The 72,089-nt window shown below is 43.7% G+C and overlaps 2 pseudogenes; both read right to left on the bottom strand.

The window, feature by feature from the left end:
• Nucleotides 1-7,566: 7,566 nt before the first annotated feature.
• Nucleotides 7,567-10,657, bottom strand: LOC148138420 (uncharacterized; annotated as a pseudogene).
• Nucleotides 10,658-42,907: 32,250 nt separating this feature from the next.
• Nucleotides 42,908-63,930, bottom strand: LOC148138419 (NACHT, LRR and PYD domains-containing protein 3-like; annotated as a pseudogene).
• Between the last annotated feature and the right edge of the window lie 8,159 nt (nt 63,931-72,089).

Below are 72,089 nucleotides of genomic sequence, written 5' to 3'. Positions count from 1 at the left end.
TTATTATTTTATTGCCCTCTGTTGAACTTGGTAAAAACATAGAGAATAGAACATAGAGCAGTAGTGGTTTATTGGCCCTCGCTTTTGTGCTGACCTTTTATGTTAAAGTAAGATCATACATGATATGCCCTACATTCTTTCATCATGCATGTGCCTATCATAGAGTTCCTTAAAAGTTCATAATATATATTCAACACACCCACAACTGTTAGTGTAAAGAACCTCCCTCTGACATCTTCCTCCAATCACCTTAAAATTATGTCCACTCATGATAGCCATTTTTTCCCTGGGAACAAATTTTTGGACATCCACTTTATCTATGCCTGTCATCATCCTGTGCATCTCTATCAAGTCACTTCTCATCCTTCTTCGCTCCATTGAAAAAAAGCACAAGCTCCCTCAAACTTTCTTCATAAGACATGCCCTCCAGTCCAGGTAGCATCCAGGTAAGTCTCCACTGAAGTCTCTCTATAGCTTCCACATCCTCCCCATGTGGTCTCACCATGGTTTTATAGAGCTGCAGCATTAACTCACGGGCTCTTAAACTCTGTCACCCTGCTTCTGAAAGCTAACACCTTACACATCTTATTAACAAACCGACCAACTCGGGTTGCAACTTTAAGGGATAATTGGATGTGAACCCTAAGATTCCCTGTTCCACAACACTGCAAAGAATCATGCCTTTAACCCTGTATTCTGCGTTCAAATTTGACCTGCAAGAATGAATCACTTCACACTTCTCCAGATTGAACTCCATATGCCATGTCTTAGCCTGGTTCTGCATCCTGTCAATATAGCATTACAACCCTCCAACCTATCCACAACTCCACCAACTTTTGTGTTATCAACAAATTTACTCACCCACCCTTCCTCTTCCTCACCCAAGTCATTTATAAAATCACAAAGAGCAGAGGTTCCAGAACAGATCCCTGTGGAACACTACTGTTCACTGAGCTCCAGATTGAATACCCCCATCTCCTACCACCGTCTGTCTTCTGTGGGACAACCAATTCTGTATCCAGACAGACATGTTACCCTGTATCCCATGCCACTTTATTTACTGAATGACGCTACCACGGGAATCTTAAGAAACACATTGCTAAAATCCATATGCACCACATCTACTGCTCTACCTTCACCAATGTATTTTGTCACATCTTCAAAGAATTCAAGAAGGCATGTGAGACATTACCTGCCCCTTACAAAGCCATGCTGACTGTCTATAATCAGGCTATGCATTTTCCAAGTAGTCATAAAAGCTGTCTCTCAGAATTCACTGCAATAATTTGACAACCGGCGACGAAGCACTGACTAGTTTCTAATTCCAAGGGTTATCCTTATTCACTTTATTGAACATGGGAATAACATTTGCCAGCCTACCAATCATCTGATACTACTCCATTAGATAGTAAGGTTGCAAATATCATTGCCAGAAATCTGTTCCCTCGCTTCCTATAGTAACCTCAGCTATATCCCGTCTGGCCTAGGAGGCGTATGTATCCTCATACTTTTCAAAATTTCCTGCACTTCCTCCTTTTCTAACATCAGAGTTTTTGAGCGTATCAGACTGTTTCATACTGTCCTCACAAAAGGCAAGGTCCCTCTGATGAGTAAATACGGAAGCTCAGAATTCATTAATGATCTCTTTTACCTCCTACGAATTCAGGCACAACCTCCCTGCGGTATCGTGATCTGCCCGACACTCATTCTGGCCATTCTCTTGTTCTTCGGGTAGGTGTAGACCGCCTGAGGTATATTTCTTAACCTTACCCAACAAGGCTTTTTCATGCACCCTTCTGGCTCTCCGAAGTCCATTCTTCAGTTCCTTCCTGGCTACCTTGTCACTCTCTAGAACCCTGTCTCATCCTTCCTTCCTCAAACTTACATCTCTTGTCATCCAAGGTTCCTTCACCCTACGATTCCTTCCGAGCATCAGTTGGACAAACCTATCCAGAACTCGCAGCAACTGCTTCCGAAACAATCTCCACATTTCTGTCGTGCATTTCCCTGAGTATTCCTGTTCCCAATTTATGCTCCACAGTTCCTGCCTAATAGCATTGTGACTCCCCCTCCACCAATTAAATACTTTCCCATACTATCTTCTCCTATCCCTCTTCATGAATGAAGTAAAGGTCAGGGAGCTGTTATCATTATCATCAAAATGATCTCCCACTGAGAGATCGGAAACCTGGCATGTTTCGTTGCCAAGCACCAAATCAAATATGGCCTCCGCTTGAGTCGGCCTATCTACATACTGAGTCAGGAATACTTCCAGGACATAACCTGCCAAAATCTGCTCTCTCCAAACTATTTCCACTAAGGGGGTTCCAATCAATATTAGTGAAACTGAATCACCATGACAACGACCCTGTTACTTCTGCACGTTTCCAAAATCTTTCCCCCAATCTACTCCTCCATGTCGCTGTTGCTATTGGTGTGTCTTTAGAAAAATTCAATAAAATAAATGCTCCTTTCGTGTTTCTGACTTCCACCCATTATGACTCACCAGACAAAACCTTCACGGCGACCTCCCTTTCCTCAGCTGTTACACTCTCCCTGATTAGCGATGCCACTTCCCCACCTCTTTTATCACTCTCCCATTCCTTTTGAAACATCTGAATCTGAGAATATCCAACAACCATCCTTGACCCTCTTAGATCCAAGTCTCTGTAATCGCCAAAATATCATAGCTCAGAATACTGATCTATGCTGTAAGTTCATCACCATTATTCCACACACGTTTTGCATTAAAATAGATACATTCAACACATCATACTGACTGTAACTTTGTCCCATCAACTGTCTATCCTTCCTCACAGACTCTATGCACGCTGTATCGGCCTTTTCACCAGCTACCCTAGCCTATAGCACAGGTTCCCAACCTCCTGCCAAACTAGTTTAAACCATTCCAAAGAGATGTAACAAAACTTGCACAAAGGACATTGGTACCCCTCCAGTTCAGGAGCAACCATCCTCCTTGTAAATTTTCCAGCTTCCCCAGAGGTATCCCCATGACCCACATATCTGAAGCCCTCCCTTCTATAGCAGCCGTGCAGCCACATGTTCTGCTGGAATCACCCTGTGTTCCTCGCCTCACTTGCACGTGGCACCGCTAACAGTTCTGTGATTTCTACTGTGCTCATCCTGCCTCCTAGCTGCCAATCTAACTCCCTAAATTCACTTTGTATCTCTCATCCCATTTCCTATCTATGTCATCGGTACCTAGGTTTGCCACGACTCCTGGCTGCTCACCCTGCCCTTCAGGCATCCTGCAGCCTCAATCCGAGACATCCCTGACCCTGGCACCCGTAAAGCAAATGGCATCCGGAAATAGAAGCTCCTGTCTCTTCCCCTAAGCATTGGATCTCCTATCATTGTCACACTTCTATTGTCCCCTTTTCACCACTAAGCAACAGAGCCAAGCTCAGTGCCAGAGACCTGGCCGCTGTGGATTTTTCCTGGTAGTTTGTCCCACCAACAGTATCCAAAATGGAATATTGATTATCGAGGGGAAAACCCACAGGCGAGTTTTGCACTGACTGCCTCTTCCCTTTCCCTCCCTGATAGTCAACCAGCTACCTTTATCCTTTAACTTAGGTATGACTACCTCCCTATAAATCCTCGCTATTACCCACTCAATCTTCGGAATGATCTGATGTTCATCCAGCTTCAGCTCCAGTTCCCTACGGGGTCTGGGAGGAGCGGGAATTGGGTGCACTTATCGCGGGTGAAGTCAGCAGGGAAACAAGTCATGACCCCTACCTCCCACATCCTGAAAAAAAAGCATGCAACTGCCATGGTCTCCATCCCCGTGCTTTAAATTTCCAAAAGAGATTTTTTAAAGAGATAAACTTTCCAACCCTTCGCATAGTGTTCTTTTTTTGCTTCGAGGGGGAAGGACGGGTGGGAGACATGGTCCGTGTAGTGTTTCGGGTTTAGCCACTGCCCGAATACATTTGTTCACTTACCCAACATTCCCTGTGTCCTCATCCGCTGCTGTTCAACTTTTGCTTCACTGATTCACAAGGTAAGCATATAATATTCTAACTTCCTTTCCCAGCAGCCTCAAGCATTGCCCTCTGTCAACGTCCCCTCCTGAAATGGAGGGTGCAGTTTCAAGAGGCAAATACGTATTATTGTAACTTGAAAATTCTAATCTCGGTTTTTTAATTCTAACTGCAGCATGGCCTGTTTAAACTGTGCACTGTTGTTTGAAAGTAACTTGGTACTTGTCTCTATTTCTCTGTCAAAACGGGTGGGGCCACGAAATCACAACTGGCCATGCAACATCCGAGTAGCAGGAGAGTACACTTTTCAGTCACACGCTCTTCATCAGGAATGAGATTTTCGAAACGCCGACTCTACTGTTCCTCAGATGCTGCCTGACCGGCTGTGCTTTCCCAGCACCACACTTTTTGACTCTGATCTCCAGTATCTGCAGTCGCCACTTTCTCCCTCTGTATTTCTGAGTCTCGTTAGACTCCATTTGCAGTGAAATAAAGCAATCTCAGCTTCCTTGTGTCATTAAATAGTTGAGTTCAATCTGCTGCATTCTTGCTCATAACAAATTTTCCTCCCCATTGCGGTAACGAGGCGTAGACTGGGTGACCGCTTCAGTGAACACCTATGCTCTGCCCGCCAAAATAACCCTGAGTTTCCAGTGACCTACCACTTTAACACCCCATCCTGTTCCTTGGTCAACATCTTGACCTCAGGCTTGTTACAGTGCTCCAGGGAAGCTCAGCGCAAACTGGAAGAACAAGACCTCATTTTCGACTTGTGGACCCTGCAGCCTTGCGGTCTGAATATTGAGTTCAATAATTTTCGGGCCTGAACTCCCCCATGTCCCAGCCCCATCCCACACATTAGACCTTGTTATCACAGAGTGAGCTATTACACACTTCCAATTGGTAGCCACTTAGTTTCCAATAACAGCTATTTACTTTCTCAGCCAGATCAGTATCCACGCCTTTGTCTGTCCAACTGTTCTCCTAACTTATTGGGCTCTATCCCCAACTACCATTCGCTCCTTACCACCACCACCTTATCTTCAACATATAAACCAACATTTTCCTAGCTACCATCAGTTCTGAGGAATGGTCACCGGTCTCGAAATATTAACTCTGATTTCTCGTCAAAGATGCTGCCAAACTTGTTGAGCGTTTACAGCAACTTCCGTTTTGTGTCAATATTTAAACTAGCTCAGTAGTTCAGCCTAAAGTTTTAATAAAAATGTTTCAAACTTAAATTTCACACAAAGAACATTTATATCATGAGAAGATAAAACATTGTAAACAATATCAATTTGCTGCATATTCATTGATCACGTTGTACCCTCTCGGAACCATATTTCCATTTTATCAGGAAACAGTACACGTGAATTTATTGTAAATTATCGATCTGTCTAAACACAATGGGCGTTATACACAGTCTGTCTTGTGAGTGAGAAAAATAAGATTTTTGCAAGTGAGAGAGAAGGAAGAGAAGAATGAGGGAGTGGAATTCTATCCGGTGGAAAGTGATAGAGAGAATTTGGAATGGTCTGTGGGTGTGGATGTAGCCGGAAAAAATATGGGAAAATGAGTGAGAAGTATTTGGGAGGAATAGACAATGAGCAAAAAAGGAAAGATTCAGAGAGACGGAGAGTCCGTGTGAGGATAGGGTGGGATGTCAGAGGCAGAGAGACTGCGGGACTGGAAGAGGATGTATGTGTGTATGAGAAAGGATGGAAAGGTGATAATGTGATAGTAAAGAAGGATGCAAGGGAGACCCGGTGACATGAACCAAAGATACGGAATGATAGAGGGCAACTTGACAGAGAGGGATGTAGATTAGTCTTGGAGTCACAGAGCTGTATTTAATAGAAACAGACCCGTCGGTACAACTCTTCTATGCTGACCAGGTATTCTAAATTAGTCCATTCCCATTGGCCAGCATTTCGTCTATGTCCTCTAATCCCTTCCTATCCATAGATCCATCCAGATGCTTTTTAAATGTTATAAGTGCACCAGCCTCCACCATTTCCCCTGGCAGGCCATTCTATATACCATCCTCTGTGTGAAAAAAATGCCCTGTAGGTCCCTTCTAAATATTTCCCCTCTCAATGTAAACCTATAGCATCTAGTTTTGGACTCGCCCACCCCAGGGAAATGACCTTGGCTTTTCACATTATCTATTCCCCTGAATATTTTGTCAACATCACCGCTCAGCCTCCGAAGCTCCTGGGAGAAAAGCCCCAGCCTATTCAAACTCTCCCTATCGATCAAACCCCCCAACCTTGGCAATATTCTTGTAAATCCTTTCCGAATCCTTTCAAGTTTAGCATCTTGCCAATAACAGGGAGACCAGAATTGATCACAGTTTTTTTCAACGTGACCTCATATTTCCTATACTCAATGGATTTACCAATAAAGGTATATGTATCAAACACCTTCTTCACTATCCTGTCTACCTGCAACTCCACTTTTATGGAAATATGAACCTGCACTCCAAAGTCTCTTTGTTCGGCAACACTTTCCAGGACCCTACGATTATGTGTATAAGTCCTGTCCTGATTTACCTTGCCAAGATTCAACACCTCACATTTATATAAATTAAGGTGCATCTGCCAATCCTCTGCCCCCTGGCCCATCTGATCAAGGCACAATTGTCATCTGAGTTAATCTTCTTCGCTGTCCACTACAGCTCCAAATTTGGTGTCATTGGCAAACATCTTACTTGAACCTCGGATGTTCACATCCAAACCATTTATATAAATGACAAAAGCAGTGGACCCAGCACCGATCCTTGCTGCACACCACTGGTTACAGGACAGGATTATGATCGATTGATGAAACGTGAGGGAGTTAAACGAAGGTAAAAATGAATAAGTGCGACCAAACTCAGGGCAAGGAATGCAATGGCGGGCGGGCGGTGGGGAGGGGTGGGGGGAGGGGGAGTCGTGAGCATTTCAGAAGGGAGATTGAGTGGTTAAAAGTGCTGAATAGAGACAAAGTTGAGGATTAAGAGGATTGCACGAGGGGAAGGGAAGGGGTGCATGAGAGAAATGAGAATAGGGAAAGCATCAGGAAGCAAGGGAAGATCTTCAGTTGGTTACACCTCCACGATTGCAATTGTTCTGTGACACACAAATGTCAGCTTTGAATGGTCTACTCTCTGAATCCTTGTCCAAATCACCACATCCTCTCCCATTACCCAACCCCCTCCCTCCAGTATCTGCCGTGATCAAACCCAAGGTAGAAAAAAAAATAACTGAATGCTGCATAATACTTTTATTGAGCTTTTGGTGAGGCTACAGCTGTGAAATAGCTGCAGCATCAACTTCAGGATTGCAAAAGCGTTTGCAGGATTGGATCAGCAGGTATCAACACAGACACAGCACTTCCCCTAACAAGAACCGAATGATTCACTGAAAACAACAAATGCTGGAGATCACAGCGGGTCCCTCACCATCCATGGAGAGACATCAAGCTATGGTTACAAGTGTAGACTATTCCTCAGGAGAGCTGATAAAGGTTCGCTTTTGGACTTGGTTTGATCATTGCGTTCTATTATTCCATGGAATGTTCAGAGCGGAAGTGCGATTTTATAAGTTTGGAACACCTTCACTCTATCCTGTGATGTACATATGTTAACGATTAGGTTGAGTGAGAATTTCAGGCCATTCTTCAGCTCCTATCTGAATTTGGTCTGGGTCACGGCATAAATAGATCTCCTGTTACAGGAACTGAGAAGCTGCAGCATCATTGATGCGCATTCTTTAATAAACCGAGGGCCAGTGTAAGAGAAATAACTGCGGATACCAGCAATTCGTGTATAGATTTTATAAACAACCCGGGTCATCCATAGCAGGACAAAACTGCCAGATATACAGAAGAGGAAATTGATGGTTTTCCTTCGGTTCTCCATTTCTAAATCCTCGTGATGCTCTCTATTGCTCCGACCTCCAAGTTCCCTGCAGACACATTAGGATATGCCTGACCGTAAGGGCATTGAGCAGCAAAATTAAAAAGAAGGGAAGTACCGGGCTAAAAATAAAGTGAAACAACTACTATGCTGCCCATGCAATAGAAGTAAAGAAACTTGGTTTGTTTGCACAAGACGAGGGAACGTTGTCAATCACGGACTATGGTCCGATTGTAAAGTACTGGGGAAGAGCTTCCAAAGATCCCAGAGCAATCAGTGCTCCAACAACTATGGCTGCGGTTTTCTCTGTGCGATATTTTGTTTTCATCTTCTTGCAACAAGTCATCACAAATCGATTAACAGTGAAAGCAACTGTCAGCCAGACCAAAACCACCGTGACTGCAAATCCCAGGAATAACATTAGATTACAAACTGTAGTCATGTGCAGGAAGGAATGTGTAAAATAAATCACAATGATGGCAGTCAATATGGGATCCATGATAACACTAAGAAGATCAGCCACTGCCAATTCCACCAGGTAGTTAGTGATACACTTGGAGAGCCAACAGTTTCCTCAAGGCATAATCGCAATTATTACCACGTTAGCTGGAAAATAGAGAAAAGAAAATACAGAAATTTCCTTCAACCAGAATAACAGTTTACAATAAGTGAAGTTTCCATCTTGTACTATTGAAAAGTGTAAATAAATTGATTACTCTGTGGAAACCGTTTGCCATTACAGAAATATTCAGATAATAATTCTCGAAGATGAAATGAGACAGAAGTGAATTAAGTCAGTGGCAGATCATTGAAACAAATAAAACATTGACAGGCCAATAGCGATGAGGGAAAGGGATGTTTCCGCTGGCATTGAGTGAGAGTGTTGGGGAAGGGAGAGTTTTTTGAGGAGCTTGTAATTGTTTTAAATCTAACCTGGTTTTGTCGATGTCCTGGCATGCTCACGTCCAGAAGAATGTGTGGCCAGCTTGCTCTTCTTGTTCAGGAGTGCTGCCAGAGGCTGATGCAAATAATGGTTAAAAAAAACAGGAGATACAGAGTGACCTTAATGCTCATATTAGATTGCATCAAGTAACTACAGGCTGAGAAAATGAGTGAGATTGGAATGGAAACAAAGGAAAAGACATGGACGAGCTGGAACTGGTTATTGCAACTGCAGAAAACCTGAAGATGGGGCAGATGCAAAGGACACGATACGAAGAAGTGAGAAGATGGAATTCATAGGGACGGACTGCAGTAGAATTCTATCAGAAAGTTAATCCATACATTCCAGTAACAACATTCAATGAATACATGACATTACAGAACATTAGCGTGTGCTTCTGGGAACATGCCTCACCATAAATTTAGATCAGCGTCAGAGAGATTTCAACGTGCAATAATTCAACAATAAGTCACTTGCATTGAAAAATTAATCGTGATGTATTTATTTATTCAGTCAAAAGTAAAAGGTAGTTGTCTGAAACAAACTACAGAAAATAGAAACCTCACATTCACTCCGGCAACATCGTCCCAATAGTTTACGATCACAGATCCTCTCTATAATTATCCTGCACACTTCAGTCATCTATCCTTAACAACACTGCGGGATATATTTTGTTGTTACTTAAAGTACTCGATTTTTCTCTGTTTTCCATTCTCTTCGATACTCCTCCCTCTGCATCTTTGAATTGCGTATTTAAACGTGAGAGCAGTTACACTTTTTATGAGTGATCGTTTTACACAGACGAAATTCAACCATCTTGTAAATCCAATCTTCTTACGTTCCCCGTCTTCAATGAACTCACTCTAAGATTCAGCTTCTTTAATGCTGTGGTGTTTGGGAATAAGCAAATGATTCGATAGATCACCCAAGATTCTATCCATCCAAATGTATCACCCACTTCATCGAAAGTACATGAAAAAGGCAGAAGCAGAAGTCTTTTCCAGACAAAATCCCAATAACTGAAACACAGTCTTCTGGATTTATAATGTTTGATGTTAGATGGAATGATTCATTAATCAATGAATGATCAGCTTGACTCCTGCAATTGTTAATCTACAGATAGATAGAGTTCATAATTTTGAAAGATGTTGTGTGTAGCATTACATAAACCCGTTTCATTTTATAATGCAGCTCAACATTGGATTTGCTAAAGCGAATCTGAGAAGATGTATAAGAGTCAACAATAAGATGAAACATCTGAATCAAAGTCAGGTACACTGAAAACAGAAGCATATTTCACATGAGGAGCCGTCAAGATCAATTTAACCTCAGCTGAAAATGAACCATGTTACTCGTCAAAACATACATTCCGGTTTTTCCTCTTAACAAAAAGAGCATGCTCTGTCTCATTTATAATAATTGAAAAACGATCGTAGAAATATTGTCGGACAAGTTTGTTCCATTATATGAAACCACACACAGATCATTGGGCTCTCAGCAAAGACACATGATTGTTCAGATTCAGTACAGAGAGTAATCCAACAACAATATCACCGTTTGGTCAACAGATATCATTATGGACGGAATTAATCTCGAGGATACAGAACGAAAAGGGACGAGATTGTTGCTTGAATCAACTTTTGCTTCAGGACAGGTGTCTAACAGGGAGAGTAATATCAAGCACAGCAGCAGCACAGTTAACACTTAGGTACACTGTTACAGGTTAAACACCAGCTTACCAGGAACTCCAATGACTGCAAGGACAGAATACAAAACGGCTTCTATCCTGTACATTGAAAAATGCCCCATTTCTCTGGGAAGCAACAATCGTCCAACAAACTGAAACCTCTAGGAGGTGTTCTTCGACAATACAATATAAATGACCCCAACTTATACAGTGGATTGGTCTCCAATGACACAGTTATACGCATGATCATTGCTAGGGTTGTTTTTCAGACTGGAGGCCTGTGGCCAGTGGAGTGCCACAAGGATCCGTGCTGGGTCCGCAAAGTTTTGTCATTTACATAAATGATTTGGATGCGAACATAAGAGATGCAGTTAGTAAGTTTGCAGATGACACCAAAATTGGGGGTGTAGTGGATAAAGAAGAGGGTTAGAGCTAAAAATGTGTTGCTGGAAAAGCGCAGCAGGTCAGACTGCATCCAAGGAGCAGGAGAATAGACGTTTTGGGCATAAGCCCTTCTTCCTTCCTTTGTTGTTGCTTTCCAGAGATTTCAGTGCAATTTAAAGAGTGAGTAGTTATTGCCTGATTCTCCTTTCAATGGGCTGGCGATGTTGAGTTATCCTCTCGAATCGCGGCAATCCATGTGCTGTAGGCACAAAAATGATGTTGATCGGTAGGGTTCTGAAGATGGGTCTCAGGACTCGAAATGTTAATGCTGGCTTCTATTCCCTATTCATGCCAGACTTGCTGAGTTTTTCCAGAGGTCACTGGAATTGGAATGTTAATGCAGACTTCACTTCACTGATGATGCCAGACTTGCTGACTTTCTCCAGTAGTATTTGGTTTGGTCTTCTAAGAAGGTCAGGCAGCATCCAGGGAACAGGAGAATCGACGTTTCGGGCATAAGCCCTTCTTCAGGAATCCTGCTGACCTGCTGCGCTTTTCCAGCAACACATTTTCAGCTCTGATTTCCAGCATCTGCAGACCTCACTTTCTCTTCTAGGAAGGGCATTGTAAGATTTTGATTTAGCAGCAGCGAAGGAATGGTGGTATACTTTCAGAATACTGAATGGTATGTTGGAGGAGAGCTTACTTATGGTGTTGTTCACATGTGCGTGCTTCTTTGTGGACACAATGGATCATGGGTTAACTATACAACAGAAGGAGGTTTGATTCAGATTCTGACTTATTTAAGATGCTGGACTGGATACCTATCAACGAGGTTTTGTAGTCCCTTATATATCGAGTTTGATTTGCTGTTGAAGTTACACTTGGACAATGAGGGATATGGACAGTACTGCATCAGAATCCTGGCAGGCTAAACTCAAGATGACAGACACATCTCTTTCTCTCTATCTCTTCCCCCTTCTTGTTCTGTGCCTCTCTCTCTTTCGCTGTCTCTCTCTCTCTCTCTCTCGCTCGCACACATACACAAGCTCATTGATATCCTTTGATTTTGATTCGATTATTATTGTCTCATGTACCTAAGTACAGTGAAAAGTTTTGTTTTGCGTGCAATACAGGCAGACCATACCACACCAAGTGCGTCGGAGTAATACAACAGAGCGAGGAATACAATGATACACCCGCAGAGAAGGTGCACAGTGGGCGAGGTCATTATTACATTTAAAGTTTGAAAGGCCCATTCAGCACTCTAATAACAGCAGGGGAGAATCTGTTCTTGAATATTTCATTCCGCTATAACGTGCATTTCAAAACCATAGATTCACTTTGAAACGATTGATGAACTAGGGACACTGTTTCGAAAGCCCGACATTTTATTGGCTATGACGTGATGCCGGTCACATTAAGTGAAATGGTACTGCTATTACGTGGTTTTCTTATAACATGGGATTGCGCGCGAACAGAACAAACTGACTCCACGTTTTGGCGATTATACCCTCTATAATCTGTAGGGATTCTAAGGATACTATGCTCCTCTTCACTCACAGTTGCGTGTCAAATTCAGTACTAAATCCAAATATATTTGACAATGACACCACTGTAGTGGGTCAGATCTCAAACAATGACGAGAGAGAGTAAAGGAAAGAGATAGAGAGTGCAGTGGAATGGTGTAAAGACAACAATCTCTTCCTCAATGTAGTAAAATGAAGAAGCTGGTCATTGAATTCAGAAAGCAGAGTAGAAGTGGGCGGCACGGTGACACAGTGCCAGAGACCTGGAGTCAATTCCCACCTCAGGCGATTGACTGTGTGAAGTTTGCACATTTTCCTCGTGTCTGTGTGGGTTTCCTCCGGTTGTTCCGGTTTCCTCCCAGTCCAAAAACGTGCAACTTAGGTGAATTGGACATCCTAAATTGCCTGAAGTTTTAGGTGAAGAGTAAATGTTGAGGAATGGGTCTGGGTGGGTTGCACATCGGCGGGTCGGTGTGGACTTGTTGGGCCGACGGGCCTTATTTCCACACTGTATGTAATCTAAATCACGCCCCTTTCTGCATCAGTGATGCTGAAGTGGAGTGGGCTTAAAATGCCATGCCCATTGGAGTAAATATCATCAACAATCCATCCGGGTCTAGCCACATCAATGTTACAGTCAAGGAAGCACTCCACATAAATTGTTAACGAAATTCGGCATATCCACAATACCTCTGACCATTTTTTACAGATGCACTATATAATGCATTCTGTTTGGATGCATCAAAGATTTGTGAGTCAACTGTGCACAAGACCGAAATTCCAGGGAGTTGTGAACACAGCCCAGACCATCACCCAAACCAACCTTCCATCCATTGACTCTGCCTATATTTCCCATTGCTTCACGAAAGCAGTGAACAAAATCAAAGCGTCCTCCCTGATTATCCTCCACTCTCCACCCTCCACCCTCTTCCATCGGAAAACGACACAAAAATTTGAAAACCCGTACCAATAAATTCAAGCACAGCTTCTTCCTCGCTGTTATCAGAATTATGATCAGACCTCTCACTCAGTAATTTTGGTCTTTCTCTGCATCTCTCTGTAGCTGTAACACTATATTCTGCATTATGTTCTCCTACCATGATGTATGGACATAAGGTATGATTTGTCTGGTTAGCATGCAAAACAATACTTTCCACTGCATCTCGGCACATGTGGCAATAGATTCGTCGAGACATTGAGACATACAGCACGGAAACAGACCCTTCAGTCCAACTCGTACATGCCGAGCAAATATCCCAAACCAATCTTGTCCGATCTGACAGCACCCAGCCCATATCCCTCCAAACCCTTCCTGTTCAAATACCGGTCCAGATACCCTTTGAATGTTGCAATTGCAACAATCTCCACCACTTCCTCTGGCAGCTCATTCCACACACGCACCACCCTCTGCATGAAAAAGATGCCCCTTAGGTCTCTTTTATATCTTTCCCCCCTCAACATAAACCTATGCCCTCCAGGTATGAACTCCCCACCCAAGAGAAAATACCTTGTCTATTTACTCTATCCATGCACCTCGTGATTTTATAAATCCATATAAGGTCACCCCTCCAGCTCCGGCGCTCTCGGGAAAGCACACCTAGCCTGTTCAACCTCTCCCTATAGCTCAAATCCGCCAACTCTGGCAACATCCTTGTAAAACGTTTACAACCGTTTCAAGTATCATAACATCCTTTTGATAGGAAGGAGAACAGAATTACACGCAATATTTCAAAAGTGGACTAACCAATGTCCTGTGCAGCCACAACATAATTTCTCAATTTCAACACTCTGTCCAATAAAGGAAAGCATACCAAACGTCTTCATCACTATCGTATCTTCCGGTGACTCTATTTTCCAGGATTAAATCAAATCAAAATCATACTCTCGACTGTTTCCTGTTATGAGACCAAATGTAATTTGGAAATTCTCCAATGGTTTTTTTGGATTGAGAAACTGCATCAGTTTGTAACGTTGAATTGTTGTCAGATCTTGTCTAAGCTTAAGTTTACAACACATTGCCTCAGCTAAGCTCTTCAAACATTTAACCAAAGGTTCACACTTAGAAAAGACAACCTTTAGCACAGTGATGCATTGCTGATGCACCCACTGTTTTACTTAGAGATAGATGCTCATTGAATAGCCACAGACGAGTGAAGCAAGCCTCTAAAACAATAAATTTATAAAGATGGGAGTAATACCATTTAAATTGTGTTTTGAAAACAGTTCCGCGGTGAAACAGCTTTCAGTGTCGATCAGATAACTTGTACAGTTAGAATTTTGCAGCTTTCGGAGTTTTACAAGGCATTTGCAGCAGTAAACACGTAACTTCACAACTTCGGATGCGCATTGCGCTGTTTGCATTTTGTTTTTTATTAATGAACGATGCAGCAACCTCTGTTGCCAGGGGAATACCGCAGAGGATATTAATTATGGGTTGTGGCAAACCACTGACTTAAAGTTTAATCCAGGGAAACATTACAGAGCGAAGTGAAGCATAAATTCGTACAGAAAATGCATTATCCAACTGAAACTGTCCTGAAAATATACAACACTATCCTGGCTGTGATTGGCGTTCCTGGTAAGTGTTTTGCTGAGGAAAAGTGAAAATGTGTCTCTGAGCTACTTTCTGTGTTTTCTTTTGCCTGTGAGTGCTAATGTAACATGCTGGCAAAATAATCAGAATTGAGAGCAATGACATAATTTTGCACAGTCCAATATCCTGTTTTTAACAATACTCTTTTAAGATGGTGCTCAAGCTCACAATGTTATAAAAAAGCACGCAGCACCAGGTTATAGTGGAACATGGTTTATTTGGAACCACCAACTTTAGAAACGCTGCTTCTTCATCATGCAATGCTTCGAACGCTACTTCCTCCAAAAAGCCTGTTGGACTATAACCTGGTGTTGTGTGACAATTAACTTCATCCACCCCAGTCTAACACTGGCACCTCCAAATCAAACTCACAATAACATTATGTTCGTATTTCAGATGTTCCCTTTTGTAATTACGTCGCTGCTCAAAGTTACCCTCATATACCAATGAAATAGAGCTCAGTGTCGCAGTCCGACAAAAAGAAGAATATTAGATAGACTGAAGCTTAAAGTGTCAATTAAACCGGTTGGTTCACTTTCAGAAATGGATCAGCTGCCTCCATTGACCATGCCTAGCTGGGATTATTGTCGCTTTCACATTGTGCTGACTGTAGGTCACTAAGTAGAATGAATCTGATAGTTCTATTGTGAAACTTTCCATTCAATGGAGTGGTCATCACGTTTTATACATCCAAACAAATTCGAAATGAATTGAGAAAACGAAACTGATTGGAAATAATTGGTTGATGCTTGATCACTGCTGAACAAGTGAAACATATTATAACTAAGTTGTCAATAGCGTAAAAAACATACTTACTAATTTCTGAGACAGTAACAGCCACAGTATTCATATTCAATGAATCATGATGCCTTCCTCTGAGCACACGAAATGCATCTTAAATATATTTTTCTTGATTGTTCACCTCTAAAAGTTCATTCATAAGATTCTTAGAATTATAATGTCTGTGTATTATTCCTGACATGACATTAATATGAAACGTTAGTTGTGAAATTATTCACTATTATTAAACCATTTAATTCCTCTTTTCAAATCTCATTTTCTTTTCAAGTTTTGAACCATTATCCATCAGTTTATTCTGTTTACACCCTTTCACACCCCGAATGAATTACTTCCCCCTGAGCTTGGAACTGTCACCGAGAAGTTAACTAACACATTTCTCCATGTTGATCTTCCGTTAACTGGTGGAAGGCCCAGTCAAACCCAGCTGAATAAAATAATCAGTGCTTGGGATCTTCTCTGAGAGGATCCATCAGTCCCTATCCCTCTCAGCTTTCATCAATCATTTCCTGTTAGATACAGAGCGGCATTTGAAATTGTTTCATTTTGACTCATTGACACGTTCCTGCTGGAATTCTCTGTTAAACAACGGCTCGGCTCTAGAAATGAATAGCACCACATTTCCTGGTGCTAATCTGTGCGTGGAGACGCTGTGGTAAGGGATGTTTGCATGGCTGCTGGGTGTAAACAGTGAGGCATTGTTTTAAAAAATTCTCAAGGTCAGGTTCGTAGGAGAGTAGTCTGACACAGAACAAACGACCAAGAGGCGAGTCTGCTAGAATATGGGCATTTTATTCCCCGCAGCGTCGCCACAACGGGTCTGGCTTATACTCACTCTACATGTTACCAAAACTGGGAGCCGTCAGTTCTCGTAGAGCGGTTGCCAACAACCCACGCTCGGCGGTTAAACGTAACCCCGGAGCAGACTCTCCGAACTGGAGACTTTTCCAGCTGATATACTCTTTTCCAGATATAAACATTCATGTGAACAGCAGAGCAAGGCTAAAAAACACATTCCATTCTGGTTACATACAGATAAGAAGATTCACACGGGACTAAGCAACACCTCCATTCCGGTTAGATTCACACATGTATTGGGACATAATTTTTAACCGTTTCACCACATTCCACTGCTTGGAATTTTACACCACATTCCACTGCTTGGCCCAATACATGTGTTACATTATGATTCACACATGTATTGGGACATAATTTTACACCACATTCCACTGCTTGGCCCAATACATGTGTTACATTATGCTTAATTCAGTTCAATTCGTTTCAGTTAATTTCAGTTCAGTCAATTCAGTGTAATTCAATTCAGCTCAGTTCAGGTCTGTTCAGTTCAATTCAATTGTGTTCAATTCAGTTCCGTCCATTTCAATTCAATTTAGCTCAGTTCCATTTTGTTCCGTTCAATTAGATTCACTTCAGTTCCACTCAGTTCAGTTCAGTTCAATCCCATTCAATTCTGTTAACTCCGCTTCAGCTTTTTGGACATGCCCACATCCTCCGCTGTACCCCAGGCAAGGGGTTCTTCGGCAGGACTGGGATCCTTTCTCAAACAAACTGCCACGTACATGCCCACATCCATGCCATCCCGGGACGGTCGGGACCTCCACAGTTTGTTCTTCTGGTTTCTTAGTCTTTTTCCAAAACATTGTTCTGTATCAAAATCTCTCCTCAATTGCGATTGATCCTGCCGACTACGCCAAATGTTTTAAAAAATTCTCAAGGTCAGGTTCGTAGGAGAGTAGTCTGACACAGAACAAACGACCAAGAGGCGAGTCTGCTAGAATATGGGCATTTTATTCCCCGCAGCGTCGCCACAACGGGTCTGGCTTATACTCACTCTACATGTTACCAAAACTGGGAGCCGTCAGTTCTCGTAGAGCGGTTGCCAACAACCCACGCTCGGCGGTTAAACGTAACCCCGGAGCAGACTCTCCGAACTGGAGACTTTTCCAGCTGATATACTCTTTTCCAGATATAAACATTCATGTGAACAGCAGAGCAAGGCTAAAAAACACATTCCATTCTGGTTACATACAGATAAGAAGATTCACACGGGACTAAGCAACACCTCCATTCCGGTTAGATTCACACATGTATTGGGACATAATTTTTAACCGTTTCACCACATTCCACTGCTTGGAATTTTACACCACAGGCATCCCCACTAAAACCGTGTTGGTGTAGAACCTCTCATAGCTCTGGTGTTGCTGCGCTTGTGCATTTGTCTTTGTTCCAGTCTTATTCAGTTACTTTGTTAGACCCGGTACTACAATGGCTATCTTTGCATTATTCCCCCGATTAGCTCCATATGGATTCACTGCAAGGAATTTGTTTGAAGTTTCCATCACTTCCCTTTATTCAAAGGACCCTGTTTGATACTTGCCTCATATCTTTAATTTCTCCCATTCCATTTCATGCGATAATTTCCCACCAACATCATATTTAAACTCACCAACTCGTTGCCAACACAATCCCCATTCGTTTGACCTGTTTACACCACTGTTCATGCCAGTGTTTCATAAATATCGTCAGCCCTTTCCTTTCACCCATCCCCTATTTGCAGCCTTTCACCAGGTCAGATTTTTACGCAACATATGGAAAGCACATGGCCCCCTTGAGATATGATTTCTGACACTATGGCGAGTTCTAAACGTTGCCACTGGCTAGTTTTTCACCTTGATGGTTTGCACCATGATGGTCTGATCACAAAGGGTTTTTGGCATTTAGAGGGATGATCTGTGATGAATTGGCAGCTCAGTTCAACAATTCTGGTTGCTTTTGTATGCATTGTGGAATTTAATAGAAACAGCTTAGCAAAATAATTTCAGAAAACTCGACTCTTATTGCAACATTTCCTTTTGAACACACCTGCTGGGAGGTTTGAGTCTGTATGCCTGCCCAATTTCACTAAATGTGCAAATGGGAGAATTGTACTTGAACAGAGGTTGGTATCAAATGTTCTGAAAACGCTCGACTTCTGATTTGACAAAACGCACCCACTTTGTAACTAAAGTATAGAATTTATTGTTTAAGTGTGATGTTGTGCAATATGATGTTGAATTTAATTGTGATTCATTTTTGAACTTCCATCTTTCAGTTAATTTGGTGGCGATTATTATATTATCCCATGGAAAGTGCGGACTCTCTAACTGCACCACTCGCTACCTGGTGTCCATGGCAATAGCAGATCTGTTGTTTATTTTCACTGATGTAATTGTGTGGAAGGTTGCTTCTTATTATGCCCCATTGTGTTTCCTGTACCTCACCCCTGTGTGTCGCGTCACTAATGTGTTGCGCCATGCCGCTACAGATTGTTCCGTCTGGCTCACTGTCACTTTCACCTTTGATCGATATGTGACCATATGCTGCCAGAAATTGAAAGCAAAATATTGCACTGAGAAAACAGCGTGTGTAATTCTAGCAACTACATGCTCACTGCTGTGTTTAAAAAGTATTCCATTCTACTTTCCACTTGAACCTGCAAAGAAAATTGACGACACTGAATGGTTTTGTTTTGTAACACCAAGCTATTACACTGAGGCCGGATGGGCAGGATTTGATTGGTTTGACACGATTCTCACCCCTCTGCTACCATTTTTTCTGGTTCTGTTGTTCAATGTCTTGACAATCAGACACATTTTACTGTCTAGGCAAGTCCGTAAGGGATTGAAGGATCAAAGCAAGAAGGAGAACTACAGTGATCCAGAAATGGAGAGCAGAAGGAAATCTGTGATATTGTTATTTACCATATCTGCAAGTTTCATTCTTCTGTGGTTGGTATATGTATTGCATTTCTTGTATTATCGCATTACGGGCAGGAGTGGTAGAGATTATAACAATTCCGAATACATATTTAGTGAAGTTGGAGATACTCTTCAACATTTAAGCTGCTGCACAAATACATTTATTTATGGGGCAACTCAGTCCAAGTTCAGAAACCAGCTCAAGATCATTGTGAAATATCCATTTACATCCATTATCCAATTAGTCAATGCACCAAATTGATAAAATCAGCATAGTGATAGATTAGTTCTTCTCTTCTTCCATCAGTTCAAAGAAGGAAATACAGCTTTGCTGCAAAAGTATTAAAGTACTGGCTCATCAGATATACCAGAGCATGTTATTTTCTGAGTTTTAATTTGATCTGACATCACTCATATATACCTCTCCATTCAGTATATACTCTTCTCTCCTTCATTTCCTTGAAAATGGTATTTCCTTCAAAATCTGTGCAACTGTTTCTGCAGGTGCAAGTTTGTGTCCTTTGAAACTAAGTTATACCCTTTCCTTTAAAATGACATTCTTCCGAAATTAACAAAGATATCTTACATCACGCTTGAACAAGGACAGAATAAAATTTTAAACAATTGTTAACTTATATAACCACTCTACACTTGTTGTAACTTGTTCCATATCAATACAATAGAAAACAATACAACACAACAAGAAACCTTTCAGCTGACAAAACCTGCCTGGATCCTGATCCTTATTTAGACCCGTTACTTACTGCCCCCGCGCAGTTTCTATCCCCCTGCTCACCTCATATTCATGTGTCTATCAAAACATGCTCTAAATGTTGTTAATGTGCCTACTTCCACCATCAACACTAGAGTTACGTACCAGGCACCCATCATCATCTGTGTGAAAAACATCCCTGCACTTCTCCCCTCAACCTTCCCCCTTTCACTTTGAAGCTGTTCCCTCTTGTAGTTGACCGTTCCACCATGGGAAGAGCCTTTGACGATCCATCCTAATTATGCATCTCTTAATAATTGTGGATTCTAGAATTAGGGGGAAATAGGCTCGAAGTAAGGTCCAGACCTTTCAGGAAAGATGTGAGGAAACACTTCTACACTCAAAGGGCGTTGACATAACTCCACAGAGATCAATAACCCGTCACCAAGACACTGTTTACTCACACGTGGTGTCATGAAACTATGGTTGTCAGAGTTCCAATTTGTTTCTTTTATGAGAAAAGATTGAGACAGAGGCAAAGAGCAGTCTGTTTCAAAGCCCATAAATAAAACAGCTTGTTAGGTCTTGGAGTTTTTTTTAATATAATGTTGGAACAATAGAAACAGCCCGAATGGGTGGGGTAAGCTCCCACAGAACCAGGATTTTTACTTCTTAGCTTTTCAGAGGCAGTTACTGCAATCTTGAAGCTGTGTTTAGAAGCTAGCATTTGGCTTTCCTTGTTATTCTCTAGCTCTTTGAAAGTTTTGTCTTGGTATTTTCCCACCTGAATTAATGAACTACCTGTAAGCCAGATTATTTTACAAAATTCGCCTTTGCCAAGTGCATGTTTATGGGTTGTTATTATATTGGTACATTTACTGTTTAGTAGTCAAATAATCTATTATTCTGTTAAGTTTTCTCGTGGTGTTAAGCTATTCAAATTCCTTCTTCCTGTTGTTGTACTTTAACTATAGTGTATGAGTAAAGTGTATTTTCCTTCAAATCTATTGGTTTGGCCAATCGACTTTAATCTGGAACGCAATGCCTGACACTAGTCTTTACAAATAAGAAACATGTAGTTTATCAGATTACTTCTTAACATTGTTGAGGGGTTTTAATCTGGTCCATAACAATTGAAACTCCTCCACACTGAACCATCTCCCTCAGAGTCAGCTCTCAAAGTTAAGAGGATCCCTTCATATCAGAGGGCAGTGCTGCGTGATTAAACATGAAGGGGAGGGCAGGGATTAAATCAAAATTTATTTGAACAGGGAAATAATACCCTCCACTCCTTGATGTGCCCATCTCCCCCTGAACATCTCAAGGGCGTTGGTGGACACCACGTACTCCCCCAGAGACCCCCGGGCTCTGACATAGCCGCGGAAGAAAGGCAGGATACTAATACATTTTCTTAACAGAATCCCTAAAACTATTGGGTTTTTTTCAACCCCCACTAGCTGCGGTAGTGCATTTTTTTTCTCCCCAGCAACCATGTTGTGTGTGAGACGCAGTGAAAGACAAAAGCTGCATGAAGTTTTATTCAGGTTTCCACCAACAAGAAGAAAGGAAACTCCGAGTGGCCTGTGACAAGCAGTGCCCTTCGCATCAAAGGGCAGTGCTGCATGATCAAACAGTGAAGGAAATGACAGGGATTAAATCAAAATAGATTTGGACGGGAAATATACCCTCCTCACCTTGCGATGCCCATCTCCACCTGAACAGCTCAAGGGTGTTGGTGGATGCCACGTGCTCCTTCTGCAGAGTAACCCGGGCTCTGACACAGCCGCGGAAGAAAGGCAGGACACTAATACTTCTATCTGTCAGCTGGGGCTGCCTGATTGCACCAAATTCACAGCCCCAATCAGGGAAGTCATTTTCTATGACGTCATTACAATCACTACAAGTAGTAAATGTATGAAGCTCTCTTCCACAAAATCCATTTGATGCTAAAGTATTTGTTAAATTTTTGTTAAGCCATGTCAATTGGGTTAAGCCACAGAACAGTCATAATCCGAGTGAATGGCAGAACAGGCTCGAGAGGATGAACGGTCGACCCCTGTTATTATGTTTCTGTCATCGAAGGAAAACAGGGTCACCTACCGAGTCTCTCTCACAGCTAAAATGCTGCATTCCAGGCACCATCCCTGTGAATCACCTTTGCACTCGATCCACGGTAAGATCGAATATTATTTTCATCAACCTTTGTGTGGCTGGTTAATAAGGTTAGAGTAAAAGGGATTCAGAAAGAGTGAGCGAAATTACACCAAAATAGGAAGTGCCGTAGACAGTGAAGAAGATTATCTCACGAGTACAATATGACCTTGAACAGGGTGCCATCCACCAAAGCTTGTAGATGGAGTTTTACGTAGATAAATGTGAGGGATTGCATTTTAGTAAGGCAAACTAGGGAAGGATCAATGGTAGGGCCGTTCCCAAAAAATTCTGGGGTGCAAATGCATCGAAACGTGAAAACAGAGGCACAACAATACAGGGTGATGAAGAAAACATTTGGCATGCTTGCGTTGATTGGTCATCACATTATGTATAGGAGTTGGGATGTCAGATTATTGCTACACAGCACATTGGGGAGGCCACGTTTAGAATTCTGCAGACAATACTGATCGCCCTTCTTGAGGAATGATGTTGTTAAACTTGAGAGGGTGTAGAAACGATTTACATGGATTTTGTCGGGATTAGAGTGTTTAAGCTTCAGGGAGAGGCAGAGTAGGAGGGGACGTTTTCCCTAGAACATTAGTGATTTAGGGGTGACCTTTTAAAGGTTTATAAAATCATGGGGGACATATGTTGGATGAATAGCAAAAACCTTTTTCCTCGGATGGGCGTGTCCAGTAATAGTGGACAGTAGGTGAGAAAGGTAAGACTTACACAAACCTGAGAGGTAACTCCACACAGAGCGGGTGCATGTATGGAGAGAGCTGCCAGAGAGAATGGTGGAGGCAGGTACAAATGCAGCATCTAAAATGCACCTATGTCTCTGAGTGGTGAGTGCTTTTTCCTGAACATTTCATGAACAGAAAACGGAGACATTGCAAGGCCCTAAATTCCACATCAGTACTCATTACCGAACCAATCCAATCCAATGAATGAGTAAGTCAACCAGATGCGTGGGTAATTGCTGAATAACTCCTACCAGTACTGCTCTGGACAAGAATTCATGTTCGAAGTGCACTTTGTGCAACACGATAGATATGCACTTACAAGGAATTAACGTGTTTAATAACACTTTTGCTTTTAACGTATTGAATGGAGGAAAAGTCTACCTTTCTCCAGGTAATGTGCTTGAGTAGTTTCGACACTCTTTTATACAGCAGCAGCATTGGATGATAAAAATATTGTTTCCTTTTGACAAACACCCTTCATATTTCTGATCCACTACATTCAACTCTGTTGCCCTCACAGCAGTGTTTATCTTAATTTTCCTAGTTGTCATTGACATTTTAGTTGATCAGTATTTTCGTGGAGAGTTTTTTTCTGGACTAACTTCTGTACACCACATTAACTCCCTTGGACACGAAAATGTCATGAAAAAGGTGCCCACCTTGTTCCAAAGGAGCTATTGATTTTCTCTTCCACTCTTAGCACTATCCTTTCTGGGCCATGGAAGTCATCCTGAGCCATTGCCAACTGTACCCTCTTTATACTGGCAACTTGCTTTTCTTTCACTCTCCCAATTTCAATTGTTTGTGGGTTTGCGGAATTACAGAAATAAAGCATTAATTTCATGGATCAGCTCAATCATAAGCTACTCCTGCAGTTGTAATACTCTAGCCTTCAACAAGTTCTCAATCTTACAATGACTACTGATTGCTACCTTACTGTGAAAAATATCATTTTTTTCCCAAAAACGTGTTTTTGTATTATTCACAATGTTACGTTCAATGGTAAGCTGGTAGATAATAGGTTATTTGTATTGTTCTCATTATTGATCTTCACATACCTTTGTTAATAGGTAAGGAAGTATTCTAACAGGAACAGAAGGCAGTTAATTAGATATATAACCAAGGCTGACAGTCATATTCAGGGAAATGAATCTCGTTGTCTGGGGCTGAGAGTAAAATACACATGAATGACTCTAGGCTACTTTGGCAATTTGGAGGTGTCCAGACACCACTGTGCTTTCTGGTCTCAGCCTGTAGAGGACAGGCACACAATCAAATTAGAGTGAGTCACTCTAATAAGAGATATTTAGCCCATGAATTCTGAATACTTCAAAACAACATGATGAACCAGTAAAATAGAATATGTTTGCTTCATCACTATCTCCATCCTTTCAAATTCCAACATTTCCTTCATCTTTTTTCCCTTTTCTTGGATCTTTGGAGTTGTTTTTCGAACTGCTTCATCTCTTCTTCATGCTCAAACTATTTTACGTAACTTCTTCATGGGCAATGCAAATGATATTTTGGAGTGATCCCTGATATTCCACACATCCCAAATGTTTTGATAAAATTTCAATTCCCTTTATTTTCTTGGCTCAGACGGGCATTTGCACCTGTAAATCATTTCTCAGTTCAGCCTTGCATAAGCCTTGTAAATTAGTCAGTGTTATCTCCTCCCTCTGCTGCACAATTCAATCTACTTCCATTGCCATTTGATGTTTTTGTACAGCCTTTAATACAGGTCTGTGCTCTGCTTGCTAATGAATTACTCTCACACACATCCAACCCACATTGTCTACATTTAGAAATTCATCACAGATCTTCCAAACCTCTGTCACGGGTTGAACAGAAAAGAGGACACTCATAATCAAGTACATTTGCACAAATGAGCTGTTGCCACCCAGGTTGATAGTGCTGTGGGGACTATGGCCTGTCAACGACATTGCTGATCACAATTGACTCTCTTATTGGTAATCAACTTTCTCCACTTGAAAAAAAAAGTACACACCATCTATGTGCCATTAAATGTGCATAAATATGTTGCAGACATTAGATTCCCTACGTTGTGGAAACATGACATTCAGCCCAACAAGACCACACCAACCCTCCGAACAGGACCCCACCCCTCTGACTAATGCTCCTAACAACCTTGAAGAACTTAGCATGGCCAATTCACTTGACCTACACATCTTTGGAACGTCGGAGGAAACCCATGCATTCACGGGGAGAATATTCAAACTCCACACAGACAGTCGCCCGAAGCTGGAATCGAACCTGGGACCTAGCACTAGTGAGGCAACAGTGCGCGTCACCGTGCGACCCCATTCATGCATGCATCTTGGTATATGCAAGTGACTATAATGGATCAACTGCTTCACTTGACAAACCCTGGCCTCAGGATGTTATTCTGGCTGTGAGCGAATGACAAATACATTTATAAGGCAGAGTGTATATTCCATACATGTTTTCAGCAACTTCCTTTGAGCAAGCAGAAAATCATTAATTTATCATGTACTCAGTAACCTAGAAATAACTCAAACTGATCCTCTTCCTGGGTGAGCCCAGACACTGAATGCTGGCCTCCATTCGACACTGACATCTATCCAAGCTCTGCAGCCCTTGCTGACATCCTGAACCCAAACACTTTCCACGAGGGTTACTGTGCACTAATACTAATCAAGACCCCTGGTTATTTGATCTCCAAACCTAGGAATATTGTTTACAACTGTCAGTGTTCCAATGCAGCTCAGCCTGACTCCCACTCTGGTTCTCTCCTGACTGCGTTTGTCCCCATTGCGCAACACCGAGGCCCAGATATCCTGTAGAAACCACACTCAGAGGCTGCGGTTCTTAGATGTCGTGACCCTGTGGCCGGCCTCTGACCTCACAATGGGAGATTACCCCCCTACCCTGACTGAGAATGCGCTGTAAACTGGTAAACGGTCAACCATGTTTCAACGTGGTGCATGGCTGCTTACAGAGTCATCGAGATATACAGCACGGAATCAGAGCCTTCGGTCCAACTCATCCACACTGACTAGATATCCTAATCTAATCTAGTCCCCTTTGCCAACACCAGGCCCAAAACTCTCTCAACCCTTACTATTCCTATTTCCTCTCAGATGTCTTTTAAATGTTGTAATTGTACCAGCCTCCATCACTTCCTCTGGCAGCTCATTTCATACACGCACCACCCTCTGCATGAAAGAAGTTGGCCATGATGTCCCTTGTAAATCTTTCCCCTCTCACCCGAAAGCTATGCCCTCTGGTTCTGATCACTCCCATGCCAGCGAAAAGACCTTGTCCATTTATCGAATCCGTGCCCTCATGATTTTATAAACCTCTATAACGTCACTCCTTAGCCTCTGATGCTCCAGGGGACATCAGACCCAGCCTATTCAGTCTCTCCCTAAAGCACAAATCCTCCAAACCTGGAAACATCCTTGTCAATCTTTTCTGCACCCTTTCAAGTTTTACAACATCCTTCTGATAGGAAAGAGACTAGACTTGAATTGACCAAATACAATATCAGCAGTAATCTTTAGAGATTGAAAGATTAATCTGATGAAACAGTCTGTCCAGCTCGAGATATTGCTTTCCATTTGGACTGAATTGGTTTTCACACAGCTTGAAATAGATTGAAGAGTGATCAGGAATCAAGCAGATTAAACACAGCCATAACTAAAATGGAAGTAATCCTTCAAAAATTATTGACAAATATTATCCAGAGAAATGAAGACAAACACTCACCCGATCAGCTCCAAATCTCTGCGGGGCTGTATGAGGCAGGTGACAGTGGGGTTAATTGGTCTGTGACGGAATTTAATCCCAAATCAAGAACGTTCAATGACTGGTTTGTACTGACAGCAATGGAAAGCTCCTGAGCCCAAGAATCTGTGAGACGGAGGTCATACAAGCTGGGCAGAAATGGAAGACAAATGAAAAGAATCAAAGTAATCCTCCACTGTTCATTAAAAAAAATACGAACACTGGTTATCGTAATAATGTGCAGTGTTTGATAGTAAAACAGTCTCCATTGAAAGTATCTATTGAAGTGTGCATTTAAATCAATTCTTGAACGGAATAAGCCATGTACAGTGTGACATCAATTCATAGAAACACAATCTCAGGGTTTGGTACTTATTGCACGTCCTGTAGTTGACAGCCTGAACTCCTCAGTATTGCACAAAGTATCTCCAAAATTGTACTTATGCATGTTCAGTTCCAATAAAGACTGGTTAGTACTGATAGCAGAGCTGACAACATGGACGCAAGGTTTTATCACACTATATCTGTGCAGCCTTAGAAAGAGAAAGGAACACCAGGAATCAGAGCAAAACCTCGGTGCTGATCATTACTTATCCAAATAATAACTTAATTATAAGCGCAATCTCACATAGTGTGGAACTCGCAACAGCTTTTGTATTTTGCAATGAGGATTCAACGGAGCATTTGACAGAAGTTTCACTCCGAACTGTTTTAGCTTATTATTATCAACATTTAATTCTGCCAGTGACTGTGCTGTGTTGAGGCGAGACCATCAGCACAATATTCTGAGAGAGCGTGGCCATGAAGCCTGAGGATTAGAATCAGCAGAAGTACCCAGTTTTCATACTTAGTTGTGCTCATAATGAAGTGATGAGCATTTAGCGATTTGAAACACAGTTTAAATGTTTGGTACTTACTCTAGTTTCTTTATTTTACAGTTTGAGTTCCCTAGAGCTGCTAATAGCTGTTTCTCTCCTGCATCTCCCAAAGCATTATTAATCAGATTTACAATAATTAGAGATAGACAGTGTGCAAGAGAGCCAGGGAGAGAGGAAAAGAGTGCATGAGAAAGCCAGAGTGGGTGAGGGGGTAGGGAGAGATACAGGCCGAGGGGGGGGGGGGGGGTGGGGGGTGGGGGGTGAGAGAGAGAGAGAGAGCGAGAGAGACAGATAGAGAGAGAGAGATAGAGAGAGAGAGGTGGCGCATATCAGAGAGTCAGAAAGCGTGTGTGTGTAAGAGAAAAAAATAGAGAACAAAATGTTAGGGTTGTACTATTAACATTACAATAATGATTATGTAAACATTTAGAGACGCAGATCTCACATATTGACAGGCGTACCCAGAGCAGAGAGGAAAAGGGTGGTGTGGAAAAGCACAGCAGGTCACGCAACATCTAAGTAACAGGAGAATCAACAATTCGGGCATAAGCCTTTCATCAGGGGAGTGGGGAGCAGTCAGAGAGATAAATGGGAGCCGCAGTTGCTGCGGAAGACAAGACAAAGGCCACATGCACCTTCACGTAAACTGCCGCAGATACCATCGAACACACCACTTCCACCCACCCACTGCTCTGACCATCACCATGTAGCAGGAGCAGGAGCAGCCCATTTGCTCACTTAGATTGCTTCACCATTTAATATGATTGGAGATGATCAGTTTTTATTTTGAACTCTACATTTCCATCCACCCTCAGTAACTTAGATTCTTATTACCCAAGGTAAACTATCTAACTGTGACTTTACAATATTCAATAACCCCAGCTCCAACACGTTTTTGGAGAGTGTTCAAATTTCTCTCAACTCTGAAAACGAAGTTATCCTCATCTTTATCCTAAAAAGCTAACCCCTAATTTTAAAGCAGTGACCCCTCATTCTGAAATCACCCACAAGGACCACCATCCATTCCTTATCCAACCCAGCAAGGCCCTGAAGGCCTTTAGGCACTTTGATCAAATTACCCACAAACCCATTTAAACTTCATTGGAAACAAACCCAGCCAGGCTTCGCATCTTCCTAAGATAAGCTACACGTTCAAAGTATTAATCTGTTATGCAAAGCCACCTCGAATGCATTTACATCCATCTTTAAATGAGACTGGTGTGAGAATGAATTGAGCCTGTAAGTTTTCAATACAGGTTATGACAGTAAAATTAAAGAGCAGGGTTTAGTTAACCAACCTTGCACCAAATGAACTAATGCAGCCTCGGGTTTTGTGTGAGCAGGAATTCATAAACAATAGTTTGTGTTATCAAATCATTGCAGAGAGGCTTTGGGGCCAGAAGATGTTTGGACAGATGGAGATGAAGAACACTGGTAAGAAATGTTGTAAAACAGTAATGATGTAACTGCTCCTTGACTGAGTGAAAGAGTCATGCATGTCATTCATCTATGACCTGGAATTGAAATATATTTTTCCTTCTGTTTGTGTGAAGCATGAGTAGATGCTTCTGGTATAAAACCACTGAATATTTCTGTATTCTCCAGAGACTTACTCTGGTTGAACTAGTGATGCTCTCCCTGCATTGTTTAAATAAAACAACTGTAATCTTGTACTCAGTCTCCAGTGGTCATTTACATTACAACAACAGAAAACAAAACTATACACAGTATCCAGGATGCGATGTCACGTAGCCTGTACACCGAAGCATAGCATTTTTACATTTACGTTCAAATCCAATTGTAATAAAGGATAGTTTCCCTTCAAATTAACGAAAATGCTGCAGCTGTAACTCAAAAACTAAAATCACTCAACACCTCAGAATTCCTCAGCCATTCCGTCTTTAAAGGAACATAATGTTTAACCAATATAACAGACTTTATCGAAGGATCATCATCTGCTTTCGATAAGGGGAGGATGTGAACTTACTGTATCTGTGTTTGATCCCCTGTACTTTCCTGCTTCCATCCATTCTTGGATCCAGGAATTGCCTTTCTTCAATAGTCCTCTGTTGGCCTAAAGCTTTCTATCAATATTTGAGGACTAAAAGGATGACTAGGGTACGAATATGTCCAGCCAAAGACAAAAGTGGGAAGTTGTGTGTTGATCCTGTGGAGATCGGAGAGGGGTTAAATGAAAAAAAAATCATCTGTTTTCACTGATGAAAAGGAGAAAACAGAAACACGGTCTATTCGAATTGAAAGGATTGAGGTTAGTAAGGAGCGGTGTTAACAATTTCCGAAGGTGTGAAAGTAGATAAGCCCCTGTGTTGATTGAGATTTATCTGAGAATTCTCTGGGAAGCGAGGGAGGAGATGGTCGAGCCTTTGGCCTTGATCTTTGAGTTATCATTTTCTAAATGTTTTGTAACTGAAGACCTTGTTCAAGCAGAACAGCAGAGATGACCCAGGTAATTATAGAACATTGATCCTTACGTCTATTGTTGGAAAAGGTTTGGAAAGGATTACAACAGATAGGACGTATAATCTTCCTGAAGAAGGGCTTATGCCCGAAACATCGATTCTCCTGTTCCCTGGATGCTGCCTGACCTGCTGCGCTGTTCCAGCAACACATTTTCAGCAATTTGATTGGAGACAGTCGACTTAGTTTCGTCAATGGCAGGTCTTGTCTTACAAACTTCATCGAGTTTTTTGAGAAATTGACTAAGCATGTGGTAGGGGTAGGATAGCTGACGTGGTACAAACAAAAACTGCAGATGCTGGAAACCAGAGTCCAGATTAGAGTGGTGCTGGAAAAGTATAACAGGTCAGGCAGCATCCGAGGAACAGGAAAATCGACATTTCGGGAAAAAACCCGCCATCAGTTGATATGGTGTACATGGACTTCAGTAAAACCTTTAATAAGGACCCGCATGTTGCACTTTCGGAGAAAATGCAGAAGCATGAGACTGAGGGTGATTTAGCATTTTGGATTAGAAATTGGTATTCTGTAAGAAGTCAGCGAGTGCTGGTGGATGGGAAATATTCAGCCTGGAGTCCAGATGCTAGTGGTGTGCCACAAGGTTCTGTTTGGGTACCTATTTGTCATAAAATGAACACAGGCATAGATGGATGGGTTAGTATGTTTGCAGATGACACTAAAGTCGGTGGAGTGGTGGAACGTGCGGAAAAATGTTGCAGGTTGCAGGGGGATCTAGATAAACTGCAGCATTGGGCTGAGAGGTGGCAAATGTAGTTCGGTGCAGAGAAATGCGAAATGCCTCATTTTGGGAAGAATAACAGGAAGGCAGAATATTGGGTCGATGGAAAGATTTTTGGTAGTGTGGATGTGCACAGGGATCTTGGTGCCCATGCAATAGATCACTGAAAGTTGCCACCCAGCTTGATAGTGCTGTTAAGAAGGCATATGGTGTGTTAGCTTTTATTGGTAGAGTGATTGAGTTCCTGAGCCATGACATGCTCCAACTGTACAAAATACTCGTGCGGCCTCACTTGGAATATTGTGTACAGTTCTGATTGCCCTATTACAGGAAGGATGTGGAAACATTGCAAAAGATGCAGACGGGCGTACGCAGGATGTTGACTGGTTTTGAGCGAACGTCTTATGAGGAAAGGCTGAGGGACTTGGGGCATTTGTCATGGAGATAAGGCGAAGAGGGGATGTAATAGAGACATACAATATGACCAAAGGATTAAATTGGGTGAGCAATGAGAGTATTGATTCCTAGAATGATGACGCCGGCTTGTATGAGGGGGCAGAGTTGCAAATCGAGGGGTGATAGATTTAAGAGCGATGTCAGAGGCAGGTTCTTTACTCAAAGAGTGCTAAGGGCTTCGAATGCCTGCCTGCCAGTGCAGTGAACACAGCCAAATTAGGGGCATTTTAACAGTGCTTGGATAAGGATATGAATAATGAAGGAATAATGTAGGGAATGGGCGTAGATTTGTTCATCGTTTGGTGCAATATAGAGGACCATAAGGCCTGTTCTGTGCTTTATTGCTCTATGTTCGATGAATCTTGCTAATTTTGTAAATTCATGCCAATACACCTCCAACGTCATTAGCAATTTCCTTCAAGACCCTGCGATGAAGTCCATCCAAAGCTGGAGACTATTCAGTCCCCCATGTCATCAGTTTTCAGAGTAATGTCTCCTTAGAGAATGTAATCTCACTACGTTCCTCACTCTCACCTCCTGATTTTGTTTTATCTTCGACAGTGAGAGAGAAGAAAAATACTTGTTCATCTCATGAGCCATTTCCTTATTTTCTACCATTAACTCGATATTCTCAGTCTGTTGAGGACCGATATTTACTTTACGTCCAGATTTTATGTTCATAAAACTGTGGAAACTCTTGCTTTTCTGTTTTTAGATTTCAAGCTTGCTTCTTCTCACATGCTAGCTCCCTCTTTCTGATTAACCTTTGAATCATTCTGTTCCGTTCTTTATTTTCAGATCAATCATCTGACGTATCTTCATCTTTACAACTGCATCAAATTGAATGGCATCTCTCACTTCCTTAGTTAACCACAGATAGGGAGTCCTCCCTCTAAACTTTATTCCTTTAGTTGGAATAGATTAATTCTGAAGGATGCTCTTAAATGTCACCACTATCGCCATTAATCTATATCAGAGCTGCTCATGTTATTCACTTCAGCTGGCTTAACTTTCATACCCACACCTTATTTAAAATTAAAATATTTGTCGTCAGCCCAATCTTCTCTGTTTCAAACCTGAAGTAAAATTGAATCATATTTTTATTGCTGCTATCTCGGAGTGTCTTTAATCGGAGATTGTTTGACAAATGATGTCACATCACACAATTCCCACAAGATGATAAACGTATAACCTGTTGCCTGATTGTTCAAGTACATGCAGCTCGAAGAAACTCTCTCAAAAGTAAGCGATAACTTCTCATCCAGGCCACTACTGCCAAGTTGATTTGCACTGTCTATATATAGATTCAAGTCAGTAATGATTGCACTGTCACAAGGTCCAATATTTCTTCTTGTCTAACTTGTCCTACACTGTGTTCATCATTAAGGGGCCTGCAGACCACTCCTATTAGATATTGCTTTCCTCTGAGAATCGTCGTGCCATAATGATTCATTTCAACGTGTGTTATGGATTTTTTTACTTTGTTTTGAAAGACATGAAGCTGTCACTTTTCTCTTTGTTTCATTTGTGACGTTAAGCTTGATGGTTGCTGTATTCCTAGCTTTCCTTTACTTCTCCGACCCTTCTGGCAAATCTCTGATTCTCATTTCTCATGTTTTCGTTTACCTTTCAAGTTTCTTTTTTTTTGACAAATTACATCTTTCCATTTTTCATCCCTTGCACCATTTACTGAGTTCAAAATCGTCTCTCATTCCTTGTTACCATCAGGGTGACTGAGCAGTCAGCACAGCTACCTCACAGCTTCACGGACCTGGGTTCAAATCCAGCTTTGTGCGACTGTCAATGGGTGTTTGCACATTGTCCCCATGCCTGCATGTGTGTCCTTCTGATGCTCCAGTTTCCGTTCAAAGACTTTCAGGCCAGGTGAATTGGCCGTCCTCATTTGCCCAGTGTTCAGTGACGTGCATTCGTCAGGGGAACTGTAGAGCAATAGAGTAAGGGATTTGGTCTCGGTGCTATACTCTTTGGAGGTTCAGTGTGGACTTGTTGGGCCAAATGGCCTGTTTCGACACTGTTGGGAATCTATGATTCCCAAGATGGGCTGTTTGCAAAAGGACTTTTCTGGTACAGGCTACCCGAAGTGTATCATTCTCACTCTCACTCTCTTAGTGCCATACGAACCAAAACACACTTCTCTTACACCAATTGCTTGACAATGTATTTTCCAACTTTATGCATCCTATGTCAACTTGCAAGTGGTTCAGATAGCATTCTACAGATTATAAACTTTGACAGTCAGTTTATATTTGCTGCCTGGATCCTCGTACTATCTATGCTTAACGTTTTACTTAATTCGACCAATGACATTGATACCTATGTTGACCAATTCATCGGGACTTTCTCCCTTCCATTAAATATTAGAAACAATCGCACACAGTCTGATACTCGCCCGAGTTGCTGCATTATATAGTCCGGTTTGCTCAGAATCTCAGCCAGTAATTTCACTCCTAAATCTTCCACTTTGGTCCTTCACAGCCTAAACAGAACGAAAGAGTGAGAAACAAAGTGAATCAAATAATGTTTGTTTTTATTTTCTTTTTCTGTCTTGAATATACACAGAGACACTGAAAAATATGAGAAAATAATCAGATTTTCCCAAAATTGGCAGCTAGATTTGTTATGTTCAAAACCCAAGTGAATGTCGCTAAATTCAATGATAGTCCTTACTGGACAGCAGGTCAGTTACTTATTAGTGAGAGCTACAGTCTTCATAAAGTGGGGTAGTAAGCATAGCTTCAAGGTATATTGCATCACTATAAGGCAACATGGTGGCGACGGCCCGGTGATTGGAGAAGGCAATCACTCAGATATTGATCATGGTCAACAGGTATGATGAACTGGTTGTCTGATGTCAAGGTGGAAAACTATGGGAAGGATAGTTACAAATGCAGACAATGCTACCGGGTGTCAAACAGAGTAGAGCAGAATAGAATGTAGCAATAAGGAGGATTCACTGTAGCTATACATGAAGGTCTGGTCGAGTATGTTCATTATTCGCTGTTAGGTTAAGGAAGATTTCATGGTAACTGGGGAGAAAATGGCAATTGCAGAAGACCATGGAAACTCAGCGGCACTGAGTTCAGAAGAAGCAACATAAGGCATCTGTTCTCCTGGAAAGAGCAAACAGGGAGGCAGAAAACAATTCAAAATTCATGAATGAAGGCGGCACAGGAAACTAAATCAGTCTAAATGAAACGGTAAAGGACAGAATACAAAACAATTCTGTCACAAAGCTGATCATTTCCTTTCTAAAAGCTGTCCATTTACTCAAGGATACTACGTTTTTCTTTTTTTTCAGAGGAGTAATAAACCGCTTCCGGTTCCGATTACACTGGTTTTGTTCAGAGATCAAATATAAACAGATGAGACTTCAAGCTAAAATGGTCATGCTTTAGAAGTGACTGGTACAATGAAAGGGGACTGGTCCGCTCATCAGCTGTGTACTTCAGTGCGTAACTAGTTAGAATTTCAGCCTTGTGAAAACAAGTTCTGTCTCTCTCTGCCCTTCTAACTTCAACCTGAAAACATCCGTTCCATTTTTTTAAACTGTTTTAAGGGGGGTTGCTTATTGGGACTGTTGTGCATATTCGGAACACTCTAATTAAATCCAGGTTGGATTCACTGAGCTCTGTCGGATTTCTTTAATCTGTTCTTTGTGTTTCATCACGTAATTTTTAAAATAAATTTCTGTCTGTTTTAAAATCTAATTTAAACAGCGAGTGGTATGTGCCTTTATTTCGGGAGTTGTTTTGGTTTGTTAGACAAAGTTCGGGATTCTAATGGCTCTTTCAGTCGCCAAAAGTTTTAGTCGCGGTGACTTTAGAAGTTTTGTGAAAAGTGAATTAGACCAAGCTGCAGGAATTAGCAGCCAAACGGGAATTGGAATTGCCTGCTTTTGAGGAAAGGAGAGATAATTACAGCGGTAGCTCAGCATGTAGATTTGCAGGAGAAATCATCAGAATCTGTAAAAATGGCAAGAATTCGGTTGCAAATGAAGCGGGTTGAATTAGAGGTGAGAGCTAAGGAAAGGGCTTCAGAAATGAAACAGTTTGAGTGACTATTATAAACAGAGGAGAGGGAAAAATCGAGAGGAGCCGAAGAGTGGGAGAGGAGAGAGAGCAGCAGGAGAGAAAGAAAAAGAGATATTGAACTTCAACAACTAACAATTAAAGAGGAATGACAGCTTAGAAGATCGGAGATAAAGCTAAAGGTAAGCTGAGTGAGGAAGACAGTGAAGATGAGCAAGGCCATCGTAGTCAGAAGCATAGTGAGAAATTGTTTAAGTATGTTCAAGCATTGCCAAATTTTGATGAGAAGCATGTGGAAGCATTTTGTTCATCTCATTTGAAAAAATGGTTAAACATATACAGTGGCCAGTGGCAACATGTATTTCGTTGATCCAAATGAAAGTTGTATGTAGGGCTAATGATGTATTCGCATTCCGATCAGTGGAGCTTTCTGGGGAGTATGAGGAGGTGAAAAAAGCCATTTTAAGCGGATATGAGCTTGTACAAGACGCCGATCGACAACGTTTCAGGAAGCTAAGGAGGGACCTTGGTCCAACCTTTACTGAACTTAAAATGATCAAACAGAGTAATTTCAGATAGATGGATAAGAGCTTCAAAAATCGAGCAACCTGATGATGGCCTAAGAAAGGAAATTATTTTGGAGGAATTCAAACATTCACTGCCTGAAGCAATGTGAACTCAGGTGGAAAAGTAGACAGTTAAAACAGCAACGTTAGCAGCTGAAGTGGCTGACTATCATGAGGTAATCCATAAAACTCGGTTTCACTTCCAGAATCAATTTCAGTCCATGAGGGATGGAATTGCGATAAAGAGAAACCCTCACGTGGAAATGGAAAGATAGATCTCAGTGAAGACTATAAGGATAACTTTTCACAGGCTAAATATAAACCCTTGACACATTGGGGGGGGGGGGGGGGGGGGTGCAAAGAAGACAAAGAAGCTCTGGCGTTTTCATTATAATGAGGTGGACCAAAAAAAAATCACAGTTTGGCGGGATAGGAGAAAGTCGGATGTAGGAATACCAGACAATCCTGGGAGTTTTGTTGAACTAGTAACAAAAATCACAAGTGAATGTATACAACCGGAGCAGGATGCACAAGATAGTCAGAGGTTTATTAAGGAGGAAGTGCTAGATCTGATTAAACCTATACATGCAACAGTAAAGATTATTCACATAGGCCAAGAGGAGCACGTAAAGAGTTTACAACATTAAGCGACACAGGATCCTCTCAGGCTGTGATGCTGAAGCATGAGGAGGTATGTACTCTTGAGGGACTATTGCTGGAAAAGGTTCTGGTAACAGGGATTAATTGGTGACGGAAAAAAGACCCTATATTATGTAAAGTAAGGTTAAAAAATCCAGAGAAGAGTGGAGAATTTGTTTTAAGAGTACTGGACAAACTCTCAGCTCCAGTAATACAATTTGTCCTTGAAAAGATGCAGCTGATTCACAGGCAGGCATGCTACCTACTCTAGTTTAAACGTCAGTGGAAACTCGGGCAACAGAAGAAAGGAAGGGTGCGTATTCAGGAACTTTTCCTGATTATGTGGTCACAAGCTCACAGAATCACAAGTTGAAGCAGGAGAGATCAAGAGTCACAGATAAGGAAGCTGACAAAGCTATATCCAAGACATCTTTTGATCAGATAAGTTGGAGAGATCAGGAGCAACTGGATAAAGATGCAAGTATAGTTAGCTCTGCTAAGCTTATCGAGTTAGAGCAAAAAGAATGAACATCAATTCGCCACAAAAAGACATAACCCACTCTCACTAATATCCTTACATACAGAATAGGAAGGAAACCACTTCGACCGGGACAACGCATCTGTCCAAGGACAAGTCAAACAGAGGCACATACAATAACGCCTGGAAGCATGGCATTCCAACTATAACTACTTTGATTTAGATACCATTTACCAACCCCAGAGAAAAAGAACAAGAAATGACATCATCACAAGAAATGGTGTCACCACAGGATATCACATCACCAACTTCAGGAAACTAAACATATAAAAGGAAAGTGGGCTACGCCACCAGTGCTTCATTCGGGGGCTCACTGAAAATGTTACCGAGTATGGTGACGAAACGTCTGAAAACGGACCTTCCAGTTCAGCGAGCAAACTTACACCCAAAACCACAACCTGAGTACAAATTTTCTCAAAACATGGTGGAAAGAAGAGAACTTAAAACAGTTGTATCAAAAGACATTTACAGAGATAGAGAGTGAATCCATTCCAGTGTGTTATGATTTAGCAAATGTTGTCTTAATGAGAATTTAGAGACCATCTCATATTCAAGCTGATGAGAAATGGGCAGATATTCATGAAATTGTTTTGTCAGTACAATATAGAATGGACGTGATGCGAGTTGGCGCATGAACTACAATGTTGAGGTCATTTTCGGGTGACAAAAACGCAGGATAAAATACAACGACATTCTTACTCGTCTGGACTACACAAATATGCAATTGAATTTTGCTGCATGTGTCATCCATGTCAGCTAATTGGAAAATCACAGGCAATAATAAAACCTGGACTTTTAATATTAATTCACAAATTTGAGGAACCTTTCTCAAGTGTCATGTATGATTGCGTAGGTCCCCGATCTGAAGAAAAAAATTGGAAATAAGTTTTTTTTACACTAACGAACCTGTGATACAGATTTCCAGAGGCAATCCATTATGCAACATCACAGCTAAAAAGGCTGCTGAAGAATTACTTAAAGTTTTCATGAGACACGGACTACCAATCTCATAGAGTGTGCCATGTGAATGTGCTCAAAAGGTATTTTGATAGGGAAGGAAAGTAAGAGGAGAAGGTGTTAATAATTTTAGCACAGATGGAAGAACCTAGTTCAGAGCATTCTGAACAGGACATTCCGCAATTCAAATTGGACAATGAGGAAGTTTCAAAAACTGATATAAATTATTGAATACTTCCACAAGAAAATCAAATGACCTGAAAGAGTTATTTCTCTTACATGGGGAGATATATGCCGAAATAAACTTATAAGTGATAACCTAATGGTGCATGATATAGGGATGGGAGATGCTGTTCCAAGGAAGCAACATCCTTATCGGCATACCCCTCTCAAGTTGGCACGGGTTCTGAAGGAGGTAGAGTGCATTCTCCACGATGACATAATTGAAGTGAGTTTAAGTAACTGGAGCTCACACATTGTCATGGCGACAAAGTCCGATGATAGCCAGAGGTTATGTTTGAATATCGCAAATTCAAAGCAGTTACACGGACTGATGCATATTAAATTCCATGGTTGGAGGACTGTGTCGAAAAAGTGGGGCAAGTAACTTACATTTCTAATTTGGACATGGTCAGAACTTCCTTGCAAATATCTTTCTCAGAGGGAGACAAGATAATTTCGGCTTTAATGGACTATATCAGTTCAAAGTCATGCCATTTGGCATGAAAAACGCTCCAGATACATTTCAGTGACAGACTGATAAGGTCATTGCTGGATTATCAAACTGTGTGGTGTATATTGATGACCTTCCGTGGTCTTTGCGAATGAGACATAGATCCCTACATTCATGATTTTCTTCATAGGGGTAATAAACCACTCCCGGTTCTGATTAGATTAGTTTCACACCGAATTTAAAGGATATCGAAAGGTATTTTTGTTTATGTGTAAACAGATGAGTCTTCAGGAAAAAAAATGTTCATATTTTAGAAGTTACCTCTCTAGCTGAGTAACCCGTCCAGAACTATTTAGGTGTTCAGCTGTGTGGAAACAGTCTCTCTCTCTCTCTCTCTCTCTCTCTCTCTCTCTCTCTCTCTCTCTCTCTCTCTCTCTCTGCTCTTCTAATTTCAACATGTGAGTATCTATTACATTTTAAAACATTTTTTTAAATAATGGGGTTTGCTTACTAGGAATGTTGTGTATATTCAGAACTACCTAATTACGTCTAGCTTAGACAGACTGAGTTGTGTAAAGGTTCTTTATGTTTCATTGTGAACTTTGTGAAGACATTTCTGTCCGCTTTAAAACCTAGCAGTCAACCGAGCTTTCTTAATCCGGGTAATTCTCACTGCACACTTACCAAAACAAATTATATCATTATAGACTCGGTTGGCTGCTCAAGAATGTTTTGCGTGGTCTGGCCTCGACCATAGCATTACAGGCAGAGATGAAAACAGAGAAATAGGATTCAGGAGTGTGAGAGCAATGCGGCAGATAAAATATAATTAGAGGATTCACAACGAAAATCTGTGGAAGTGTCTCAAGGGGAATAAAGGCAAAACCACCAAAGAGAAATTACTGAGGCACAGCCGCTGGAGAATTTTGACAGATAACTCAACTTACAAAATTGATGCAATTGAGAAAGCAAGTGAAAGATGAAGGTGCAAACCTTGACCTAGTCTTAGGAAGTAAGGCAGGGCAGGTGACAGAGGTGTCATGGAGGAGCACTTTGGGGCCAGCGAACATTATTGTATTAGATCTAAAATTATTATGAGAAAGGATAGACCAGATCTAAAAGTTGAAGTTCTAAATTGGAGAAAGGCAAATTTTGACGGTCGTAGGCAAGACCTTTCGAAAGTTGGTTGGGCGCCGATGTTCTTAGGTAAAGGGACGTCTGGAAAATGAGAAGCCTTCAGAAGTGAGATAACAAGAATCCAGAGAAAGTATATTCCTGTTAGAGTGAAAGGAAAGGATGGTAGGTATAGGGAATGCTAGATGACTAAAGAAATTTAGGGTTCGGTTAAGAAAAAAGAATGAAGTATATGTAAGGTATAGACAGGAGAGATCGAGTGAATCCTTCGAAGAGTATAAATGCAGTAGGAGTATACTTAATAGGGGAATCAGGAAGGCAAAAAGCGAACATGAGATAGTTTTGGCAAATAGAATTAACGAAAATCCATTAAGGACAAAAGGGTAACTCGTGAGAGTATAGGGCCCCTCAAAGATCAGAAAGGCGGCCTTTGTGTGGAGCCACAGAAAATAGGGGAGATAATAAACGAGTACTTTGCATCAGTATTAACTGGGGAAAAGGATATGGAAAATGTAGATTGTAAGTAAATAGATGGAGGCATCTAGGAAAATGTCCAAATGAGAGAGGAGGAAGTGCTGCATGTCTTGGAACGCGTAAAGGTGGATAAATCCCTAGGACCTGATCAGGTGTACCCTAGAACTCTGTCGGAAGCTAGAGAAGTGATTTCTGGGCCTCTTGCTGTGATATTTATATCATTGATTGTCACAGTTGGGATGCCGAAAGACTGGAGGTTTTCTAACATTATGCCGAAAGACTGGAGGTTTTCTAACATTATGCTATTATGTAGGGTAATAAGGACAAGCCAGGGAACCACAGATCAATGAGCCTGACGTCGATGTTGGGCAAGTTGTTGGAGGGAATCCTGAGGGACAGAATGTCCATGCATTTGGAAAGGCAAGGGCTGATTAGGGATAGTAAACATGGGAATCGGAAATAATGTCTCACAAACTTGATTGAGTTTTTTGAGAAAGTAACAAAGAGGACTGATGAGGGCAAAGCGGTAAATGTGATCGACATGGACTTCAGTAAGGTGGTCGACAAGGTTCCCCATGGGAGATTGATAAGCAAGGTTAGATCTCACAGAATACAGGAAGAACTAGCCAATTGGATACAGAATTGGATCAAAGGTAGAAGACAGAAGTTGTGGTGGAGGGTTGTTTTTCAGACTTGAGGTCTGTGACCAGTGGTATGGAGAAGGATCGGCGCTGGTTCCTCTACTTTTTGTCATTTACATAAATGATTTCGATGCGAGCATAAGAGGTACAGTTAGTAAGTTTGCAAAGGACACCAAAATTGGAAGTGCAGTGGACAGTGAAGAGGGTTACCTCAGATTACAAATGTATCTTGATCCGATGGGCCAATGGGCTCAGAAGTGGCAGATTGAGTTTAATGCAGGTAAATGAAGAGGTGTTGCATTTTGGGAAAGCAAATATTAGCAGGACTTATACACTTAATAGTAAGGTCCTAGGGAGTGCTGCTGAACAAAGAGGCCTTGGGGTGCACGTTCACAGCTCTTTGAAAGCGGAATCGCAGGAAGGTTTGATAGTGAAGAAGGCGTTTTATATGCTTTCCTTTATTGGTCAGTGTATTGAGTACAGGAGTTGGGAGATCATGCTGCGGCTGTACAGGACATTGGTTAGGCCACTGTTGGAACAATTCTGGTATCCTTCCTATTGGAAAGATGTTGTGAAACTTGAAATGGTTCCGAAGATATATACAAGGATGTTGCCAGGTTTGAAGGGTTTGACCTATCGGTGACCTTATAGAGGTTTACAATATTATGAGGGCCATGGATTGGGTAAATAGACAAAGTCTTTTCCCTGGGGTCGGAGAATCCAGAAATAAAGGGAATAGGTTGAGGCTGAGAGCGGGTAGATATAAAAGAGACCTAAGACGCAACGTTTTTACACAGACAGCAGTACGTGTATGGAATCAGCTGCCAGACGAAGTGATGGAGGCTGTTACAATTGCACTATGAAAGAGGCATTTGGATTAGAATATGAATAAGAAGAGCATGAAGTGATATGGACCGGGTGCTGGCAGGTGGAACTTAATTGGTTTGGGATATCTGGTTGGTATGGAAGGGTTGTTCCGAAGGCTCCGTTTCCATGCTGTACATCTCTATGACTCTAAACAAAGTAGTGTTTTTGCAGAAGCTATAAATGTTAATTCAAACATAATATCAGCACAAATCATCCAGACATAAATAGCATCATAAAACTGGAGACAATGTTTAGCAAATGATTGATCGCACATTACTGCAGATAATCTATATACCACTTCTTGGTGCAGGGAAGGTGGAGGGAGAAATGTACACACAGACTCCTGGGAGAGTCTTCTGACAAACTGGTGAAAAAGCAAATGGATGATAGATTAAGTTCCTGAAATATAGCCATGACTCTTTTTGTTTTATTTATATAAGCATTTGTTGCAGGCCCGTAATGAAAATAAGCCACAATGAAGCATACGTTCTTGGAAACATAATAACAAAATTTGCCTTAACATTGTAGAAGATACAATTCAGAGGGACATGAGTAGTTTGCATTATGCTGTGTAGTCTTATTGACTTCACCAGTTTTGAAGACTTGCATTGATTGATCAGGAGAAATCATTAAAATCCCATCATATTAACAATAATCCATTAAGGATTCTTCAGTCTTAGTGAAATCTGTCAACAATCTTCATTCTTGGTAAATTGTGTTGAAAATGATTCTCTCTGATCCAACTGAATTATTAGCCTCCCTTCATTATGGAAAAAAAGGCACAATCCATGGTTTGTCAACAATTTGGCCAAAGGTTAGAGACAGATAGTTACCTCAGCAGTTAGCATTTGTGAAGGACGGCTCCCAATCGCTGCAGTCCTTCGTACTCGTAGCAGTTCTCAAGATCATGCTAATTTACTGAATCACAGAATTCAATGTCAAAACAGAGGCCAACACAATCTGCTGTGGTCAATTGCGAGTCACTTAATGAAAATGTTTCCACACATTTCACTGAGTTCCATGCAAGTGATTTATTCTGAGACTCAAACAGGCATTGCAATGTATTCAGGAGGGTTTCTTTTTTAACCAGTCTTAGTATTTCCAATATTCCCTTTAACAATGTCTTTCACATAATCAATGACATGGCAGACTGACTGATGACGAAATTGGCACAGAAACTCTTTCAGAGCTGATTGTGGGGAGGACAGACCAACAATTAAACGTTTGAATATTTGAAATCGCCTATCTTCCTTACTGTGGGCCTTACTGAGCAATTTCTGAATGCCCCCGGGTCGGGAGTCAGGAATTGTACAAAAACCTTTGCATATTCTTAGATGATGGGGTGTGGGAATATGTAACACACCATCTGTGCACAATGATGCCTCTCCAAAAGTTCCATCAAAATCCAGACAGGAACTGGGAAGTTTGCAGATTGTACAGAATGAAACCTCCATTTCGAAACACAGTCTTCTTCTCGGAGTCGACAGAGAATGCTAGCTCTCCAAGCTTGAGAAACACGTCTTTGGGTGGGGGTGGTGGGGGGGGGGGGGGTTCAATCTGACGCCTATGGTTTTTCAGAATGTTGTAAATATAGTAGGAATACATTAGGTAATGGTCTTGGGTACATGCTGCTTTTTTCCTCTCTTTGTGTGAAGAAGGGGCCCAGTGACAGACCGAGGATCCGGCAGCACGAAGGGCTGTAGCACATGGTGTACAGGATCTCGTTCTCCTCTACATATTTGTGAACAGCTGCTCCCAGCGTCTGATCTTTTTAAAAAAACCTCGTAAAGTATACCTTCCGTTCATTAGCAACAAATCCCAGGATTTCAGCCCAGATGCTGACCTGAGCCTATTCAAATAAATGCAAAACAGTGGCCACGAGCACTGAAGATCCTGGTAGCAGCTTGTGCTGGTTTAAACGATACACAATGTCAGACATTTCACAATAGCTTTTGGGAACAGTGCACATGAACAGAGGTTCCGCATTTCTCCGACTGTCAGAAAATTACATACTGTCCTTGAATTCATCCAAACCATCAAATATAAACAGCAATCCCTCTTGGTTCTTCCAGAGCTCTCCCAGAACACTCCCAAAGTAAAGACACTGATTCAGTATCAGCTTACTCAGGTTTATCCTACAGTTAATTATTTTCAAATCCTGGAATTTAAAACTGAATACAAATTGGAACTCTGTGTATGTTTCTCAGTGGCCCAGTCATAAACCATCTTTTATACCATTGTTGATTTTCCAATTCTGGAGACTCTGCTCAGTGCTGGTAAAGTTCCAGTGTTAGATTTTTGGGGAGAAAAGCTGCTGAGGAACAACTGATCAGGTCAGATTTTTTTCCAGTACTCTCCGGAGATGTTTCTGTCTCCAATGTTCATGTTCTCGGCCTCTTGCTAGTAGTTCATGTTCTACAGGTTTACTACTTCGAACAGTGGAAACAACCGTTAGCTCAGTGTGTCTACCAACCGACTGGAAAATCTTCACCTGCTCCTATATTAGCATTGTGTTCACTCACGATGTTTCAGTTTGGACACGGAGTGTCTCCTTGTATTTCTGTTGATCATCTTCAATTGGAACAGACAGAAATTAGTTCTCCATGTTAGTTTGATTAACAATGAAGGAAAACAAAAAAATATTAATCTCTTTTCACAAAAGACAGCAAAACGTTGCATTTAGTGCACAGACACAATACAGATTTGTGCAGAAGACAAACGTCCATGCATGAAACCGTCACTTTGTAAGTGAAGGAAGGTCGAGAAAGAATTGAAGGTCTTTAGTTTTGGTCATCGAGATTTCTATGAAGGTCATACATTCCCTGCCAGGTTTATAATGAGTCTTATAACAGACATTATGTTACAACTTCTCACAGGTAACTCACCTAATGTCTCCCAAAGTCTACCTACAAACTGAAAGCCCAGGTGTGTTAATGGAATTCTCTCTGTTTGTTTGGATTAGAGCAAATGTTGTATTGGGACAACTTGTATCACCTTCAATATTCAATCCATCCACCGTGGGCACACAATGGCAGCTATGTACACCCTCTCGAAGAAGCACTGCTACAATTCACCTGACTCTTTAGGCTCTACGTTCAGTTTGGTCAGACAAGGGCAGCTGATGAATGGGATGACCACCACAGATTAATTGGCTGTCATTGGGCCAAACCTTACAGTAATGTTCTCATTTCCATATAATAAGCATGACAGGGATAGAAAAAACAATCCACCACATTCTAAAACACGTGGAATGTTATGTTCCGCAAGCGACACTGAATAGGCCAGGACTTTCATCCCACTGCAGAAGTGTTAAGGGTGAGGTTCACATCATAAAAGTATTTTATTTTATTAATAACATTGATAGTTTACAAAGTAAATGAAGAGTGTAGGTATCCATCTGGAAATGAAGAGGGTCAGCAATAAACCCTGAATGTCATTCAGGTGAAACATCTTCACTCCAGAGAGGTGTAGAATATGTGACTCATTATCAAAGGAATGGTCCAGATGAACACATGGATGAAAGTTGGTTAAACTCACAGAAGGGATACAGTAATACAGGTGAGAGAAGGTACACGGAGAACATTTGAGGTGAATGGGTTGTGTCCGTTGAATAGACTCAATGTTTTTCAATGAACTTCTTCAAAAGTCAATGAGCAGCATGAAAATATGTCATTCTCAAAATGTAGTTGTAATCATGTCCTCGATGCAAAGAACTAATCTTTTAAGTGTATCGGGATCCTGCCAATTATGTTCAGGCTTTCACGGTGTATCAGGACCCTGCGAAGAGTTTAAAGGGCTTCACAGTGTATCAGGATCCCGCTACGTGTTTAGAGTATTTCACGGTGTATCAGGAACCGCCAAACAGTGCACAGAATTTAACATTACGCCGGGATGCTAATAGTTATGTACCGTGTTTCGCAGAGTATCAGGACCTTGCCAGCTCTGTACAGGTTCTCACAGTGTATCAGGACTCTGCCAGGTGTGTACAGGGTTACAAATTGTAACGTGACCCTGCCAGGTTGGTACAGGCTTTGACAATATATCAGGACCCTGTCAGGTGTGCAAATGGTTTCACAGTATAACAGGATCCTGCCAGGTATGTACAGAATTTCAGTCTATCAGGAATTTGCCTGACATGTAAAGGCATTAAGAGTGTATCGGGAACCTGCCAGGTGTATATAGGGTTTCAGAGCTTATCGGGAATCTGTCAGATCGGTGCATGGTTTCACAGATTGTCGGGATCTTGTGAGGTGTTTACAGGGTTTCATGGTGTATCAAATTCCTGCAAAGAGTGTGCTGGGTTTCCCAATGTATCAGGAACCTGACAGGGTGAGTACAGGGCTCACACTGTAACCGGACCTTGCCAGGTGTGTACAGGTTTTCACAGTGTATCAGGAACCTGTCAGCTATTTAGAGGATTTCATAGTACATCAGCATCCTGCCAGGTTTGAATAGGGATTCGCAATTTAACTGGGTACTGTCAGGTGTGTACAGGGTTTCACAATGTAAAATATTCTTCCAGGTGTTCGCAGGGTTTCGCTGTGTATTGTGACGCTCCCAGGTGTGTATAGGGTTTTCTAGTATAACAGGACCCCTCCAGGTGCATTGCAGATATCACTGTGTAACAGAAACCTGACAGAGTGTACAGGGTTTCACAGTACTTTGGGACACTGCCAAGTGTGCACAGTATTTCGCAGTGTATTAGGACTCTGACAGATGTGTACAGGATTTCACAATGTATACTTTTCCTGACAGGTGAGTACAGAGTTTCACATTTTATCATAATCCTGCCAGGTGTACATTGGTTCACAATGTATCAGGATCCTGCCAAGTGTGTACTGGGTTGCACAGTATATCAGGATCATGCCAGTCGTGTACAGGATTTCCCAGTGTTCATGACCCTGCCAGGTATGTTCAGGGATGCAAAACGTAGCAAGTTACTGCAAGGAGTGTAGAGTGTATCACAGTGTATCAGGAACCTGCCAGATGTAAACAGGGTTTCACAGTGTATCAGGATACTGCCAGCTGTGTACAGGGATTCCGAGAGCATCAGGACCCTGCCAGGTGAGTACAGGTGTCACGCTACAACCGACCCTGCCAAGTGTGTACAGGTTTTCACAGTGTAGCATGATAATGCCAGGTGTTTAGAGGGTTTCACAATGTATCAGAATCCTGCCAGGTCTGAATAGGGATTCACAGTGTATCAGGAAGCTGGAAGATGTGTACAAGATTTCACAGAGAACCTGAAAAGTACTGGGAGCATACAGGGTTTCACAGCGGATCAAGATCCTGCCAGGACTGCACAGGGTTTCAAGTGTATGAGGATCTTGCCAGGTATGATCAGGGGTGCAGTTATCAGGCTCCTGCAATGTGTGTACACGGTTTCACACTGTATAAGGAAACTGCCAGGTGTGTACAACGTTGTACAAGGTAAAAGGTTTTTACTGGGCTTGTACATGGTTTCACATTGTATCAGGACCGTGCCAGAAGTATATAGGGTTTCCCAGTGTAGCAGGACCGTGCCACCTGTGTACAGGGTTTCATGGCGTATCAGGATCCTGCAAGGAGTTTACACGATCCTGCCATGTGTATACAGTGATTCACAGAGCGTAAGGATCTGTTAGTTGTGCACAGATTTTTACGGTGCATCAGGATCCTGCCAGGTTTCTGCAAGGTTTGACAGTGTCCCATAACCCTGCCAGGTGTCTACAAGTTTTGACACTGTATCAGGAAATTGCCAGGTGGGTAGAGCGTTTCACAGCATATCAGCATCCAGCCAGGGGGTACAGGGCTTCACTCTGGATCAGGATTCTGCCAGGGGTGTACTGGATTTCGCAGTTATCAGGATACTGGCAGGAGTGCACGGGATTTCGCAGTGTATCAGAATCCTTCCAGCTGTAAACAATGATACGCAGCGAATGGGGACACCGCCAGGTATGTACAGGGATTCACATTGTTTCAGGATGCTGCCAGGTGTAAACAGTCATTTACGGTGTATCGCGACCTTGCCAGATGTGTGCAGGTTTTCACATGTAACAGAAGAGGAGAAAGTGAGGTCTGCAGATGCTGGAGATCAAAGTTGAAACTTTATTGCTGGAACAGCACAGCAGGTCAGGCAGCATCCAGGGAACAGGAGATTCGACGTTTCGGGCACAGGCCCTTCTTCAGGAAGAAGGGCCTGTGCCCGAAACGTCGAATCTCCTGTTCCCTGGATGCTGCCTGACCTGCTGTGCTGTTCCAGCAATAAAGTTTCAACATGTAACAGAAGCCTGCCAGGTGGGTACAGAGTTTCACAGTGAATCAGCACCCTGCCAGGTATGTAAAGGATTTCAGAATCAAGGCACTACAAGGTTTGTACAGTGTTTTGCACATGTATCAGGTTCCTGCCAGTTGTGTACGGGGGTTCACAGTATATCAGAACGGCGCCAAGTATGCACACGTTTTCACCGTGTATAAGGACTCGGCCAGGTGTATACAGGGGTTCATAGTCAGGACCCTGACAGCTGTGTATAGAGTTTTACAATAAATAAGGATCCTGACTGGTCTAAACAGGTATTCACAGTGTATCAGGACACAGCCAGGAGTACACAAGGTGTCACACAGTAACATGACTCTGTCAGGCGGGTATAGGATTTTCATAATATACCAGGACCCTGCCAGGCTTGTACAGCGATTCAAAGTGTATCAGGACGGTGTCAGGTACATACAGGAGTTCACAGTGTATCAGGACCCTGTCATCTGTACCCAGACTTTCACAATGAATCAGACATTGCCAGGTGTGTACAGGGTGTCACACTGTAATACGACCCTGCCACGTGGGGGGCAGGGTTGCACAGTGAAACAAGGTCCTGCCAGGTCTGTACATGGTTTCACAGTGTATCAAGATCCTGTCAGCTGTACACTGAATTTCACAGTGTATCAGGATCCTGCAAGATATGTACAGGTTTTCCATGTGTCTCAGGAGCTTGCCAGGTGTTTATAGAGTTTGAAAGTGTAATAGGATCTTGCCAGGTGTGTACGGGGTTTCACAACATATCAGGATCCTGCGAAGATTGCACAGCATTTAACAATGTATCAAGATCCTGCCATGTGGGTAAAGGGATTCACAGTGTGTCAGGATTCGGCCAAGTGTGTACAGCATTTCACAGTGTAACAACAGGATCCTGCCATTTTTCTACAAGATTCGACAGTGCATTATGAAACTGCCAGGTGTCCACAATTTTTGACAATGTATCAGGACCCTGCTAGGCGTGTAGAGCATTTCAAAGTATATCAGCATCCTGCGAGGAATGTACAGGGTTTCACTGTGTATCAGGATCCTGACAGGTGTAGACAAGGTTACACAGCGTATGGGGACCCTTCCAGGTATCTACAGGAATTCACAGTGTATCCGGACGCTGCGAGGTGTAAACAGGGATTCACAGTATATCAGCAGCCTGCCAGATGGGTACAGTGCTCACAGTGTATTAGCACACTACCAGAGGTGTATAGGGTGTCACATTTTTAAAGCGACACTGCCACTTTTGTACAGGTTCTCACAGTATATCAGGGACCTGCCAGTTTTGTACAGGGTTTCAGAGTCTATCAGGACGTTGCCTCACATTTACTGGGTTAACAGTGCATCGAGACCTTGCCAGGTTTAACCAGGGTTACACAGTGTATCAGGACACTTCCGGGTGTGTACAGCGTTTCACAGCGAGTTAGGACCCTGCCCCGTGTGTTAATGGCTTCACAATGCATCATGATACTACCAGAAGTGTACCTAGTTTCACAGCGTACTGTAACGCTGCCAGGTGTACCCAATTTTTCACAGGATATCAGGATCTTGCCAGTTGTGTACAAAGTTTCGCAGCATATCAGGATCCTGCGAAGACTGCACAGCATTTCACAGTGTATCAAAATTCTGCCAGATGTATACCGAGATTCATAGTGTGTCAGGACCCGGTCATGTGTGTATAGCGTTTCACAGTGTATCAGGATCCTGCCAGTTTTCGACAAGGTTTAAAAGCATATCATGACCCTGTCAGGTATTCACAAGGTTTGACACTGCATCAGAACCCTGCTAGGTGCGTAGAGCGTTTCACAGCAAATCAGCATTCTGCCAGGAATGTTCAGGATTTCGTCGTGTATCAGGATCCTGACAGGTGTAGACAAGCTAACACAGCGTATGGGGACCGTACCAGGTGTCTACAGGGATTCACAGTGTATCAGGACGTTGCCATGTGTAAACAGGGATTCATAGTAAATCACCAGCCTGTCTGGTGAATACAGAACTCACAGTGTATCAGCACACTGCCAGGGGTATATCGGGTGTCACATTGTATCAGGATCCTAACAGGTATAAACAACGTTATACAGCGTATGGGGACCACACCAGCTGTATACAGGGGTTCACAGCGTATCAACAGCCTGCCAGGTGGGTACAGAGCTTCACAGTGTATCAGCACCCTGCCAGGAGTGCATAGGGTGCCAGGTGTATACAGGGTATCACAGTATATCAGGACATTGCCAGGTTTGTACAGGGTTTCAGAGTCTATCACGACCTTGCCTGACATGTACTGTTTTAACAGTGCATCGAGATCCTGCCAGGTGTAAACAGGGTTTCACAGTGTATTAGGATGCTTCCAGGTGTGTATTGGGTTTCACAGCGAGTCAGGATCCTGCCCCATGTTTTCGTGGTTTCACAGTGGATCATGATACTGCCAGACGTGTACAAGGTTTCACAGTGTATCGTAATGCTGCCAGGTGTACCCAAGGGTTCACAGTTTAGCAGAGCACTCTCAGTTGTGCACAGGTGTTCACAGTGTATCAGGATCCTGCAAGTTGGGTACAGGCGTCCACAGTGTATCAGGGCCGTGCCAGATGTGTACAAGGTTTTACAGTGTATCAGGACCAGGCCAGGTGCGTACAAGGGCTTCAGAGTGTATCAGGACCATGCAAGCAGTGTGCAGAATTTCACAGTGAATCAGGAGCCTGCCAGGTGTGTACAGAGTTTCACAGTGTATCCGGATCCTACAAGGTGTGTATCGGGTTGACTGCGTATCAGGATCCTGCTAGATGTGTACAGGCGTTATCAGTTGAACCGGATCCTTCCAGGTGTGCACAAGGTTTGACAGTGTCCAAGGATCTTGTCAGTCGTACACAGAGGTTCACAGTGTATCAGCACCATGCCAGGTTTGGACAGGATTTTCAAGTGTTCCGGATCCTGTCAGGTGTTACAGGGTTCAATAGCGTATTAGGATCTTGTCAAACGTTTGTCAGAACCCTGCCAGGTTTTTATAGGGTTTCACAGTGTATCAGGATCCTACCAAGTGTGTACATTTTTCACAGTGTAAAAGGACGCTGTCAGGTGTCCACAAGGTTTGAGAATGTGTCAGGACTCTTCCAGGTATGTAGTGCGTATCACAGTATATTGGCATCCTGCCAGGAGGGTATAGCGTTTCACAGTCAATCAGAACGCTGTCTGACATGTACAGGACTTAACCGTGTATCGGGATTCGGCCAGGTGTGTACAGGGTTTCACAGTGCATCAGGATCCTGCGAGCAGTGTACGGAGCTGAACAATATAAAATAATCCTGCCAGGTGTGCAGACGGGTTCACATTTTTACAGAATCCCCACAGGTGCATTCCGGGTTTCACAGTGTATCAGGACACTACCAGATCTGTACAGGGTTTCATAGTGTATCAGGATTCTGCCAGGTGGAGACAGTATTTCACAGTGCATGAGGACCCTGCCAGGTGTGTACAGGGTTTCACAGTGTATCAGGATCCTGTCATGTGCGTACACGATTTCACAGTGTAACAGGATCCTGCATGGTGTGTACAGGATTTCACAACGTATGAGCAACCTGCCAGGCGTGTCCAGAGTTTCACAGCATTGAACAATCCAGCAGGGAGTAACCAGCATTTCACAGTGTGTCCGGCTCCTGCCAGGTGTGTAGAGGGTTTCACAGTTAACCAGGATCCTGCAAGGAGAGTACAGGGTTGACTGTGTATCAGGATCCTGCTGGATGTGTGCATGGTTCTTTGATTGAACGGGATCCTTAACGGTGTGCACAAGGTTTGACAGTGTATCAGGTCCCTGCCACTTGTATACAGGGTTTCACAGTATACCAGGACGCGGCCATGCGTGTACAGGGTATTAGGATCGTTCCAGATCTGTCCAGCATTTCAGCATCCTGTGTATCAGGATCCTGCCAGGTGTGCAGAGGGCTACACAGTTTATCAGAAACTTGAAGGACTGTACAAGGTTTACTGTGCAACAGGAGACTTCTAGATGTGTACAGGGTTTTTCAGTCTAACTGGATCCTACTAAGTGTGCACAAGTTATGGCAGTGTATCAGGACCCTGCCAGGTGTGTACAGGGTTTCACACATTATCAGGATCCTGCCAGGTGCGGACTGGGTTTCACAGTGTAACATGATCCTGGCACGTGTGCACAGGGTTTCACAGAGTATCAGGATCCTGTCATGTGTGTATGGAGATTCACAATGTATTGAAACACTGCCAGGTATAAACACGGTTTCACAGCGTGTCTGGGCCCTACCAAGTGTATATCCGGTTTCACTGTGTATCAGGATCCTGCAAGATCAGTCCAGATTTTCACAATATATGATGGTACTGCAAGGAGTATCCAGCATTTCACAGTGGATTAGCGTACTGCCAGATGTGTAGAGGATTTCACAGTCTTTCAGGATCGTGCAAGGTTTATACAAAGATGACTGTGTATCAGGCTCCTGCTAGATGTATACAGGGTTTTTCCAGTCTAACGGGATCGTGACAGGTGTGCACAAGGTTTGACAGTGTATCAGGACCCTGCCAGGTTTGTACAGGGTTTTACAACGTATCAGGATCCTGCCAGGTGTGTACAGGGTTTCACAGCGTATTATAGTCATGAGGTGTGTACAGGGTTTCACCGTGTATCAGGACCCTGTGAGGTGTGTACAAGGTATCCAGCGCGTCCGGATCCTTCCAGGTCTGTACAGGGTTTCACAGCGGTTCAGGATTATTCCAGGTGTGTACAGGGTTTCACAGTTTATCGGGACCCTGCCTGTCGTGTACAGGAATAAATAGTCTATCGGAAACCTGACAGGTGTGTTCAGGCTTTCACATTATTTTAGGACTCTGCCAAGTGGTTAAATAGTTTTACAGTGTACTGAGACGCTTCTAGGAGTATGCAGGGTTTCACAGAGTAACAGTGAACTACCAGGTGCCTGCAGGGTTTCACAGTGTATCAGGAATGTGCCAGGTGTGTGCGGGGTTTGACAGTGTATCAGGACACTGTCAGGTGTGTATCGGGGTTCACAATGCATCAGGACTCAGCCATTGGGTACAGGGTTTCACAGTGTATCAGCAGCCTGCTAGCTGTTTAGAGGGCTTCACAATGTATCAGAACCATTCCAGGTGTGAACAGGCGTTCACAGTGTATCAGGATCCTTCCAAGTATGTACAGGGCTTCACAGTTTATCAGCACAATGCCTTGTGTGTACAAGGTGTCACGCTGTATCACGACCCTTCCAGGTGGGTACGCTGTTTCATCACAATATATCAGGATCCTGACAGGTTTGTACAGTGCTTCACGATGTATCAGGACGGTGCCAGCGGTGTACATTGTTTCACAATGTATCAATGTGTGTACAATGTAACAATGTTTCACAATGTATCCTATACGTCTGTACAGGATATCATGCTGTAATGCGACCCTGACAGCTGTGTACTAGGTTTCAGAATAACACGACTCAGCCAAGTGCAGATTTTCATCGTCCATCAGGAACCCGCATGACATGTACAGGATTTAACAGTGCATCGGGAGATTGCCAGGCGTATACAGAGTTTCACAGTCTATCGGGATCCCGCCAGGTGCGTAAAGGGTTTCAGAGCGTATCATGACCCTGCCAGATGTGTACAGAGTTTCACAGTGCATCAGTATCATGCAAGGAGTGTACAAGATTTCACAGGCACAGAGAATCTGCCAGGTGTGTACAGGACTTCAGTGTGTGCCAGGAACCTGCCTGTCGTGTGTGCAGAGTTTCATAAGGTATCAGAACCGTGCCAGGTGTGTACAGGGTTTTACATTGTATTGGTACCCAGCCAAGTGTTTACAGGGTTTTACAGTGTACCGGACACTGCCAGATGTGTGCCGGGTTTCGCAGTATATCGGGACCCTGCAAAATTTGTACAGTGTTTTTCAGGGAATCAGGATCCTCCCAGATGTATATAGGATCTCACAGTGTATCAGGGCACCAACAGGTTGTACATTGTTTCCAAGTGCATCAGGGTCGTGCCAGGTATGTACAGGTTTCAGAGCGTACCAGGATCCTGCCTGGTGTGTACAGGGTTTAGTGTATCAGGATCCTGTCAAGTGTGTACTGGAATTCACGGTGTAACATGATCTTGCCAGGTGTGTGCAGGGTTTCACAGTGTATCTGGACCCTGCAAGGTGTGTACAGAGTTTCACAGTGTATCAAGATCCTATCAGATGTGTATAGCAAATCAGGATTCTGCAACTGGTCTACAGGATTTGACAGTGTATCAAGATTCTGCCAGGTGTGCACAGAGTTTTACAGCGTATCCTGTACGTTAGGTGAGTACAGGTTTCAACATATGTCTGGACCCTGCCCGGTGTGTACAGAGTTTCCCAGCTTATCAGGATTCTTCCAGGTGTGTACAGGGTTTCACAGCCATTTCGGATTCTGCCAGGTTTGTACAGGGTTTCAGTGTGTCAGACCCTGCCAGGTGTTCACCAGGTTTGACAGTCTATCGGGGCCCTGCGTGGGTTTCCTCCGCGTGCTCCGGTTACCTCCCATAGTCCAAAGATGTGCAGGTTAGGTGAATTGGCCATGCTAAAATGCCCGTAGTGTTAGGTAAGGGGTAAATGTAGGGGTATGGGTGGATTGCGCTTCGGCGGGTCGGTATGGACTTGTTGGGCCGAAGGGACTGTTTCCACACTGTAATGTAATCTAATGTAATTGTACAGGGTTTCACAGTGTATCAGGACACTCCCAGATGTGTGCAGGGTTTCACAATGTATCAGGATCCTGCCAGATGTGCACAGGGATTCATAGTGTGACAGGATCCTGCCAGGTGTGCACAGGATTTAACAGTGTATCAGAATCCTGTCAGGTGTGTACAAGGATTCACAGTGAATCAGACTTCCGCCGGGAGTGTGCAGGGTTTCACAGTGCAACAGGAAACTACCAAGTGTAAACAGGCATTCACAGTGTAACTGGTCGTTGGCAGGTGCTTTCAGCATTCCAGAATTTCAACACCCGGACAGGTGGATACATAGTTTCACTGTGTATCAGGACGGTTTCAGGGGTGTACATCGTATCACACTGTAGCATGACCCAGGCAGGTGTAAATAGTGTTTCACAGTGCGTCAGATCCTGCCAGGTGTACACAGGATTTCACCGTGTAACAGTATGTTGCCCTGTGTGTGTGCAGAGTGTTAGAGTTTACCTAACATGTGCTGGTTTACCAGTGTATTGGGACTCTGCAAGGTATAAGGATGGTTTCACAGCGTATCAGGAGGCTTCCAGGTGTACACATCTTTGACAGTGTATCGGAACGTTATCAGGTGTGCACAGAGTTTCACAGTTTGAGAGAACCCTGCCAGATGTGTGCAGGGTTACACCGAGCATCAGGATCCTTCAAGGAATTTACAGGGTTTCACAGTGTACCGGGATGCTGTCAGGTTCACAAAGGGTTTCACAGTGTGTCAGGACACTGCCAGGTGTCTACAGGGTTTCAAAGAGTATCAAGATACTGCCAAGTGTGCACAGGGTTCCACAGCGTAAAATAATTCTGCCAGGTGTGTACACGTTTTCACAGTGTTGAAGAACTCTGTCAGGTCTGTGCAGGGGTTCACAGTGCAGCACGACCGTGCCAGGTGTATACAGGATATCACAGTGTATTGGAACCCTGCGAGGTGTTTACAGGGTTTCACAGTTGAACAGGATCCTGCCAGATGTGAACAGGTTTTCACAGTGTATCAGGACCTTGCCAGGTGTGCACAGGTTTTCACATTGTTGCCAGGGTCCTGCCAGGTGTGTCCAGGGTTACACAGTGTATCAGAATCTTGCTAGGTGTGTATAGGTTTTCACAGTAAATTGGAAGGCCGCTAGGTATAAAGAGGGATTAACAGTATATCAGCATCCTGCACAGAGTGCACAGCTTTTCCCAGTATATCAGGATCCTGCATTGAGTGGACAGGGTTTCACAGACACCAGGACACTGTCAGGCGTGTACAGGGTGGCACAGTGTATCAAGTAACTTCCAGGTTTACACAGGGCTTCACAGTTAATCTGCACTCTACCAGGTGTTTACAGGGATTTGCAATTTATCCGGAACCTGCCAGGGATGTACAGAGTTTCACAGTATGCTGGAATGCTGCCAGGTGTGTACAGTATTTCACAGTATGTCAGCGTCCTGCAAGGACAGGGCAGGGACTTTCTCAGTGTATCAGGACACTGCCAGGCAAGTATAGGGTTTTAGAGTTTATCAGGGTTCTGCTAACTGGTTACACGGTTTCACAGTTTAACAGGATGCTGACAGGTGTGTACAGTGGTTCACAGTGTACTGGGTACCTGCCAGTTGTTTACAGGGAAACACTGTTGAGCAGGATCATACCAGTGTGCACAGGGACTCACAGTAAATCGTCATCCTGCCAGGTGAAAACAGGTTTTCACAGCGTATCGGAAACCTGCCAGCTGTGTATATGGATTCAATATAACACAACCGTGCCAGGTGTGAACAGGGATTCACAGTGTATGAGGATCCTGCCAGCTGTGTACCGGGTTTCACAGTGTATCAGGACTCTGCCAGGTTTGTGCACGGGTTCATGGAGTATCAGGTCACTACCATGTGTGTACAGGGTGTCATACTGTAACAAAACCCTGCCAGGTGTTTACTGGGTTTCACGATGTATCAGTATTCTGTCAGGAATGTACAATATTTCACAGTGCATCTGGACCCTGCCCGGACTGTGTAGGGTTTCACAGCGTGTCAGGATCCTGCCAGGAGTAAATACGATTTCACAGTGTATGGGGACTCTGCCCCGTGTGTACAGGGTTTCACAGTGTGACAGTGCCCTGCCGGGTGTGAACAGGAATTCACGCTGTATCGTGACCCTGCCAGGTGTGTAGAGAGTTTCAGAGTGTAACAGGATCCTGCCAGGTATGTATGTTTCACAGTGTTTCAGGACACTGCCTCACATATACGGTGTTTAACACGTTATCACGACACTGTCAGGTGTATGTATCGGTGTTCACAGTGTATTGGTACACTGCCAGGTGTATACACAGTGTTTCACAGTGTAACGCGAGCCTCCCTGGTGTGTTCAGGTATTCATAGTGGAGGGCGACCCTGACAGCTGTGTGCAGGGTTTCACAGTGTATCATGACCCTGCCATGTGTGTACAGGTTTCACAGTGTATCGCAACCTTGCCAGGTGTGTACAGGGTTGCACAGTATATTGGGACCCTGTCAGGCCCGTGCAGTGGTTCACAGTGTACCAAAAGGCTTCCAGGTATGTACAGTGTTTCACAGTGTATCAGGACGCTGCCAGCTGTGTACAGGATTTCACAGTGTACCGGAACCCGGCCAGGTATATTCAGGGCTTACTGGTGTATCAGGATTCTGCCACGTCTGTACAGAGTTTCACAGTGCATGGTGTCCCCGCTAAGTGTGTACACGGTTTTACAGTGTATCAGGATCCTTCCAGGCGTGTAAAGGGTTTCACAATGCGTCAGCACCTTGTCTGATATGTATGGTGTTAAACAGTGTATCGGAGCTTTGCTGGATGTGTACAGGCATTCAAAGTGCATCGGAACCCTACCAAGTGCATACATAGTTGCACAGCGTATCATGACCCTGCGATGTATGTAAAGGGTTTCACAGTGTCACGCGACCCTACCAGGTATGTATAGGGTTTCGCAGAGTAACAGGATGTTGTCAGGTGTGTACGGGGTTTAACAGTGGGTCAGGATCCTATCTGACACGTCCTGGGCATAGAAGTGTATCAGGACCTCGCCAGGTGTCCACAGGGTTTTCCCGTGTAACACGACCCTTGCAGGAGTGTACAGATTTTCACAGTGTATCGAGACCCTGCTGGGTGTGCCCAGGGTTTCACAGTAGTTTGGTTTCCTGCCAGGTTTGTACAACGTTTCAAGTGTAACAGGATCCTGCCAGGTTTGCATAGGGTTTCACACTGTATCATGATCCTGTCAGGTGTTTACCGGGTTTCACAGTGTGTCGGGACCATACCTGACGCGTACAGGGTTTCACAGTTTAACAGGATTCTGCCTGGTTCTTCCAGAATTTCACTGTGTTTGTGTATCCGATGCAGTTTCCATGCATACGGGAAAAAAACCTCTGTGGACTCTATAAGTTGAATCTACATAAAACAGGTGAAATTAAAACCAATTGGAATTATGTTTCCCAGCGCTGAACTTCAGATTCACAAGTTTGAAACCAAAGAAAAAGTACTTAAAGTCAAACACACTGATGCGCAGAAATATAGAACATAGAACAGTCCAGCACAGAACAGGCCCTTCAGCCCACGATGTTGTGCCAACCATTGATCCTCATGTAAGGTAAACCTAATGTACGAACCCTCAGATTTCTGAGACCATATGCATGTCCAGCAGTCTCTTAAATTTCCCCAATGACCTCGCTTCCACAACTGCTGCTGGCAACGTATTCCATGCTCCCACAAGTCTCTGCGTAAAGAACCTGCCTCAGACATCCCCTCTATACTTTCTGTCAAACAGGGTAAAATTATGAGCCCTCGTGTTAACAATTTTTGCCGTGGGAAAAAGTCTCTGGCTATCAACTCTATCTATGCCTCTCATTATATTGTACACCTCAGTTAGGTCCCCCCTCTTCCTTCTTTTTTCCAATGAAAAACGTCAGAGCTCAGACAACCTTTCTTCGTAAGATAAGCCCTCCATTCCAGGCAGCATCCTGGTGAACGTCCTCTGAACCCTGTCCAAAGCATCCACATCTTACCTATAATAGGGCGACTAGAACTGGACATAATATTCCAAGTGCGGTCTAACCAAGGTTTTACAGTGCTGCAACAAGAGCTCACGGCACTTAAACTCAATCCCCCTGTTACTGAAAGCCAAAACACCATATGCTTTCTTAAGAACCCTGTCCACTCGGGTGGTAATTTAAATGGATCGATGTAACTGCACACCAAGATCCCGCTGTTCCTGCACACTGCCAAGAATCCTGTCTTTAATCCTGTACTCAAATTTCAAGTTCGACCTTCCAAAATGCATGTCTTTGCATTTATCCAGGTTGACCTCCATCTGCCACCTCTCAGCCCGTCTCTGCATCCTGTCAATATCACGCTGCAGCCTAAAGCAGTCCTCTATACTGTCAACGAATCCTCCAATCTCTGTGTGGTCTGCCAACTTGCTAACCCATCCTTCAATCTCCTCATCTAAGTCAGTAATAAAAAATACAAAGACTAGAGGCCCAAGAACAGAGCCCTGCGGAACACCACTCACCACTGACTTCCAGGCAGAATACTTTCCTTCCACTACCACTCTCTGTCTTCTGTCGACCAGCCAACTCTGTGACCAGACAACTAAATTTACCTGTGTCCCATTGCCCATGACTTCTGAACGAGCCTACCATGGGGAACCTTATCAAATGCCTTGCTGACGTCCACATACACCACATCCACCGCTCGACCCTCATCAACTTGTCTAGCAACATCCTCAAAGAACTCAGTAAGATTCGTGAGGCATGACCTGCCCCTCACAAAGCCGTTCTGTCTGCATATACTCAAACCATGCTCTTCCAGATGGACATAAATCCTATCCCTCAGAATCCTTTCTAACACCTTGCAGACGACAGACGTGAGATCGACTGGTCTGTAATTTCCGGGGATTTCCCTATTTCCTTTCTTGAAGAGAGAAATTACATTTGCCTCCCTCCGATGGAGAGCGAGGATGCAAATTGAAAAATAAAATAAAATAATTTAAAATATCCATGTTGCTAATTACTATTCAGTTGACTGGGTATTTCGAATAAAATTTGGACCATAAACATATAATGAAGTAGATCAGGACCTGTTCAGATTATTTAGATTACATTAGTTCAGATCTGTGTGACACTGGCAAACTATGAAGTGCTCCAATCTGAAAAGAAATGGTGTGAGACTCTACTGTACCATGTTCCTGCATTTCTTTAAGTGTTTTATCCAACTCTGGGAGCCCATAGCGCATTTTCACAAAGGATACCCACATCATCCTTTGGGTCTGAAGGGTCTTTCTCCTGTACCAGATTTAGCAGCAGTTTGGGGAACTGTCTGCCCGGTTTATCTTCTCCACGAGCTCAGTAATTTCTTGGAAAGAATAATCATAAATAGATTGAGTAGTGCCGTGAAAGATAAATTTCGTTAACGAGAAGGAAAAGATCTCCTCAGGAATGGGATTTTGAACCTGTAAAGCAGTCACTGCACCAAATCATGAGCCATGGTGAATATGGGTGAGTATACTGGAGATCTCCTCTGGAAAGAGGCAATCCTAAATGCGCCACTTTGCCCTTAAACATTGCTGTTCCATTTACTGCACCCGAGTTGCTTTCACGACAATTACTGGGCCACGTACTGATCCAGTGTGATCAAGAGTAAAGCAATGAGTAACAGAAGTGGCACATCCAGCCCCTCCAATCTAATCTGTTCACCAGTGAAAATTAAGGTTCAAGACAATGACATTTTTCTTGAAAACACTTCATTTGTTCGCCTCATACCTTCCGTGAAGGAACACGGTCGTTGTTTCAGAGGACAATTATTTCAGCTCCAGCCAATCACTGTAACAATGTCTCAGCATTGTGTCCTGGGACCAACTGTGTTCAATCACATGCAGCAAGCACTGGACAACAGCCCTGTATGACAGCCTGGATTGGGTTGACAACTGAGAAGTAATGTTCGTGGCACAGAATTGTCAACTGATCAGTTTCTGTAATAAGAGTCTGATTAACTGCTCTATTTCCCTATTCAATGGCGTGAACATATCTGTCTCAGCAATTATCACATCAAACCTTTTTCAAACTCACTCACCACTGATCAGGTGACGGTACAGAGATATGAGAACGAACATAAACTCAGAGGGAACACGGATTTAAAGTGATCCTGGAGAGTTATGGAAATAGTCTGAATAGAGATCGTGAATGGACTCAAACTGCAGGAAGGATGTTGATAAACAAGCAAAAGAATGCAAACTGAGTGGCAGTAAGGTGAGATAGGATACATGCAATAGAACTTTGGACGACTGAATTTTAATGTGTTCAAAGTAAAGTCTGTCACAGTTGTATTTTAATTATTATTGCTTAGTGTGCCAAAGGCCTGGATGGGTGTTTCGTCAGCTCACGGACTGAGAAAAGAGACCGTGGGATAATGCTATTCAGTGAGAAGCTAGCAATATTTGTGATGTAGATGACAAAGAATTAAAAGCTCAGTCCAAGGACAAAGAAGACAGAGATATTAAGGTTAGACTGTTGGTGGAGTGGAGAATTAATTAAGGTGATGAAGGGATAAAAGTTATTCTAAGCTGATGACATTACAGAGACCAAAATTAACAAGTCATATAATCACACAGTGTCTCGTGTGAAAGTAAGCCTCTTGGCTAATCGAATCCACACCAAACCGCTGAAGAGCATTCAACCCAGATCCACCCACCCGCACCCCCCACTCAATAGGTTGTGTTTCCAGTAAATTGCCAGAGAGTTGGGAGAAAAGATATCACTATCTGCAGGTAATATGCTGTGAAATCCTTTACACCCAGTGGGTGGTGGTGATCTGGAAGTCGCTGCCCAGTATGGTGGAGAAGAGCCTCAATTTGTTTAAAAGGATCTTCGATCAGCACTGAAGGTTCAATAATCGTAACTGCTGCATTGGGGTTTGAAGTGACTGTGAGTGTCATATCCCAGAGTAGACACAATCCAGTCAATGGTCTCATTCTGTCGTGTAACCATTGTATGATGACATGGTACCCTCTACCCATCCTTCCCAATGTCACATACTGACTGAACTCACTAAGCAGGGGTAGGGCTCCATGCTCCCACGGGTCACACACTGTTTTAGTTCGCTATGGGAATAGAAGGAGGGTTTCACACTATCTGGTCTAATTGAGGGGATTCATACACTGTGTGTTCTCACGAGATGTAGGGCATACACACTGTCTGATCTCAATGGGTAGGCGGGCGGAATAATACACTATCTCATCTCACTGGGGGGTCTCGCAATGAGGAACCACATTGCGGGAGGTCACACACTATCTGGTCTCGCTCGGGAGGTTACAAATTGTCTAATCTCACTGGGGGAATTCAATCACTGTCTGATCTCACTAGACGGGAGAGGTCACTCACTGTCTAAGATAATTGGGAGAAGGCATTGGAGAAAAAAACAAACCACTCTGCCTTCCCGCCTCTTGCTCATAGAAACCATCTCTGTTCTGAGCCAAACATCGCCTACTCATCATGCCACTGTTAGATCAACTTGACTGCACACAGCTCAGGAACAAACACTGAAACGAAACTTTACCTAAGCAGTTTCCCGAACGAATGAATACACTACTTAGATGATCTGCGAACTGGTTTTCCTACCTCACAATAGTTTCGCCGCACCTGAAGCCCCAAGGGTGCTCGCCCCGGGTGCTCAATCTCCACAAAGCCGATGCAGACAAGGTGGTACCAAGTTACCTGACAAGAATCAATTTTACCGTCGGGATCTGTTGAAGCCAGGATGCTACCATGAGCACCTGCTCCTGCAAAATAGCAAACCTCTTTTATAATAGTTAACTCATGGATACTGCTGGACAAACAATTGTTTTCTATTAACTGTATTCGAAAATGCATTGCCTTGTAATGAACATTTCACTGCTGTAACCTTATACTAACTGTTTGTATCTGAAGTTCAGGGAGGAAAATGCTTGTCTTAACTGTGCAAAGTGTCCGTTTTGTACCAATCTGGTCAATTTCTCCTCCTCATGATAGTATGTGAAACAAACCAGTGTTCGTCAATTTCACAAGATCTCTGTATTGCCTCTATTTGTAATTGGACAATTCTCCAACAGGTTGGTTTAGCCTGCAGGTTCTTAACTTATACAGTGTCCCCGACCTGTTTTTTTTTAATGGCACTGATACGCTCTACACCTCACTCAGTGGTCCAGGCCTCAGGGAAAGTTTGGACGACTGCTTGAAGGTAGATACAGAAGGGAGACCTAATTCTAATTATCCGAAATTGTCCAATATTTCGGCCACAAGTGCATTCCTCACTGGTATCAGTTGTGTCGTCCTGACAGAGGACAGACGGTCAGGTGAGATGGCAGATCAGATGATTCCTAAAACTTGCCTCCCTACGTTTCGCTAAATTCGGCTATTTTGCGTGATCCTGACCAGAGGTAGCTTGATGCTGTAAAAAGAAGACCCGTGCCCAGCAAGACAAAAGATTGGAAAGACTGTGGCTTTATTTTCCTGATTGTAAGGTCCTGAGATCGTCCTGACGAGGGTGCTCTTGCATGTTCTGTTCATGTGTCTAGTGTCCTATACTGTCTGTCGATCCTATCTGTTTGTTTTTGTTGTACCTGTTCGTCTTGTTTGTTTCTGTGTTTTTAAGTGCTGCTGCCTGCTTTGCTTTCCCAAGTCAGCCACTTGAAGGGAAATGATTGCGCAGAAATCCAGACTGTGTGAGAATGGAGCACCCACGGGAACAGCTCTGGCTCGTCCCCTTGGTGATAGAAGTTCACGAAAACTGATTTTGTCGTGGAGAATACCGAGATGGCATAGCAAGTACGTATGCTTCAAGGCCAAGGTAGGAGGTCCTCTCATTACACCTGACTCACTGGCGGACATAGTATTAAAAGAGACAGGGGATCGCAGATATGTGAACCACTTTAGCGGGAACCTATACACACTGTCCATACGGGAGTTCCTTTAAAAGAGATACATTTATTATTGCACCTCGAGTATTGCGGGTGGGCATTGGGCCCCTCCTGGGGAAATGCCTACATGTTGCAGCGCCTGAAGAAGGGAAATTGCGAAGGGACACCAGCCCCCTTAAATAAAAGAGCGCCTTCAGGTCCTAGATTTTGCTGTTTCCCTAGACTCCCTGCCACTTGCCCCTCCGGCATATATACCTTAGTGCCCAAACATTCCCCTCCAGAACTCAGTATGAGACCCACTCATAAACAACTGCATTGGTTACCTCTCAATCCCAGAAAGAGCCATAAACGGACATGACGACCACAGAGCAGACTGATCTAAGACTGCCACCCGATCCCACTCAGACTAACAGGCTGATGCGGACAGGAGCTGCTCCCTGAAAGTAGAAAATCTCGATCACCAGCACCCTTGCATTATGACCGGTACCAATCCCCTCACGTTGAGGTTCGAGCCATGTTGTGGGATGCCCCAGACCTGCTAAAGCACCTGATCGCATATCACATTTGGCTATTTCAGATGTGTTCTATTTGCAATTACCTACCACAGGACGTCCAAACCTCCTCGTGCACTTTAAGGCTGTGTGGGACTCCACAGCGGACATACCCTTGCTAGAGAACGAGAAATTGGCCGTTCAGACCTACGTCAATTGCATCCAGCCTCAACATGGTCAACTGCGCAAGACACACAATTTGACTGGTCAGACAACAGAGTGGGAGACACACTCACCACTTTAAACAAATTAAACAGAAATGAATTTTCTGAGTTGCAGAAACAGAAGGAAGTGTACCCCCGCCACACACAACCTCATAACCAAAGCCGCAGGTACATGCAGGTGCAGCAGAGCCCTTACAAGACTAAGTATCAGTGCAGGTTCTGCGATAAGAGGGACCACTGGGCAGCCATCAGTCATCAACAGCCGAACGCGTCCACCCTCCTAGCCACAATAAGAATGGGTCCCTCCACAGTGGCAGCTGCAGCAGGCCACCTCCACTATGGCTGATCCATTCCCTTGGGACCCGAAAACTAGGGTTGCCGCAGGAGTTAGGTGCTGCAGGCCGCCTCTATATTCCTTTCCCACTCTCCGGCTGAGAATCCAATGATAGACGTGGAGGTGGGGGTCGTCCTATTTAAGTCTTGGTGGACTCCCGGGCCACATACTCATCTGCACTTCCCTCTGCGGAACTCTCTCCTCATTCACAAACTATTCACAACGTGTGTGTCTCTGTAGTACCCATAGTACAGCCAGTAAAATTCCTATTTATGCTTAGCATAGGTACTGCCACTGCTCTTGGCACAGCGATAATCTCTGCCTCCTACCCAGTAGTCCTCCTGAGCTGGCAAACTCTGTAAATTAAACGGTAGCATTCATTGCTTTCCCCAGCTTCTCACGTTCAAGATCCCTCACACACATTACATTATGCTGAAGACAGCCGTTTTCTGCAGCCCGGGGTCCTCACACCCCCACAAGTCGCATCTACATCTGGTCGTGTTCATACACATCTTTGCGTGCTCTCCTTGACCCCCTCTTCTCCCTATTGCCCACTGCCTTTCCATCCCTCACAGTATCCTTCCTGCGCTGTGATATTGGCAGGATGATTCCTCTGTCAGTTTCACTGCATTGCCTCAGGCCCACAGGCTTATTACCCGACACTGCATTTGCGGTCCCCCATGTTTCTCACCACCCAATGATTTTGACTTGACTGTGTATTATGGGATCAGAAGGGGGAGCAGCGAAAGTCCAGCAGTGTGCAGAACAGTCTGCATTGTTCTGCCACGATCCGACCTCGACTCCACATATTTTCCTCATCATCAAGAGCCTATCGCTCCCCAAGGACTTGGGAGCTATGACGGTGCGACTGCAAAAACGACCACTGCAATTTGCGCCCCTTGACCCTGCAACTGCCGTCGAGGTTAAGATTGCACAAACAGGGAAGAATGAGTTCTGTGTGCGCTGCACTCTCGTACCAGTACAGGCCACCTTCACCAAATAAAGTCTGGCCACTGCCCTCTCTTACGTAGACCCCCTACTCTTGTCCGACCTTCAAGCCTCGCTCTGGGCTCAGCATTCAAATGATGCAGTCCTCGTGCTATCTGCCACACCACATACTACCACACTCAAACAGGGAGCTGCACTGCCGTCAAAACGACAGTTCCCCCCTGCCCCAGCGGGAAGAGAGGGAATCAAACCGGTTATTGACTCCCTCTTGTAACAGGGCATCATACTGCCTACGACCAGTTCCTGCAATACCCCTCTCCAGACCATTCAAAACACTGGAACGCCAGGGAAATGGTGCTTCATTCAGGACCTACGGGCAATCAATGTCAATGTTGTTCCCTGCTCCCCAGCAGTTCCTGACACTAACACAATTTTCATCAGCATCTCTGCCTCAGCAACTTGCTTTTCTGTAACCGAACTCCGTTCAGCCGTTTTCTCCATCAAGTTGTCCCCTGAGAGCCAGTACCTTTACTTATGGAGGCCGCCATTATACATGAGCACGGCTACTCCAGGGGTATATGGACAGCCCCACTGTATATGCTTCTGCAGTACATCGGACACTCAGAACCCGCCACCATTCCAAAATATCTTGCTTCAGTGTACTAACGACTTGTTAGTGGCCTCCACCTCTGCTGATGCTTGCATACAAGACACTGTTGCCTTATTCCACTGCTTGGCACAGGGTGGATATAAAGTCTCCATAGACAAAATACGGGAGAAAATACACTACCTGGGATGTGAACTCTCGCATGGCCTCAGAGCACTGTCAAAGAAGCGGGTACCAGCTAATACTAAACCCGCCTGCCACACGGGCTCAGCTGCTAGCTTTTCTGGGCATGATTAATTATTGCAGGCACTGGATTCCTGACCAAGGTGCTATTTACGTCCGACGGGAGGCATCCTTACCAAAGCAGCTTGCAAAGGTGAGTTGGACACTTGAAATGGAATAGGCGTTCACAGAACTCAAACATTTTGAAATGTCCACTTCTGGTCTGGGGATTCCGGACTATCCACAACCGTTTCAACTCTATGTGACTGATAAAGAGGGATATGCATCCCATATTTTGACACAGGTCCTCGGGGATCTCCGGCGCCCTATACCCTTCTACACTGTACAATTGCAGCTGTTTTAAGGGGAATGCAGGCCTTTTAAAGTGATGTGGTAACGGCAGAGAAATCCAGCCCCATTGCCCTGGATTATCTATGCACAGTTCTGGTTCCCCATTCGAGATCCCTGCCGCTTAACTCGGCAGCAACTCAACGTTTTACAATCGGAGAACAGGCTAAGAGGTCTCTTCCAGGCCAACCTCTCCCTTCAGCGTTGCCTCACCTTAAACCCCGCCACTCTTCTTCCTGTCACCCGGGAAGCCTCTGCGGAACACCATGATTGCTTAGATTTAGTGCAGCAGATTGTCAACCCGTGCCCTGACTTCTTTGAGACATCAATAGGCAACCCTGAAGTGATCATGTTCACAGATGGGTCTTCATTCAGACACTCAGACCGACCGACACTGACGGAGTACACCATTTGCACCCCCTTTGAGCTCCTCAAGGCTGTCGTGCTTGACATCTGCAGAAGCTGCAGAATTATTCGCCCTCATCAGAGCCTTTATTATCAGTGAAGGTAGTTCAGGTAACATTTAAACAGACTCCAGATATGCTTTCGGAGTCGTTCACAAATTAGGCACTATATGGAAGTAAAAGGCATTCATTATCTCGGCAGAGAAGCCATTGTAACATGCTCAACCAATCGTCAATTTAATAAAAGACATCCTCCTACCCTCCACTGGTGCTATCAATGGTAGCTGGAACGAGACAGGTCCTCTGAAGTGACCACTCTCAACCAACCACCGCAAAAGGGAAATTAGGGGGTAATTGTCGGCCGCTGGAATTCAGCAGGGTGCCAATTTAAAAAAAATGTAAGGGATGGTTCTACCTAACCCCCACCCAACCAACACTACCACCATACAATCCATCCCACAAACCCGCGGCCTTACTCCTCACAGACACTACCGGACAGGGTGCACTCATGGGATTCCACAATAGCCGTCCAACCAGGTGGAATGCTGGCAGGAGCCTGTGTGCTAACTCCTTGCTCCTTACTCCCTCAGCAAGCTGATGCAGAGTACGAGGCAGTAACCTGAATATTCAAGTTCACAACAGGACCACCCAAAATACCGATTTCACCACCGCCTGGACACGACACAGACCGACTGTGTACAGACCTACAATGGCATATACGTTATTTGTGTCCACAAAGCCCACCCCGCCTACGGTTAACCTGGATTGTGAGCTGCTATGTTGGGTACGTTGTCCCTTTTGTCTTCCATTCCGAGTCTTCTCGTGTTACAAAACCATTATCTCGAAGGAAGTGAACCCTCACAACCCATGCATCAATCCGATTTGAATTAGAAACCTGGCAGTTTCCAACCACCTTTGAAGAGATGGCCAATGCCACTGCCAAAGAGCTCTCACAGCTGAATGTGGAGATTGTTTGTTTGTTCACTTGCCCCTGACTCAGAATATTTAGACGTGGACTCGGACTTCAATTACTACCCCACTGATTATGAACCTCCTCCCCCCCTCCTCCCTCCCGGTTCAGAATATGTTCCTCCAACCGTAACTTAACGCTTCCCTGGCAAAATAGAAAAGGCTAATTTCTGGGAGATAAACAAACCACTATGCCTGCCCACCATCTGCTCACAGATCCATATCTGTTCTTAGCCAAACACAGCCTACCTATAATGACACTGACAGATCAACTTGACTACGCTCCTAGTTCAGCTCAGGAACTAACAGTGAAACGAGAAACCTAAGCAGTTTCACGACTGAAGTAATACACTACCTAGATGAACTGCTGACTGGTTTTCCTACTTCACAGTAACGGCATTTCCTCTCTGTCCCAGTACTTGATCCTCACAAAACCCATGCAGTCTAGGTGGCACCAAGATACCTGACAAGAATGAACACGACCTCAGGGACCGACTGAAGCTAGGATGCTAACCATTTGCAACCGTTCCTACAGATTATCTAAACCTCCCGTTACAATTGTTAACTGATGGATATTGCTGGACAAGTTTTTCGTTAAATTTAATCGAAACTACATTACATTGTAATTAACATTTCTCTGCTGTAACCCTTTAAGAACTGTCTGTATCTAAAGTTCACGGAGGAGCATGCTTGACTTAACTGTCCAAAAGTGTCAATTGGGTTGATTTCTTCTCTCCATGATATCCTGAGAAATTAACCAGTGCGCGTCGATTTCGCAAGATCAGTGTGTGGCATCTATTTTTAATTGGACAATTCTCTGACAAAGGGATTACACACTGACTGATCTCAATGAGTAGGTGAGAGCTCATACGCTGCCTGATCACAACGCAGGGACCATGCTGACCTTAATGGGATGCTTACCATTGTTTGGTCTCTGAGTTGGGGACCACACACTGTCTGATGTCATGGGGGGGGGGGGGGGTGTTCGCTCACCGGTCTCACTGGGGTGGGACACACACTGTCTTACCTCACTGTAGCGTGGGGATTCACGCACTGTCGATCTCACTATCGGGTGAGGGGTCACACACTGCCTTACCTCACTGATGGAGCACACACTGATCTCACTGGCAGGGAGGTCATACACTGTCTGAACTCACTTAAGGAAGCCACTTCGTCTGATCACGCTGGGGGAGTCAGACACTGCCTAATCTCTCTGGTATGGTCCCACATTGTCTGATTTAACTGGGGTTTGTGGGGTCACACTGTCTGATCTCAATGGGAGGGGTCATGTACTGTCTGAATACACTGGGGGGTCACACACTGTCTGATCTCACTAGGGGTCACACACTGATCAAACGGGGGAGTAACACACTGTCTGATCTCATTGGGTGGTTCATTCACTGTCTGATCTCACTGGGGTGTCACACACTGTTTGATCTCACTCGCTGGGGTCACAGAGTGTCTGATCTCACTGCGGGCCACCTTTTGACTGATCTCACTGGGGGATCACACACTGTCTGATCACACTGGGGGCGTCACCCACTGTCTGATCTCACAGGGGGTCGGCACACTGCTCTTACTGGGGTGAGTCACAGACTGTGTTACCTCACTGCGTATGGTCATACGCTGTTTGTTGTCACTGAGGGTTGGGGGGTCAAACACTTTCTGATCTCACTGAGGCGTGGGGTGTCACACACTATCTGTTCTCACTGGGGGCTGAGGAATCACACATTGCCTTACCTCACTGGGGGGCACACATTGCCTTATCTCACTGAGAGGGAGAGGTCACTCACTGCCTGAACTCACTGAAAGGTCACACTTTGACTGATCACACATGGGGGTTACACACTGTCTGATCACACTGGGGGTACGTCATACAATGTCTGATCTCACTGGGGGTTGTGAGGTCACACACTGCCTGATTTCACTTGGGTTATTGAATCAGACACTATGTGATCACACTGGGAGGCATCACGCACTGTCTGATCCCACTGGGGTTGTTCACACACCGTCTAATCTCACTGGGGGTCACACACTTTCTGATCTCACTGGGGGGTCACACAGTGTCTGATCTCAATCGGGCTCACATTTTGTCTGATTACACTGGGAGGTCAAACACTGCCTGATCACACTGGGGGAGTCACACATGGTCTGCTCTCATAGGGGGTCACACTGTCTTACTTCACTGGATGGGGTCACACACTCTCTGATCTCTCTGGGAATGGGGGATACACACTGTCTGATCTCACTGGGGCGTGGGTGGGGTCATACATGTCTGATCTCACTGACGGATGAGGGGTCACACACTGCGTCATCTCACTGAAGGGGTCTCACCCAGGCTGATCTCACTGGGGCGAGGTCACACATTGTCTAATTTCACCAAGGTGTCAATTTTTTTCTGATCACACTGGGAGGGGTACACGCCGTCTGATCACACTTGAGGAGTCACACAGTGCCTTATCTCACATGTGGTCCCACACTGATCTCATGGGGATAGTTCGCACACTGTCTTACCTCACTGGGTTGGGTCACACACTCTCCGATCACTCTGGGAGTGGGGGTTACACACACTGTCTGATCTCACTGATGCGTGGGGGTCACACATGTCTGATCTCATTGAGGGGTGAGGGGTCACACACTGCCTGATCTCACTGGGGTGGTCACACACTGTCTGATCTCACTCAGGCAAAGTCACACACTGTCTAATCTTTGTCTGATCACATTGTCTGATCTCACATTGTCTGATGTCATTGGGGAGGGCCACACACTGCCTGATCTCACTGGCGGATGGGAGTCACACACTGTTTGATTTCACTGGTGGATCAAATACTGTCTAATCATACTGTGGGGAAGAGGGTTATAAACTGTTGGATGTTTACAATTTGACTCCAAAGTCGCATTCGGACCTACTTTAGCAGTGCGTGCATTAAGTGTATTGGATTCATTCATTCAATATATCACTACAGTGTTAATCCAATACACCATTCACACTGACTCTCTATTTGTGAAAATGAAATAAATTTCTCACCATCACCAATGAATAAAACATAGATATGCTCCTTCACTGGTGACTGTACATGCTCGATAGTGTGTTACACCCGCGTGCTCTTTGTCTAGGGCTAACTGTGTTCCTTCTCGTGTGCACAAGGGTATTTGGCAGACATGCACACTTCACAGACTCTTGTCATTTGCCAACGAGTGGTGTGGCTTATGCGATGTCAATTTAATGGCCGAGCCAGCATGATGTTTCGGGTGGCCATTCAGTGTATGTCCTGTCCTGATTCATTCCGCCAACCACCAATTAGTACTGTTCAGCCAATAGATAATTGGAATGCTTAAGCATCATGTGCACCTGGGCAGTTAAATCTGGGCATGATGTTGCTGCTCTGAGTGTTCCCTCCTTCCTGGAGAGGGTCCAGGGCGGAAATCAGGTTTTAACTTGTGTTGCAAACATTATTGAAGTGGGTTTTGGAAGATCACAGGAGGGGAGAGGGGTTGTCCAGAGTACAGGGAGGATAATTCAATTTGAAGTTAGAAATTGGAGTCATAGCAATGTACAACAAAGAATAAGGCCCTTCAACAC

This window comes from Chiloscyllium plagiosum, unplaced genomic scaffold (assembly GCF_037043375.1).
Source record: "Chiloscyllium plagiosum isolate Xiang-an unplaced genomic scaffold, Cpla_swu_hap1 HiC_scaffold_40, whole genome shotgun sequence".
Classification (NCBI taxonomy): Eukaryota; Metazoa; Chordata; class Chondrichthyes; order Orectolobiformes; family Hemiscylliidae; genus Chiloscyllium; species Chiloscyllium plagiosum.
This window is presented reverse-complemented; position numbering and strand designations above follow the sequence as displayed.